The 72,089-nt window shown below is 34.5% G+C and overlaps 5 protein-coding genes across 5 annotated transcripts; 3 read left to right on the forward strand and 2 right to left on the reverse strand.

The window, feature by feature from the left end:
• Positions 1-22,415: 22,415 nt before the first annotated feature.
• On the forward strand, positions 22,416-23,240 carry LOC136781599 (uncharacterized). Its single transcript, XM_066740493.1, has one exon. It carries the CDS (start codon positions 22,416-22,418, stop codon positions 23,238-23,240), a length of 825 nt encoding a protein of 274 aa, XP_066596590.1.
• A 170-nt stretch (positions 23,241-23,410) lies between these two features.
• Positions 23,411-24,241, forward strand: LOC136781600 (uncharacterized). Its single transcript, XM_066740495.1, has one exon. It carries the CDS (start codon positions 23,411-23,413, stop codon positions 24,239-24,241), a length of 831 nt encoding a protein of 276 aa, XP_066596592.1.
• Positions 24,242-24,307: 66 nt separating this feature from the next.
• LOC136781601 (uncharacterized) lies at positions 24,308-24,883 on the forward strand. Its single transcript, XM_066740496.1, has one exon. The coding sequence runs from the start codon at positions 24,308-24,310 to the stop codon at positions 24,881-24,883; it is 576 nt and encodes a 191-aa protein (XP_066596593.1).
• Positions 24,884-26,147: 1,264 nt separating this feature from the next.
• Positions 26,148-27,420, reverse strand: LOC136781602 (uncharacterized). Its single transcript, XM_066740497.1, has 2 exons — positions 26,931-27,420; positions 26,148-26,863 (listed from the first exon to the last, which is right to left on the reverse strand). Exons 1-2 carry the CDS (start codon positions 27,418-27,420, stop codon positions 26,148-26,150), a joined length of 1,206 nt encoding a protein of 401 aa, XP_066596594.1.
• Positions 27,421-53,809: 26,389 nt separating this feature from the next.
• Positions 53,810-55,471, reverse strand: LOC136781603 (uncharacterized). Its single transcript, XM_066740498.1, has one exon. It carries the CDS (start codon positions 55,469-55,471, stop codon positions 53,810-53,812), a length of 1,662 nt encoding a protein of 553 aa, XP_066596595.1.
• Positions 55,472-72,089: the final 16,618 nt, after the last annotated feature.

Raw genomic sequence — 72,089 nt, forward strand, 5'->3', positions numbered from 1 at the left:
CGCCCTATTCATATTCGTGGCTAAGTGAAGAGGAGCGAAAGCGGACAGAGTAAGTATATGAAAAAGAAAAAATATATATTATTTTTGTTTAATATAATGTTTCTTTTTAGCTGGTTCTTTCTAAATTATCACGGTTTAAATTGGGCGGATGGCTACCCGCGTGGAAAAAAATACTATGGGACAATAGTATAGCAAATACGTGTTATGTATATGGCAAAAATATGGATACTAAATGGGAATAAGTATTGCTACGTCCCGATTCCCATACTTCAAGCCAATCCTTTTGCCATATAAAGGATAACTTTATATATCAAAAAATATAACAATAGATGCAGAGATAGTAGATTTAATATTGGTTAATACATTTTTGCCAATTATTTTGACCCCCTCTTTGAAATAGTTTATTCAAATTGATGTTAAATAAAAAGACTACCAAAATTAATCTCCTCATTATGCCTGTTTTACACATGTTTATTATATATATATCAATTGTTATAATTTCAATTCAACAATAATATTTAGTTCGTTACTTAATATTTATTAATATAACATAATCGGTAACATACAGTACTTAATTAAATTAAATATATTTTATTCGTTCTCATAATCATTAATTTTTTCAATTACATAAAATTTTTTTTTATCTTTTATATGTATATTATAACAGACGCATTTCAAATCTTCAATATAAATTGCAACATACCTATTTTTTTCTTTTAAATTATCGTGAATATATTCTATTTTATTTAAGTTATTTTCATTGGTTTTTATCTTGTATTTTTGTATTATTGCATAAAAGATTACATTGCAAATGCAATTATAAGTACAGTGACAAGTATTCACTTTTAAAAAGTATTTTATTTTTCCAAAATGCATTTGATCTTGCACGATAAATTTACAAACTGTAGAGTCTGATTTCATTAATCGGTTATATTCGGTTGCATAATATATATAATTTTTTGTTAAAAGCCTATAAAATTTGTGATATCTGTATCCTTCATTGTATATATGTTCTAACACTTCTTGATCTTCCAAGGAAAAATTGTAAATGTATATTTTACCAATTATAAAAGTATTTTTAGTTATTGGCGTGTAGTTATTGTTGTATTTAGATTGCAAATTAGTGCAAAAGTTTAATATATTTTCATTTTGTATTTTAATATTGCAATTAAATGTAGTTAAATTTACGTATTGCATTATTGATGAATAAATTTGTTGCTCTGGCTTCTTACTTCCGTGAATAAATCTTTTCAGTTTCCCGTTAATATCTTCAAAGGGAAAACATGATGTCACCCATAAAGGTCCAAAGTCCTTCGTACAATCAGGAAGATGCAGTAAAGAATGCACGTTACATGTCATATATCTTTTTCCATATAGATTTTCAAATTGAGAGACAAATTGTTTTAAATTTACAGTAGCCATATCGATATCTTCTATATCAACATTATTTTTCATTAATAAATAAATACTTTTCACTAACAATTTATAGTGATTTAAATATTTTGATTCTAATATATCATCCAAAATTGGAATTGAATAGTAAAAACACCATGTTTTAAACTCCGAAGCCTTCCAATAGGATACATGTGCAGCAATTGACCGTGGGTACCTATTTGTAAAAGATGGTGGTTTTATAGATAGAAGTCTTTTATCCACTATATCTAAACTTTTTACTAATGAAAAGCACTCGTTTGAATGTCCTCTGTCAAACCAATAAACTATTAAATTCTTCACAACTCCTTCAAAGACGCAATGCATCGAGTCAATTACCGTTGTTCGTATAAATTTGTATACAACAGATGATAATAAAGTTGGGCCTTTAACTCCACAAACTATTGAATTTGTACTTATGGCTTGTTCAGCATGTATAATAGTTCGTGCTTCATTTCTAAGTGATATGTTTTCATACGGATACACCTGAGTTCTGGACACACGTTCTCCTTTTTGGATACATTTCTGGCACCCGAACCTTCCATTATACTGACGCATATTTAAAAATAAAGCTTTTGCCGGCAAATCGCAAACCCCACAAATTACAACAGCTCTGACAAATATATTTTCATTTTCTAATTTCATAGAAAATCCCGCATATAATTCTTTTAAAATATTATAAAGCGGTTTTAAAAATAAATTAGGAACTGGTTTCTTCTCGCCATACCATATGCCGTAAATGATTAAATTTTCAGGTTTATATCGTTTTTTATATTCTAATTCATTTATGATGAAATAAAACGGCCATAAACAATATTTAGACGCATTGAATGGTGAAATGCCGTCAGTGTACCACATTAAAGAAATAGTTAGCTCATTATTTAATATATTATTATCGTTTAATTCTTTATAAATGTTGCCATCATAAATATCGTGTAAAGTGTTTGTGTTATTCTTGTTTCTATTAAATCTGAACTGGATATCTTTAATGAAACCTGGTCGTGTAAATATAGTTTTAACTTGATCAACAATTGGAATTTCTATAAAACTAAGTGAATCACCATTTTCAGAATATTTGAAACATTTATGAGATTCACTTAAACACTCATAACAATTAGAGCAATAGCTATGTTTTTTAAGCGACTTATTGCATTTGATATGCTTTTTTAATTTATATACACTCCTAATACATCGATTTATGGTTGGGCAATGCAAATTAATTAGATTTAAAATATCACTTAAGAGCTCTCTTGTCATATTATGTCTTACTGCTAAAGACATAATGGCAAGTGCACTTTCTTGTATTGTGATAGATGCACCTTCGTATAAAAAATCATCTTCCTTTTCATTAATATAATCATGATTGTTTTGTTCTTCATCACTATTCCACCAGTCCTGATCCTCATAAAATGTTTCTTTTTCGTCATCTGAAGAATATTATCAATTAATATAAAATTACATTTAAATGATAAAACCTATAATGTCAAATTAAAATATAAGTGATAGTATTGCATAATAACTATTAAATTTACCAGAATTTAAATCATTTGCATTATTGTTTTCATTATTTATTTCTTCATTTCCATTATCTATATCGACATCAATTTCACTGTCATCGTTTTCTCTTAATTCATCAATATCATTTTCTTCATTAGAAGTATTACTAATACTATCATTGTCGAAATATGTTCTGAAAAAAATATAACTCTTAGATTATAGGTATTCCCCTCTAAAACTATTTAAAGAGTTTAAAATTCAACAAGTCTATTAAATGATCTTTCTTTCAATATTACTAATTAAGAGAAAATACCCATCATAAGAAAATACTTTAAAGGTTAAAAGAATTATTAACAGACACGTTAACGTATTTTTTGGACTTACTGTGATACGCTATTTCTTAATTCATCGGAAATATGTGTATTATTTCCAGGTGTGATAGATTTTTTAATTTTGTTCTGACTATAGGTACAATAATCCCCAAAATATAGCGGGCGTTTCGACATGATAAAATTACTGTAGAAAATAGGTTATTTCTTCCTTTCTAGCAAAGATCAGAACTGCCACTAGTTTTATTTGTTTATATGGGGTGCTAACTTCAAAGTATTTCATTGAATTACTCCATGTCCCTTAAGGCGCTCTCAATATTCCTATATTTTTTCTCTCCCTATCTCTGTTACGTATAATATTGCCGACATAATGGCAAATCAGGCAAGCCTAACGTACAATAGAACACACAAAAAGCTGAAAAATGCGAATTTAAGTTTATGTTTTCAGATTTGTGTTCGTTTTTATATTGGACATGATTTGCCGTGAGCTGCGTTTACGCATTTTATGCCATATAGGCAAGCAGCTTCAGAGCATTGCATGGAAAGGCACCTATAAATAGAAATTAAACATTGCACAATCGATAGAATATTGGTAACGTGCCTTTTGTGTATATCTTGATATATTTTCTTATATTTAGTTTATTAATTTTATTATTTAATAAAATTATGTTTGCACTAGTGCAATGGACAACATCTCGCGAAATTACTGTTTTAAATTCAGATTTATTACCTGCAAAAGCCCAAATAAAGGATATTGTATACGTCAGATATGGTGCACAACGGTATAAGGGAAAAATTCTGTTATTTTCTGGCAAGTAGTTATTTCCAAAAATATTAAGCTTTTAATATAGATTTCAAAAAGGTTTAATGAACAATATTTCAATTAAATAAGTTTGCTATACGCGGATCAAGAAGCTTCAGATAATAACCTCAAAGTTAAATGAAATGTTTTTTTATTTAAAATTATAGAAGATAAAGAATGGTTAAGTAATAAAATTGTAACAAACGATGGAGAAATATTGGAAAAAAGAAGAAAGAAAAATGAGAAAAAGATTGCGAAACGCATCACTTTTAAGAAATTTAGGAAAAGTTTGGAAAATAGAAAAACACACCAAATAAATGCTGATACCTTCCAGCTTAATTCAATTTTTAACGACTTACAAGGTAAATTTCTTAAACTTTATTACTTATTTCGAAATGTATGAAAAATGTAAATAATTAAGTACTTTCTTCTGTCTAAATTAATCCTTTTTTTGCATTTACTAATTTCTAATTTTCATAATTTTAAATTATCTACATATAAGTGTGAATATATCGTATCTATCTTTTTACAGAGAATAAAGAAAACGTAATTGAAAATATTGAAAAACAAAGTAACGATAACCCATCGATCCAAGAATCGCAAAGTAATGTTTTTATGTATACCGGTAAAATTCTTACCGTTAATTCTTATTTTAATATTCAACAATATTTTTTGATTTTTATATACATAGGTTCTAGAAGCTATCTATACGACACTAATAGTGAAAATGACTATAATATTGAAAATTTAATGGAATTAGGCAATGTTAGTAGGATAGAACAAAAAGATAAAAATGATCTTGAACATATGATATCTTCGTTGGAAAGTAATGATAATAATAATTCTATGGATCATCTGTCGGATATCAATATGGATAATGCTGCAGAACCAAAAGGCAATAATGTAGAGTCTGAGCAAACTGAGTTACAGAGTAAGGCAATTTCTATTTTCATTTCAAAGTTTTTAACATATATTACTGATATTTTTTACTAAAAATAATTTTTGAATGGTTTAAAAAATTGGTTAATTTTAGAATATGCAATTAACTTAGAATAATGGAGTAGTTAGCACATTCTAATACTTTTTTATTTATTTATTATTACGTATGGAATATTTTTTTTACCAAAATGTATTATATGATAAAATTCTATGTTTTTACCATATCCTTGTTTTATTCTTGCTATAGTACTTAAAAACTCTCTATTTCAGAAATATCACCTGCTCTTTTAAACAAGTTTAAAAGCTTATTGGATAAAATCGATTTAGAGATAATTCAAAAATCCGCCTCGTTAACAAAAATAAGTATAATAATGCTTATATTATTGTTTATAGTTCATGTGTGTGTGGACTTTTTTTGTAAATTATAATTTAATTTTTTAGATGATGGATGAGGTTAGGTCTCTGATTAACCCATTTATAACAGAAGAGGATTTAAATAAATATTTAGTAAGAAGGGGTCATGTTTCTCTCTCTTACTTTTAATTTCATCTTCATATTTGGATCAAGTTGCAGTTTTTTGTAGTGAGCTTATAATATTCATATATTTATCCAACGTTCTTGTTTCAATTCTTACAAATATATATACACTTCTTCTCTCCTCACGTCCTTGTCTTATAATACCTTTCTGATTATAATATAATTCAATACTTTCTAGGCAGAAGTAAAGCCGCACTCGAAAGTTTATTTGGATAAAGGCGAATTATATTTTTTAAAGAGGTGGAGAAATAAACCGAAAGAAATGGTTCGAAAATTATTAAAACTGATCGTAGGAGAGGAAAATTTAAAAAATATGTCAGCCAGAGGAAGAGGAAAATATAAAGCCATTCCACCGAATATTTTAGAAGCTGTTGAATGTAATTTTGTATATTATTATATATTTAAAATGATATAGATTTGATTAAATTTAACTGTGTGATTTTTTATTTTTGTAGGGTTTACAAATAAACACGCAGTGCCAACCTTAGACCCAGCAGAGTATATACGCGTTGTTAATTTATTATGCGTAACTCTGCGTAATCCAAAAAGAAAAATACAATAAGAACAGAAATACAAACAGAAATAAATATAAATGTTAATTGAAAAATAATACTATTAATTCGAATTAAATTATATTAAAAAAGTTAATAATTTTGAAAATGAATGGCATTTTTTTAATTCAATTAAATAATTTATGTTGCAAATTATGTAATATAATAACAATTAATTAATAAACTATATATATATATATATATATATATATATATAAAAGAAACTATGAGAGAAAGAAAAAATTTAACTAAGCTAATCCTACTTTTTAACATCAATTTAAATAAACTATTTCAAAGAGGGGGTCAAAATAATTGGCAAAAATGTATTAACCTATATTAAATCTACTATCTCTGCATCTATTGTTATACTTTTTGATGTATAAAGTTATCCTTTATATGGCAAAAGGATTGACTTGAAGTATGGGAATCGGGACGTAGCAATACTTATTCCCATTTAGTATCCATATTTTTGCCATATACATAACACGTATTTGCTATACTATTGTCCCATAGTATTTTTTTCCACGCGGGTACTCACCCTACTATAAATATAAAGATATTATAAGGAAGTATATTTATGATGATGAGGATGAGATTTTTGTGAAAGGAATTGAAAATACAAATTGGTTAAGAGATATTTGTAATTTAGAAATAACTAATGTAGATAATTTTATGTGGGGGGATTTTGATTTAGAAGATAGCTTGCATAATTCACATCTTCCAGCATGTTTGAATCATGAAGGTGTATGTGCCTTAAAAAATGTCTATTATATGAAATATATGTATGAGCAAAAATCTGGAATATATGTATAACTGAAAAACGCTTGCATCTATTTTCTAACATGTCGTTACCTGTCCTCAATGTTCTCTTACCCCCTGAAGTGTTTCAGAGATCCTTTATCTAAAGAGAGCTCAGTTTCCCACCCACTTTTCCTCAGTTCCTGATTAGTCCTCTCGAAGAAAAGAACAAAAGATGTCTCTACGAAATAGAGTTTTGAAAACGCAAGAAGAATATCGCGAGTGGGTACGCGAGTGTCGTGAATATATTCATAAACTCAGAATCTCTAATCGCAACGCACCTATAGGCACGCTGCAGAAAAATTTTGCAGAAATTGCACAAATACAGTGTCTTCTACTTAGAGCAGCTAAGGATAAGAGTTATTGTTTGAATCATGCTCTCAAGAATCCTGATTTAGGAAATCAGCATAATTATCATGAGTGGGTACGCAAGTGTCGTGATTATATTCGAAGTTTAAGAGATGCTAATAGATCTGCAGCTCCCGATACAGTACACAAAAATCTGACTGAAATAACAACTATCCAGCGTCTACTTCTGCATGTGGCAAAAAATAAGAAATCAATTGGAGTGAGAAAGCTTATTTGGATAGATCTCAAGTCTTCATTTAAATCTCGAATATGTAGCGGAATGGTTGTAAATTATAATTATATAGAACCACGTGATTTTCTAACAGGTGCAAAAGACTTAGTACAGACCTACACAGAAAAAGTGTTTAATAACGTGAACGCAGTTAAAATAAATTGCATCTTTAACGGACAATTTATTTGTAAAGAGATAAGTGATATTAAACATATCTCAACCCGCAATGCAGTTTTATACAAAACTGATAGTTTTAGTGAATGGTACAATACAAATATAATAGACAAAATTCTAAAAGAATTGAGTGAGTTTCAAGAGCGTGATAGTGGATGGGCGTTGGAAAAAATTCTGAATTTAATTTTAAATATAAATTATTATAACCCGCTGCATATAGGTTGTGCCATCGAGCTTCCAGAATCTATTAAGAATAAACAGGCTGTGATAAACATACACAGTGATGATAATACATGTTTTGCATGGGCTGTAACGGCTGCACTCTATCCAGCAAAATCGAATACTCATCCACAACGAAAATCTTCATATCCTCATTTTACAACTGTTTTCGACGTTAGAAGTATAACGTTTCCGACTACATTAAAACAGATTCCGAAATTTGAGGAAGATAATGATGTCTCTATTAATATTTTTACTATGGTGGAAGAGACTGAGACGAATGAGAATACAATCATAGCACCTCTACAATTAACAAAATGCAAGAGGACCAGACACGCTAATCTTCTTCTTCTTCTCGAGAATCAAGGAACAGCAGCACATTTTATATGCATCAGGAACCTTTCCAGACTGCTAAATGGACAGCTTACTAGAGGAAAACGCTCTCATCTTATTTGTGATCGGTATGTTTTACTGTATATATATATATATATATAATTACTGCTTCTATATTCTAATATTACTTTTTCCCTCCTATAGTTGCTTACACTATTTCCACAATGATGAGAAACTAAAATCGCATGAACGTGATTGTGCGCAACTCAATAAAAACATCAGAATTGTGCTACCTGACAAGGACCGTTGGGTTTCCTTCAATAACATGAAGAACAGTGAGAGGGTGTCATTTGTCATATACGCTGACATTGAATGCTTGCTTAAAAAAGTTGAGCAAACGGATGACGATATTGGTATTTATCAAAAACACATACCTTTTAGTATAGGTTATTATTTTAAAAGCGTTCGTGATTCATCGCTCTCAACTTACAAATCATATCGTGGACTCGAGTGTATAGAATGGTTTGTGCGAGAACTCGATAAAATTGCTAGCATAGCGAGCGAAAAACTAAAGACTGTAGTGCCTATGAGAACGCTAAGTATTAGTGAAAATTCAAGGCATTATACTGAGCCCAACTGTCATATATGTAAAAAGCCGTTTCTTCCAGATCAAATACGTGTTCGCGATCATGATCATTTAACTGGTAAATATAAGGGACCTGCTCATAATAATTGTAATTTAAACTTTAACGATTCACATGTAATACCTGTAATTTTTCATAATTTATCAGGTTATGATGCACATTTTATTTTCGGTACAATCGCTAACTTGTATGAAGGTTCAGTACACTTGTTACCTGTACATAAGGAGAAGTATATTTCATTCACTAAATTCATCCGTAAATATAATATACAACTAAGGTTTATCAATTCTTTCAAATTTATGGCATCTAGTTTAGACAAATTGAGTTCATATTTAACGAGATCACAGTTAAAAAATTTAGAGTCAGAATTCTCATATTTAAACATAGAACAATTTAACCTTCTGACAAGGAAAGGTATTTTTCCTTACGATTACATAGATAGTCTGAACCGTCTGGAAGAAACTGCTTTACCTCCACGCGAGATATTCTATAATAGATTATCCGATAGTGATATTAGTGAGGGTGCGTATAATCACGCTAAGAAGGTATGAACCAAATTTCAAATACGAACACTTGGGGAGTATATCGATCTCTATTTGACAACTGATGTACTATTGTTGGTTGACGTTTTCGAAAATTTTCGTGATAGCTGCATGCAAACTTATAATTTGGATCCTGCTCATTATTATACACTCCCAGGCTTCACTTGGGATGCAATGCTCAAACATACAGGAATAAGATTAGAACTTTTTACTGACGTAGAAATGCTGCTTTTCGTAGAACGGGGCATACGTGGTGGTTTAAGCCAATGCTCGCACCGCTATGAAAAGGCTAACAATCGGTACATGCAAAACTACAATCCCGAGGAACCTTCTAAGTATTTAATGTACTACGATGTAAATAATTTGTATGGGTGGGCAATGTCTCAACCGCTACCTACTCACGGATTTCGGTGGATTGAAAATGTTAATAATTTGGAAATCTCTAATATACCGATAGATTCACCCGAGGGTTATATTTTAGAGGTTGACTTAGAGTATCCAAGCATGCTTCAAGATAAACATTCCGACCTTCCGTTTTGTCCCGTACGTGATGCACCACCGGGTACACGTCAGAAGAAGCTACTTGCAACTTTAGAAAATAAGGAGCGCTATGTTATACACTATCGTGCTTTACAGCAATGTATGCGTAATGGTGTTGTCTTAAAACACATTCATCGCGTTTTAGGATTTCAGCAGTCCACCTGGTTACGTAAATATATCGATCTGAACACTAGTTTGCATGCAGCATCTAAAAATGAGTTTGAGAAAAATCTTTTCAAATTAATGAACAATGCGGTGTTCGGTAAGACTATGGAGAATTTTAGAAATAGAGTTGATGTGAGACTCGTGAGTAGGTGGGAGGGAAGATATGGTGCTGAAGCAATGATTGCTAAGCCTAATTTTCACAGTCGCACTATATTCAGTGAGAATTTGGTCACGATTGAATTAACAAAATTAGCAGCTAAATTCGATAAGCCTATATACGTAGGTATGAGCATTCTTGATATTTCGAAAACATGTTTGTATGATTTTCATTATGATTATATGCTTTCTACGTTCGGTAGCAAATGTAAAGCGTTATATACCGATACGGGTAGTCTAATATACAGCATTGAGTGTGATGATATTTACACTATTATGAGGGAGAATCTTGCTAGATTCGATGCAAGCGATTATTCTCCCAACAATCAGTACAATTTACCTCTAGTAAATAAAAAAGTCCCTGGGCTGATGAAAGATGAGAATAATGGGCAGATAATGACAGAGTTTATTGGACTGAGATCAAAAATGTACACATTTAAAGTACAAAATAAAATTATCAAAAAAGCTAAAGGTATTAAGACTTACGTTGTTGCTAGAAACATAACCTTCGAGGACTATAAGGACTGTTTAACAAATTTTACTGTACAAGTCCGCAATCAAAATTTAATTCGCTCAAAATTGCATAATGTTTATTCGATTACGCAACGGAAAGTAGCTCTCAGCCCATACGATGATAAGCGTTATATCGTGCACGGAACTGAATCGACTCTACCATGGGGTCATTATAGAATCAATTAATTATATTTAAATTGAATAATTTTATTAATAAATATTGTTTTTACAAAATATTATCTTTATTTATCCATGAATTATGTTTATTATCGAATCCTAACCACTTCACAAAGACCTTATCACCCTTCTTACGTAATACCTTCTCCACTAGATATACATTAGGATTAGCAGTTTTTACAAGTTCATATTCGTAGAATCCTCCGTATATATCAGTACCACTAGAGTCTCTAAGTAAATATGTAACAGGATTTGTTTTCTGCACTTTTATAATTTCAGTTGTCCAATTTGGTGTGTATCCCTTTGCGAATACATTCTGGTATTTACTGATTCGTACAAAATCACCTACTTTGAACTTGGCACGACCAACAATCTTTATATTATTGTATACTGTAGTCAGGAGCATATTAGCATGATTTGGCGTCACATCAACTGGTCGCATTCCTATAGTACGATGTTTTCTTGCGTTGTAGTCTTCAACTAGTCGCTGCAGTATGCCTCGCCACTTATAATTTCCATTCAACGTAAATCGTTTCCACATTTCAGTCTTCAGCGTGCGATTCCAGCGCTCAACTATCGTAGCTTTCAATACGCTGTATGTTGAGTAATGATTTATTCTACGTTTTTTTATAAGCGATTTGAAATCACTATTATAATACTCCTTGCCATCATCTGTCTGCAAATTTTTGGGACATCTCCCACTTTTCAGAATCTTCGTAAATGCGTCTGTCACTTCCTTGCCAGTTTTGGTTTTTAGTGCTACTGCCCATCCAAATTTCGACAATGCATCAATAACTGTGAGAATATAGTGGTAACCTCCGTCAGTATAATTCTTCATATCAACCAGATCTGCTTGCCAGTGGTCATCGAAGCCTCGTATTATAACTCTTCTACGTTGAAAATTCCGTCTTGCAGGTACATGCAGTTCTTCGACCAATTTTTTCTTTTCTTCACTATCCATAACTCTTCAGGTATGTGTTGGGTTTACAAGGGTACAACGGGCACTGATGGTAGTAAAAGTTTCTTTTTCCTAATAAAACTCTTTGTCGAATTATTTCAAGAAAAATTCTCCTTAGCATGATTCTCCCCATGAAAAATAGCACTTTTTTTTTTTAATTCCGCATTATCTTCATTATATGTTTCTTTGATTCAGCATCCTCTTTAGTCTGATTCTCCATGAAAATTGATGCATATTTCTTTAAATCTGCATTATCTTCAGCATGTTTCTGCATGAAATTACTCAATTTCACTTGAAAATCATTCAGCCTTAACTCGGTTTCATCCAGTCTTAACGCAATACTTCGTAAAATATCACTGTTTTCTTGCATTTCATTTTTAAGGTTCTCACGTATAGCATTCATATTATCCAGCAGAACACGCATATTCACAGCACATTTCTCATCAGTAGCATCAAATCCTAAATTTGAAATAATATTCCCCTTAGTATTAAATGCATTCATACGTTTAACAAATTTTAATGTTTCATCTTCAGTTTTGCGGAAATATTTTCTCACATTACTGGCAGTGGAAATACCTCCAAATTTATTTATCGACATTGTGAAGTAACACAATCAACTGGGAAATTATGGAAAGTGTAATCTCTTTTATAGGATAATACGTTCTTCATGAAGCTCCTCAATTATTGATTGTATATCATTATGATGATTCGTATGTTCTGCAGCAGATGATGCTATCAAAAGTCTCAAACGTTCAACTAATTCGTTCGGATCATTCCAATGTACATAGTTCACTGGTTTATCATTAACACACATATAACCGCTACCTTTTACAAGATTCTTTGGAGGAAATAATGGGCTAATTATTTTCTTCCATTTATGACCCTTATTCCCACGAAGCTTTCCCTCGCTACTGTAATATGCTCTGTGTACATTAGTTTGAGAAAGAATATTCTTATATGTTTTTGAATCATCTTCAGTATAATCATGTGGCTCTTTCATGAAGATCAATTCAAATAGACCAATAGTACCCTGATAATACTCATCATCAATAATAATAAAATCTTTACGATTTACTTTAAAAGAACATTTTCCAAGTCTGATTTTGTTAAGTCTAGCATCTCGTTCAATTCCAAAATTATCATCAATTAAATCCTTATTTTTACGCAGAAACATCTCTATATATTTACGTTCAATTGGTGCATATTCTGACAAAGAACTATTTAAATCTAAGGATCTTTGCAATGGTGATGATGGAGTTTCTGCTTGCATTGGTGATGGTATTGCTAAATCATTAACATCCTTTTCCACTTTCACTCCCTCCTTCTTCTCCTCCTCCTCCTCCTCATCCCCATCCTCTTCCAGAGAAAGGTATAATGTTTCATTAGGTCGTGAATTTCCTTGCTCATCATCATCATCATCAGATAAAGGGGTTGGAATTTTAATTCTAGAGTTGTCTGCGAAATATTTACGTTGTGGAGTCGATGAGAAATAAGTTCTTTTACGTTCCGATGGAATAATCAAAGAATTATCGCTTACAGTAGTCTTCTGTAGCGGTTCCTGTTTATACTCATATTTCGGGGACACGAAGGTCATCTCATTATGTTCAGTGAGCTTCTTCAATGGCTCAACAATTGGTTATAAAGTTTCATTTAAATTGGTTTCCATCATTTCTCTTCCTGATTTGAGTGCACGATATTTTTCACGAATTACTTTACTTTTCGCGGCAATCTTCTTTAGCAGCATCTTTTCTTCCATTTTCCTGCTTTACACGTTCAATCCACGTTCAATCTACGTTTCCACGTTCAACCCACGTTCAATCCAGATTCAGTCCACGTTTTTATTTCCACGTTTATACTAGGTTTATTCCATGCTCATTTGATGTGTGTGTTTTGATGGGCACTTAGCTCTAAACTGAACAATCTTAAGCAAACGGTATACTATTTAATCTTAGCATACTCATCGAAACTTTTCCGATATCTACCATTTTGAATTGTACTATCCTTGTCGATCACTAGAAATCCATAATCATGGTGCCAGCACTTTGAACACAATTCATTGAATTTTTCAAATGACATATCCGTGTTTACATGATCGTTATAAATATGTTTTAAATTAGTACCATCTTGCTTAAAGATTATGAGAAGATTTGCATTATCACGAATCATGTGTTTAGGAATTTTAGCATAAGTCTGGCAGAGGTAGAAGCAGTCAATATTTGAATGTCTAACCATGGAGAAGTAGTCTCTGATATTATCCTGCTTATCGTTAGCAACATCATCAAATATGAAAATAGAATTGGGTAACGCCTCAGTTACCTTTACAACGTCGCTATTGTTTGAAAATTTTAAATATCCAATACCTTTTAGTCCTTTTAATAACCGTTCAAGGTATTGATACTTGGGTTGTTGAAGCGACTTTGAGTATGCATAAATATTTTCAAATCTCACACCGTTAGGACTTTCTACGAGACTAAGTAGTACGTTTGTTTTACCGCAATGCGAGGGTCCGCAAATTATACTACGAATTGTAGATGGAAGTAGGGATCCATGACGTTTACTCCTTCCTCCACAACCCCCACCGACAATAAAACGATCGGCGTTGGAGACACGAATGTGCAGTGGTTGCTTTACGAAATCCATAACTGTAAAACTCTATGATCATGCAAGCTATTTATAGGCTCGAAGCAGATTATCTCATCAGTTCTCATTATGTCGTTGTTAATGTTAGATGTGCTACGTTTGGAGGATTTAACTATTGAGCAGCTTGAATACATTTCAAAAAATTTACTATTGAAGCGCTTTCCAAACAGTATTCGACTTGTTTGGTGTAAATTACCTGAGCACATTCGTGCAGATCCTGAAGTGCAACAATATCGTGCCTGTACGGAACATTATAATTTACCTAATCAAGATCATTTTGATGGAATACCGCATTCAATAAAAAATTGCTGGATGTGCCAACGAACCCGTTAGGAAAGCATGACATGATGAGATATTTTTGTGGATCTTTTTTCAATAAGCTGTTAAATAAACTACCCTTCGAGCTGCATGTACTTGGCTACAATTATTTCGGTCCAGGTACTCGCCTTCATGAACGGTTAGCACGTGGTGATCGAGGAATAAACCCTCTGGATGATGCTTGCCGTGAGCATGATATCGCATATTCAGTATATAAGGACCTGCCCTCGCGTCATTATGCTGATAAAGTACTTGCACGCCGTGCACGACAACGTATCATAGTTAGTGACTCATCCGTAGGTGAACGAGCGACAGCGACTGCTGTCTGGGCATCAATGAATGCAAAACGGAAACTCGGCTTAGGACTGCGAGTGTCTAGAAAAAGTACGAAGAAAAGAAAAATTCGATTACCGAAAAAACGAGGTGGTTTATTGAGGAAAAAGTCACTTACTAAAACAAAACGGGGGGGTTTATTACCATTGCTTCCGCTGCTGAGTGCGGTGGGCGCATTAGCTGGCGGTGCAGCAGATATAGCAAAGGCTGTAAACGACACCAAACCAGCCAAAAAACAATTGGAAGAAATGCATCGACACAATCGCTTAATGGAAGCGAGACGGGGACAAGGTTTATACCTCGCACCATACAGTCGAATAGGAGAGGGAGTGAAAAGGAAAAGGAAAAGAAAATAAATGGACTTCCTAAATCTGGACCTACTAGTAATATGCAATTATCAAACGTCTGCCGTAAAATACCGCATTTTCGGGGAGTCTTTATGCGTACATCTCTACCTCAAAATGCGCAACGCAATGAGTGCGCAATTGTGAATCTTGATGACGAACAAGGTCCTGGAACACATTGGGTCGCTTACGTTAAACGTAATAAGCACGTTAAGTATTTCGATTCCTTCGGAAATTTAAAACCACCAATTGAACTTGTGGAATGTTTTAGACCTTCTGCTATAATCTACTACAACCACAACCAATATCAATCGTATGATTCAAGCATATGCGGTCAGTTGTGTGTCAAGTTTCTACGTGAACAATGTCTTTAACAGTTACACTCTCTGGCCGTGACTCGGTATTGGGGTCAGATTTTTTCCCCCCGATCGATCTTCGAGATGGACATTATGAACTCGGTCTCGTAGACTTTCAGAGCTTCAATTCAATCTCTAATGTTGATGAGACAAACAATATATTTTACGTTGATGATCAGGAGCTAACTATACCTACAGGTTGTTATGAGCTCAATGCTATAAAAGACTTTTTACGTGTTCAGATGTTCGAAGGTGATGAAGAAGAAGTAATTGTTCTACGTGCTAATAATAATACATTAAAAAGTGAAATAAAGTGTAAATATCAGATTGATTTTACACAACCTAACAATATAGGCTCTTTGTTGGGTTTTTCATCAGATCGTGTTATTCCACCGAACACACTAGCTGAATCAGACGAGCCCGTAAACATTATAAGAGTAAATATTCTACGAATTGAATGCAACATTACAGCTGGTGCGTACACAAACGGTAGACCTCGACATGTTATACATGAATTTTTTCCGAGTGTTCCGCCAGGTTATAAAATCGCAGAAACACCGAAGAACGTCATTTACTTGCCAGTCATTGCGAAAGTAATTGACCGTCTCACCTTGCGTATTCTCGATCAGGAAGATCGTATAGTAAATTTCGGAGGTGAAGAAATCACAATTCGTTTACATATTAGAAAATGTTGATTTACAAGAATACTTATAAATCACCGATACTCGATGAGCCTATCAGTCCAACTGCTGCAGCAGGACAGAATACATTGAGTGAAGGTAACGCTGGAGGACAAAATACATTGAGCGAAGGTAACGTTGGAGCATCATTAACAAGAAGAAATATCACCTTTCTACAATCAATGGGTTTCAACGTTAGAAATAAAAATGGATCCATTAGATGTAACCGCTCAACCGGTGTTCGACAATCGCATCACTAAAATGGAAATGCATGCATACAATCCTTATGCAAATGCCTCATTGGGAAATAGTGATAAAATTCGAATTCCTATACAACAGCAAGATTTAATTCTTCTACCCTGTGAAAGTTATCTCTACATTGAGGGAAAGATAATCGTTGGAACCCGTGCTCCAGATGCAACAGCCTAAGATGTCGTAGGACTTGACTGTAATTCCATGGCATTCTTATTTGATGAAATTCGTTATGAATTGAATGGTATTGAGATTGATCGCTGTAAGAATGTGGGTATTACTAGCTCCATGAAGAATCTCATCTCCTTAACTACTGAGGAAAGTGCAAGTCTACGTCATTCAGGATGGTTTCTAACAGATCACAGGTCTACGAATCATTTCAACTTTTGTGTACCATTGCAAATGCTGTTGGGTTTTTGTGAAGACTACAGAAGAGTTATAATAAATGCACGTCATGAACTCGTTCTTATTCGAGCACGTGATGATATAAATTCACTACATTCTTCGAGAAAAATCATCAACTCCAAAATTGATTTGCAAAAAGTGCAGTGGAGGATTCCTCATGTATCACTGAATGATTATACAAAACTTAAATTTCTACGTTTGATTGAGCAAAACAAAAGTCTAGCCATGGCTTTTCGTTCCTGGGAACTCTACGAATATCCACTTCTACCTGAAACACAGAGGCATACATGGGTCGTAAAAGCTGCAACACAATTGGAGAAACCTCGATATGTTATACTAGCATTTAGACAAAATAAGAAGAGTACGCAGCATATGGAGGTGCTTAGATTCAATGACAGTTCTGTTCGTGATGTTAAAGTCTATCTGAATTCAGAATTTTATCCATATGACCGAATTGATAGTGATAGCGAAAAAACCGTTATTCTGTACTATATGATATGTATGTTAAATTTATCCATTCATATTATGCAGGAGAAAAACAGTCGAAATCAATGCTTAATTACAAAAACTTTGTGGAATACGGTCCTCTCTTCGTCATCGATTGTTCGCATCAAAATGAATCTATAAAGTCAGGCACTGTTGATGTTAAAATTGAGATTGATTGTACTAGAAATATTCCAAGTAATACTACTGCGTTTTGTTTAATTATACATGATAAAATCGTTGAATATAACCCGCTTACTAGTATTGTTAGAAATGTAAGTTAATAGACTAGATTTATATGTATCTTACTAATGTAGTGAGGGATAAAGAAAAAATAAATAAATAAGATATAATAAACATTTATTGATGTCATTCCTTAAAAACATTCCTTACAAGCATTTCCAAAATTGATCTTATGATTATCATTGGGTAACTTTAAATTCTAAATTATTGTATCGTCCTCCAACATATAAGATTTTTAATGTATTCGCTGATGCAGCAATTTGAAGTTCTTTGATTAGTTCAGGCGACTCCAGTAATTTCATCATCCTTGAGGGTAGGAAGAACCATTCGTCGGTAGCCAGCTTCGCTATTAATTTCTCTCCATATTTGGTCTTAATTTTCACTAATTCAGTGATTTGATACTCCTTATTCTCCTCAAAAGTATTCAGCTTTACGAAAGTCTTAGGTTCGTAAGTTACACTTGCAAGTGCATTGATCTTGGTTAAATCCATTTTTCTGTGAAAAAACATAGAAATTGAGAAAAGAAAAACATTGAAATAGAATAGCAAGAAAAGAGAATAATAATAAAAGAATAATTCTTAACAACCAAAAGAGTTTCTGTGGCACAGCAAGGAAAATATTCGGAATATAGCTTTGCACTGGATCTTTCACCTCTTTGAAGCTTCTAATGAAAACTGACTGACTGAAATTTCCCGATTGCTAACAACAAGGGTTTTAAAAATGGTGGAAGGGATGAGATGCATTCTTATTGGAAGTTAATATTTGGGTGGTTGGGTATTCTTGCCCGCCTACGAAATTTGCGTCAAACAAGTCGTAACACGTTACAAGCGGTTTCTCCTGAATTCTTTTAATTGCATAATCATGTTGTAGACTTTTCTAAAGTGAACTGGGGAAAATTTGCGTTAAACAGGTCATGACAAGTTACCAGTTGTTTCTCCAGAATTCTTTTAATTGCATAAACGTGTTGCAGACTTTTCTTAAGTGAAATGGTAAAATTTACGAGCACATTCCTCTCGATAGCTAGGCATATAAAAAAATGAGAGAATATGAAAAAATCGAGAATTTAAAAGGTCATAAATCAAGTAACAAGTCATGACATGACATGATCTCAGGCGTCAGGTACTCGAGCATATCCGTTCTAGAAGATATCAGCACACTCAGCAATCAGTTCTCCAATCGCTAGAATGGTGCCAATAAAGCTTCTTAATGTCTAGGTAAAAGTTATGTTTTGCTTTACCCTTCAAAAAAATGAAGTGCACTGACAACTCTTTCCCTTTCTAATATCTAGCCTGCTTGTTAGATGGATCGTATGATATGCTTACCTGAAAAGCTAAAAATGGCTAAAAGATAAGTCAGGGAAGGCTATAAAAATTCTTAAAACTGTTTTTTTATTCAATAACTAAAGTTTTACTATCAGTTACTCATCCAGTCTCCATGTCTCATCCTCTTCCTCCTCCTCCTCCTCCTCCTTTTTCATCCACATCCTCCTCTTGAAGGCTAGCTTCTCTATAGCCGTATCCCGTGGTACCGCGAATGTATAATTTTAGTCAAACATCTTTTTATCACTTTAACTAATTCGCTCGTAGAAAGGTAAATGATTTCTTGAATGAAAGTCTAGAGAGAGGGTCCATAGAAGGAGAGAATAGTGGGAGGGTCTAGGATTGGTTCTGAATGGTCAAATAGTACCCTCTAAGGACATACTATAAGTGAGGAGCTGTAACGCCTAATAAATTGGTGAACCTGACCTGGGTATAGTGACATCTAGGACTTAATAAGTTGCCCTATCAAAATATAAATATTCCTGAAATTGATGTTAAATTGTTATTCTCCCCAATAGGGGAGACTATTAAAACTATATCCTTTCATTTAAAGGATATTTTAGTGATTCGCTGCATAGGTTTTGTTAAAACCATGCAAAGTTATAATTCCATGCTCGATGGAAAGTTAATTCCTTGCACGATATCAGCAACTTATCACAATAGCTATCTACAATTTAACTAACGAGAAAAGGGGGGATTGTGGTAGACACCTAGCGGCAATTACTGGTACTATCAATTAAATTGAACTAGTTCACCCGTGTGTGTAATTACGTAATATTAAAATACCATTAGCGCGAAAGAAGATTAAGGAAGGCAGTCACCTAGCGGTGACTACTGGAACTAGCAATTAACTCAACCTAGTTTATCTGTGTAGCAGAGTCGGAAATAGTTAGGCTACGTAAGGTAACTAACCATCGACTTCGAAGGGTGAAAAAACCTTCCCTCAACTAGGGCCCCGTAGGATAATTTAGGTCCCCGTAGGATAACTAACCAACGGTAACATAGGGTGAAAAATACCCCCTCCCTAACCAAACCCGGTCCAACTATAAGACCTTCCAACTGTGACATAGGGTGAAAAATACCTCCTACCTAACCAAACTCGGTCCCACTATAAGACTTCCCAACTATGACATAGGGTGAAAAATACCCCCACCCTCCCTAACCAAACTCGATCCCACTATAAGACTCTTTCCATCCTCATCCCCACCACTACCATACTAAGAGAGTCTTATCCCCACCCATCCCCCTTCCACACCACAAAACAGCTTCCCCTACTCCCTGTCATCGGAACCGCATAGCTCCTCTACTAACATGATTGAATCAAAATATGTTTTAAATATAATATTGTTCGAGATCGGGAGGAGTAGAAATGCTGAGAAGTAGATTCCACATTTCTGCTATATCTCCCTTTCTCTCTTGCGCTCACAGTAGACGGCTAGACCGACAGCGTCTAGCCGCTCTATCTGTCCTTATCTCTCCGCGGCGCGCTTGCGCGTCTTCTGGCCCTGGCGCGTCGCGGTCGCGACGCGACACTACTTGCGCGCTTGGCCACTAGTTGGCCAGCGCCCGCAGTAGCTCTCTCGCTGGCAAGATTAGTGTCGCGTAATTACTTAGATGAGTCCTTGATAAGGACCCATCGCAGCCCAAACTCACTCGACAGCCTGCGTAGCAGCAGCATTTTTGACGCCTTATCGGCAACCTCCGCCTTCCGGCACCCGCCTCACCGGCTTTTTGACGCCTCTACGGCAGCGCCTCCACGGCCATCCAACGAGCGCCTCTACCGGCGAACTCTTCTGGTGAATCACTTTCGTAAGTATCACCAACCACCCACCGCCTACCAAGAGGGGACTTCCCCTCTGCGGCAATTTTCTCCCTCCTAAGGGAGATTTCTGCGGGGACTTCCCGGGTGGAATTAAACCCTCTCCTTCCCCTCCACACTGCCTCCGAGGACTACCTTGGACCCAGTGTTCCGAACCTCAATCCAGGGCTCTCGAAAGAGTCGGGTAGTGGGAAGGGTAGATTCACCCTAGGGGTTGGGGTGGCTCGGACCCACTAAAGCTCTTGGAGAAGGAGGCTGAGGGGTAAGGGGACTTCCCCTTCCCTAAAACCACTTCTTTACCTCCGCTTCCTCCCGAAGCTGGGGATTTTACTGGGGAATACCCCAGGGAAAATTGTCCAGTCCGGGATTTTTAAGTTCGCGTTTCTTTCTGGGGAATTTCAGTCTCTAGGGTTTTTGGGAATCTTCACCTACCCAAATTCCCTAGGAAGTCGATACATTAAGTCTAGCGGCTCCTTTTGTAAATATACTTGTAAAAATTTTGTACGTTTATTTATTTAAATAAAGATTTTTTTCCTGTTAAAATTGTCTTTGAACATTTTATTTTAAGAAAAAGCCTTCCCGTCTGACCAAAGGTTCGGAGCCGACTTGGGACATTGTTTCGCACAAATTTTTGGTCCTTCGAGCCGGATATCCGGCAAAAAACGTTTGAAGTGCATCAGTGTTCCTGAGTGGGTGTTCCAGGCTGTGTTTAGGTTGTGGTTTTATTCTGGAATAATATTTCAAAATGGATACCTCAGGGGAATTATTAGAAACAATCAATTACGTGCCCATGATTCGGGATGAATTCGTTCAGTTGGTTTTTAATAGCAAGAAGCGTGGAGTCAACAACTTCACCATTACATTCGTGGAGATAGGCTTGTCGCCGTAGAGAAGTGGCTTAAGGTGTTGCATAAAACTCACGTTAAGATCACTACTCACACTAAACCGGCCAAATTAGATAAAATGGAGTACGTGACCGAAAACTGGTATCAAGCCGCCCTTGATACACATAGTGACGCGGAAGAATTTATTCTGGGACATCTGGACACACTTCACTCCAATTGTGCAATGTCGACATCAGGTCCGACTGCGCCGTCAGGCGAAATAAATCACATTAGGCTTCCAGTTATCGATTTACCAAAGTTTTCAGGAGATTATTTAGAATGGAACAACTTTTATGAGACGTTCAGTTCCATTGTTCACGACAAAGCATATGTATCCGGGCGGGATAAGTTCCGTTACCTAAAATCCTGTTTGCAAGGAGAAGCGGCAACGGTCATTAAGTCTTTAGCAATCACCTCCGAGAACTATGCGATAGCATGAGACACTCTAGTGGCTATGTATACGGACAAACGGATGATCACGGATACGTTCTTAGATCAAATTTCGCAAGTACCAACGCTACGGGGTGACAACTTTAAGGTTCTGAAAGAAGTTAGAGACTCTGTCACGGTGGCTCTCAACGCCCTCAAAACTGTGGGTTACCGCGTCGACCAATGGGATCCCATCATTGTGCATTCTCTGAAGAATAAATTGGATGACACCCTTCGCTTGGCCTGGGAGATGTATTTGGGAAACAGCAAAGATTATCCCACTTTCCTTCAATTTTCTGAGTTTCTAACGTGTCACATTAACTCGTTGCAATCCTTTGGTAACAAACCTAAGACTTCCAAAAAGGAATCTGGGAAGTCCTTGAAGTCACACGCTACTAGTGTGAATAGTAATGGTTGCGTGCACTGTGGTAGTAACCATCTCTTGTATCAGTGCAAGGATTACCTTGCATTAACCCTTCAGGCTCGTTCAAAGTTCGCATTCTCGCAGAACCTCTGCATCAACTGCCTGAGACCCGGGCATAGTTGCTCCAATTGTTCTTCTTCGTCACGATGCAGGAAATGTAGTAAAATGCATCATACTCTACTGCATTTTGACAAATCTGGCACCGGGGCGAGCAAGGCACGGGGGACTACCCCCGCAGTCAACTCCGCTTCCGAGCCCGAACCCTCCAGCTCGAATTCTACAACGCATCTCAGCGTTACCGATACACGGTCTGTTCTTCTGGCCACTTTCTCCGCCAGGATTGATGCTCCTGACGGTTCTCGTGTTATAGTCCGTGGTTTAGTTGACACGGGCTCAGAAACACTTCCTTTATCTCAGAAAATCTAGCTCAGCAATTACGAGTATCGCGAAAACGTGTCAACGCGACCATTCATGGCGTCTCTCTGAATTCGGCTCAAAACGTTCGAGCAGAGGTACAGATTACGCTTTATTCTCTATCACGACACGGTGTTTCGTTGGATGTAACTGCATTGATATTACCAAGGATTACTCAATATATGCCTCCGACTTATTCACCGTCGTCTTTTCCAGCACTTAAAGAAATTGGTCTTGCTGATAACTTCGCTTCAACCAAGGCTCCAATTGATGTGCTCCTTGGTGCAGATTATCTTGCTGCGTTGATAGAAGGCCCGTACATGGATTCTCCTGATCATTCGTTGCTTGCCCAGCGGACTATTTTCGGGTGGATCGTAACTGGGGTCTTACCCAAGTCTGGGCACTCTCATAGTCTCACGGTTTATCATTGCTTTGATTTTGAAACCAATTTTCGCGACTTCTGGGAACTGCAGGAAGTTCCTGAAGTCAAACCCATGTCCATAGAGGACTTCCTCTGTGAACAACATTTTGTGGATACGGTATCACGCACCCCCTCAGGTCGTTTTGTCGTTGCTTTACCTTTTCGATCCGACATCGAGAAGCATAGCTTAGGTTCTTCCTCTCGGGTAGCAGAGAAAACCTTATCACGAATACTTCGCCGATTGGAAACCTCTCCAGAACAAGCTGACAGTTATTCTCAATTTTTACAGGAGTATCTATTGTTAGGACATATGTCTCCTGTGCCTATGAACTCTGATTTTCGCGTCTTCCTGCCTCAGCATGCAGTGTTTAAGACTGAGAACCAGAAGACCAAGATTCGCGTTATGTTTAACGCATCTTCTAAAACATCTACTGGTGTTTCGCTTAATGATACGCTATTCATTGGACCCAAGCTCCAGCAGGACATCGCGCGGATCCTAATGAATTGGCGTACCTTTCGATATGTAGGCGTGACGGACATTGTTAAAATGTTCAGACAGATTCTTGTGCATCTTGAGGACCGCAAGTATTAGAACATTTTATGGAAGACTGATTCTGGTGAGATTCAGGCTTTCGAACTCAACACGGTGACCTACGGTATGGGACCGGCACCTTTTTTATACTCGCGAGTTTTGCGCGAATTAGCTTCCACGGACGGATCTAACTTCCCCCTCGCGCAGGATGTTTTGTTAAATTCTTCATATGTAGATGATATACTTTTCGGTGCCCATGACTTAAAGCAACTCAGTTCGGTCAAGGATCAACTCATCGCTCTACTGGCGAAAGGGGGCTTCTCCTTGAGTAAATGGGCATTCAATCAACCGGGGACTTCCACGCTTGAACCTACCGAGCCGCACTCTTTCTTTGAGGATCCTGCTGGATCAAGTAAAGTCTTGGGCATATATTGGGATCGCTGGGGTGATAGCATCCGTTTCCGTGTTTCTCCTGCATCTATTGGTGTACTCACCAAACGCATCCTCTTATCAGAGAATGCTAAGATCTTTGATCCATTGGGATGGATCTCTCCAATAGTAATTATTCTAAAGCAGTTAATGCAATCCACCTGGCTACTAAAACTGTCTTGGGATGAAAAGATTCCTGAGCCTGTTCAGTCAAAGTGGCTCAAGTGCTATGAGCAGCTCCGAGACCTACAATCTCTGCGCATTCCACGGTGAACCGGGCGATCACCCAATACTAGAAAACGCGAATTAAATGGATTTTGCGACGCATCGGAGTTAGCCTACGGGGCTGTCTTTTACGAACGTATCACGGATGAGAACGGTCATCTTTCGGTACATCTAGTAATGTCCAAAACAAAGGTCGCGCCGATTAAGACCACTTCAATACCTCGGTTGGATTTGGTTGCAGCCGCACTTCTAGTCAAGTTAGTGGTTCATGTCAAAGGAAGTCTTTTCGGGACTTGTGATGCGATTCGGTGCTATTCGGATTCGCAGGTCGCGTTAGCTTGGATAGCAAAGCAATCCGTACATTGGAAGACGTTTGTGGCCAATCCCGTTTCATATATCCAAACGCATCTATCTGAAGCCAGCTGGCATTATGTACCTACTAAGTTGAATCCTGCGGATTTGTGGTCAAGAGGAACCAGTGCTCAACAGTTATCAGAGGACTCACTTTGGTGGCATGGGCCTGCTTTTCTCCGTGAGCAAACCGCCAATCCTGTTCAGGTCTTTGAAACCGCGGAAGAAAGTCGGAAGGTAGCATTAATCGCTCAAATAGGCACAAGTCAGTGTTGGTTTTTTGATAAGTTTTCGTCTTGGTCTAAACTGGTCCGAGTTATGGCCTTTGTTCTTCGATTTGTCCAGCGGACCAGGAAAACCGGCCAATGGGAGGACTCTCTCCTGTCTGCATCGGAAATTCACAGCTCTATTGAAGCCTTAGTAAAGGTTGTTCAACGAACACATTTCGCAAACAAGCTTTCAGCCTTGAATCATGGGTTACGTATACCGTCGCGATCAAAGCTTCTTTCCTTATACCCGGTAATTGATTCACAAGGAATCTTAAGAATAGGGGGCGGCTACTGAACGCCGAAATTTCTGAACTAACGAAACACCCCATTATTCTACCGGACTGTCACTTAACTGCCATACTCATTAGGCAAACTCACCTATACCCTGTTCAACAAGAGAACGCCGAGCTTTCGCGCAGGAATAGAAGTAGTGGGAGAAACACGTAGTTCTCGGTTCAACAATAGATATATCATATTTCAGTACCGTTTTATTGCGTTCAATCTCCCCATCATTAAAAATTAAGAAAATGCAGAGCAATACATTTTAAAAAATAATAATTTTACTGAAAGATAGGAACTATAGAAAAGGTTCGAAAACAATAAGTAAAACAAATGAAAGAATTTGATTTAAAAAAATTCATAATTACAAAGATGATTAAAAATACATTAAAAAAGTGGTAAAACTAATATGTTCAATTATCGGTCCCATTACTAGATGACTCCGTTTCGCCTGTCACATTTATTACCAGCTGTGCCATCTCATCAATAAGGTCGTCGACAATATGATCGATTTCAAAAAATTTGTCCTCTTCTTTTATCACGTGCCTTATGAAATTTGTCCAATTTTCTGCAGTGACATTTGCAATACCTTCTTCCAAAAGCTTTTTCACATCCTGCACTTTAAAAGTAGTATTGTGAGATTTCACATACTGTTTTACCATCGACCAAACCATTTCAATAGGGTTTAATTCACAGTGGTAGGAAGGCAACCTTAATATTTCTTTATTGTACTTTTTGGCTAGTTTGTCTATAACATAATTGTTATATAAATGCTTCTCCTTTTGCACAATTTGAAGAAGCTCAGCTTTTACCATATCTGCGCCTATTTCGATCCCTTTTCCTTCAATCCATTCTACTATAGCTTTTATTGTCCAAGACATATTTGGAATTTTTTCAGTCTTAACGCTATGATATGGAGCATTGTCCATTACAATGACTGAATTTTGGTCAAGCGCGGGAAGCACGTACGTAAACCATTCCAAAAATGTATCACCATTCATTTCATCATGGTAATCAGCAGTGTTCTTTTTGGACTCAAAGCATAGAAGGGCCCCGGGTACAAATCCACCCTCGCTGCCAATATGCAATTCTATTAAACGCTTCCCCTTTCCACTCGGATTAGGTGCACCTACTGATAATCCTCGGAGAAATGCATCTTTTTTTAGATTTTATGGTCGTGTCTACCCAATATTTACTCGATACATCTATTGCATTGACCCAAGTTTCGTCTAAATAATAAATCGTCCTACTCTCCTGCCAGTATCTACGTATGGATTTTAAATAGTTTCTCCTCCAAACAATAAGATCCTCTCTCTCAGTAAGAATACTATTCCGTTCTCTTTTCACATAAGAAAAATTTAGGTCTTTTAATAATTTATAAAACGTTGTTCGTTTAAAATCCGGAAGATCATTGTCCTCGTTTACAGCTTGTAAAACTTTATCCAATGTTGGTAGCTCTCTATTGAAATAAAAGCCATGAACCTTTCTTCTAATGGCATTTTTATCGAATTCATCAATTTTATCTTTAATTGACATTCGCATTTTCTTTTTGTTTGGAGATTTTATCTCCCCTGTTCTCTTATATTCTAAAATAATGTTTTTAACACTAGATAACCCGAATCCGGTCTGTTCCGATAATTTATTTATCATTACGATGTTAGTGATTTTCGGATTTTCTTCTAACATCTTTTTATATAAATTTATTAAAATGACCCTTTCTCTTTTGTGAATAAACTGAAATATTCAAACGATTTTATTCTTTTATTATGCTTAACATCAAACAGTCCACGCAAACATGAAAGAACGACATTTATACGTTACTGAGATATAGCACCACGTGCTTTTTAAGTCAGGAATGTATCAAGGATGGTATAAATACCCGTTTTTCGTAGATGTATTGTGCGGGACTGTCTAATATCATACATTTTGGACTACTCCAAAATTAAAATGAGCTATTATTTTTGAAAATGATAAAAGTAAGTTCATTTCTCTATATATTAATATCTTTGTAATTGACTGATATTATCCTTCACTCATATTTTTCATATAAAAATGAACTTAAACCATTTTCAAACATAACGAATCATATGTTGATATGTCATTGACATTGAAAACGTACTTGGCCTCTTTTGTTCCTTTTCACTGGTGAAATTTTCGAAGAAGGACCCGGTAAGCTCTCTTCTGTGCTCATTGTAATTGTGTAATTACAAAAATGAGTGGACACTATAACTTTTTAAATAATATTAGCAAAAATTTTTGCTTTACAGCGCGGGGCACCTAAACGACTTGTGACGTTGATGTCTTAAAAGGGATACATTTAGCATGCTGCGCGCGCAATAATGGGCGGAGTCTGACCAAACTGGACGAGTTTTCTCTCGATCTGTCGGCGTTCTCTCGTTGAACAGGGTATAGATACACTTCACGGGGGACTCCAATTAACTTTGTCCACGTTGCGACAAAGGTTTTGTGTCATGAATACGCGAAATCTAGTAAAGTCATGCGTTCACAAATGCATCACGTGTGTTCGCGAACGCGCTAAACTCGGTAGCCAACTTATGGGTTCACTTCCTGCCGCTCGGGTTTTCTCTCAGTTTCATTTTCGAACACACCGGAGTAGACTATGCCGGGCCTTTCTTGATGAAATTGCATCACGGTCGTAATGCAAAATCCATGAAATGTTACGTGGCAGTGTTCGTATGTCTATCTACCCGTGCTGTTCACTTGGAACTCGTCTCTCGATTGGATACCGAGGCCTTCCTCGCCGCGCTGTCTCGTTTTATCTCTCGTCATGGAAAACCTGCCGTCGTGTACTCAGACAACGGCCTTAATTTTCAAGGAGCGGACGCCGAACTCAAACGCGCGTCTCAATCTTCTCTAGAAGCCGCCGGCACTCAGAAAACTGATTCCCTCGGCGAAATCGATTGCAAATTCATTCCGGTCGTCACTCCTCACTGGAGTGGTCTTTGGGAGAGTGCGGTAAAAAGTATGAAGCTCCACCTGAAAAGCTCCATCGGAGTTTTCGTGCCTAATTTCGAGGAAATGCCCACTCTACTGAACAAAATTGAGGCCTGCCTCAATTCACGGCCTATCTCGCGGCTACATGATGACCTCGAATCGTTAGACGTCCTCACTCCCGGGCATTTCTTGTCAGGTCGGGCGCTAAATGCTCCCCTGGAACTTTCCACATTGGATTTACGCGAATCATCATTAAACCGTTGGAAAACCGTAGCCAGAATCACCGAGACATTCTGGAAAAGGTGGTCTTCCGAATATCTCCACACGCTGCAGAATAGGCCAAAATGGCAGAACACTAACTCGGAATTTGGTGAAGGAGATTTAGTTCTTATCAAAGTACCCAACAACCCCCCGCGCATGTGGACCTTGTGGCGGATTCTCAAACTAGTCCCTGGCATGGACGGGGTAGCTCGCGTAGCTGTACTCAAAACCGCGAGAAAAGAGATTCAACGGAGTCTCTCGCAACTTTGTAAACTCAGTAGTGTGACTAAGGTGATTCTATGACCGGGTGGCGAGGGGATCGGGGTTTCGCGGGGGGAGGGGAGGTAGGGGAAATGCCCCCACTCCTTAGCGGAGGGGGAAGGGGGGATTTCCCCCACTTCAGGGTGGTGGGGGAAGCTCGGTGGAAGGGGGGGGGGAATTAATCACGTGACATCCCTGGTGGAGGGGACAATTTTTAAGCACGTGAGTGCCCTGGTGGAGGGGGAAAATTAATTGCGTGACACCCATGGTGGTGGGGAAAATTGAGCACGTGACAGACTCTCGAAACCCCCACCCAAACGTCCCAGCCCTCTACGCGAGAGATATAAGAGAGGGAGAGAGAACACATATTTTAAAATTAATTTTTTTTTTAATTATGAAAGGAATTGAGGGAACGGTTAATTATATAAATACACGTAGATTTTGGGAAAAAGCCTTTCGGCATAAAAAACCCACTTTATTATTTAAAATACATATTTTTCACAATCTTCATTTTTTTTTTAATATTTTTTTTTGTTTTTCTAACAATCTGCAGCGAGATAGCTCGGGCTCTGCGTGTTGTTATTCTCGTTGCTGCTAATCGTACCATTTTGATTCGTTCTTCCATCTAGAATCAAAATGGTCCACTTCGCCTCGTCGAAGTAAGGTTTACCTCAGGCTCCATTTGCGCAGCTTGTGTTCCCGTGACGAAAGTCTCAGATTGCGTAGCCAATATTTCTCACCTCAGACATAATTGAAATCATGTTGTTACTTTTCTTTTTCACATAGTAAAAGCTCTATTTTTCTTTAACAAAGCAAGTATACTTATAAAAATTCAGCACGTCTTTCATCGAAGAAAAAGAAGTAGTAGGTACAAATGGATGATATTTTTTCCATTTATTTGATAAAATAATTTAATAGTAAAAGAAAAAGAAATGTAGTGGTTCCTCTTCTTCCCTCTTAGTCTGCTTTGACGCAATATCTTTTTCCTCCTCCTCCTCCTCTATTTTTTTCTCCTCTTTTTCTTCTTCCTTCTTCATCTCCTTTGACTCAATATCTTCCCCAGTCTGTTTCTCTTCGTCTTTCTTCACTTTATTTTAAAAATACAAACAGGTAATAATTTTGAAAAGGTAAAAAATGATAAAATAAATACTTTCATTGTTCCTCCTCTACTTTTTTCTCCTCTTCCTTCTCCTGTATTTTTTGATCCTCTTTATCTTCTTCTTCCTTCTTCGTCTCCTTTGACTAAATATTTTTTTCCTCAGTCTGTTTCTCTTCGTCTTTCTTCACTTTATTTAAAAAAAACAAACAATAATTATGAAAAAATGTAAAAAATAAATACTTACTGTTTTTATGCAAATAATGATGCAGTTTCCGTTCATACTCTTCGAAGTAACGATTGAAGAAATCGTTAATTCGATTGACGTATTCCTCTGTCAATTCTCTGGGAAGAGTGGGTGAAAGAGGAACAATATTCTCTTGAATCATGATTAATTTACACTTTTCGCAGCTCATTTTTTTCCTGTGTGCAGTACCGACGACGGTATAAGATTGAATGATGATTTGAGAACTTGTGTCCTCCTCTTTATTTCTCTAAATAGTTCCCCCCCCCCTCCCCCCCCCTATGAGTTTTAAAGAATCACATATTTGCTTTTATCCACTTGGCAAAAACTGACACCTCCTCGTAAGGATAGTGGATACGTTCATTATCCAAGTTCTTCTCTCGAACGTGTAAATTACACGGTGTTTTTTTAAAATCATATAATTTAATTAAATCCTTAAACTTAGGACAACCATACACTTCTAAATTGATATTTTCCACATTGATCCTATTCAATATATTTTTTTTAATATTCCCTCCCTTGTAGGCTACTACGGGATTCTCGCAGGTTAAGCAATCTCTAATAAAATCTTCAACATCCTCCTGCTCGTATTTCTCGAATCCCGTATCACTGTATTTTATACCATGCACCATATTGAGCAAATACCACACAGTTTTTTTGTCTTTCTCACTAAGGTTCTTCATAGTGTCACGCAAACGAAAAGATGCGTAAGAAATTTGGTTACTTTTTAAATCAATTATAGCTATATCTTTATATTTAAGTTCTTTTTTATAAACTAAGAAACCTTCTATATCCATTATGTGAGTTATTCTATGCATTGTTGCGCTCGCGCTATTCTCGATGAAGAAAAAAACTGAAATGAAGCTCCGAAGCAATCCCCTTAGAGAGGAAGAATTTTTATCGTTTCTTTAAAATATAAAGTTACATTTGATAAGGAGTCCATTCTTTCCTAATCAAAGAAAGATATACCTTCTGCATAATCTCCGTAAGATATTTTTTTTTCTATCAAGAGACACGGTAGTGTCTCGACGACAAGTACACAAAAAAGTAGATAATGACATGTATATACGGCCGTCGAGACACTATTCTCTTATACAGCAAGTTTGGCTGTCCTAATTGTCAAACCGATTTTTCTTTGTGAATAATCCACTATCATGATTTAAGCAAAGCTTTTCTTAAAATGGTTTTGAACGAGCTTTCATTTGAGCCCATAAACATTAAAATAGGTTCACGCAATCCAGAGATCTCATACTCTGTTAGCTATATATATGCCGAAGTTGAAATTCTTCTCCCTTTTCTCTGTATGTCTCGGGCTGAAGTTGGCTGCTATATTCAACTGCTATATTCAATACCGGCATAAACCTAAATTTCGATAGATTTCGATAGAACTGTCAAAATCAAAATTACTCTGTTGGGATAAAAATAGTATAATATAATTCAAAGTGTAGATAATTAAACAAACTAAAGGAATAAATACATGAAGGAGTCTGATGGAGAATTAGATAAGTTACACAACATTGTAAAATATATTAAAATTTAATATTTTGTGGTACTTTGTGGGATTTTATTTCAGGTTATAAATAAAATATTTTCTTTGTATACACCTCTGATTTGAAGTCATACCAGAGCCAAATGCTCTAACAATTCTTGGAAATACCCTGTTATTGAAGAATGTAGATTAACGAAAATTGTAAATGAAACAGAAGGATGAGGTTGTTACGTTCACTCATAACCAACACACATGGTAGTGTTTCAACAGCAATTAACATAAACGTTTTTAAGAAAAGTAAGTACATTGTGAAAAAAATTAGTTTAATTAAAGCAAAGTTATATACAAGGTATCCTTTCGTAGTTTGCAATTTGATGCCAGACCAGTGCCAAATGCTATAACAATTCTTGGAAAAATGCAAGCACCAAAAGGTACTACCATAGTTAAAGAGGAATCAGTTACAGTTCCAGTGGATATTACTACTTTTTATATTAAAATAGATAAAGAAGATAGTGCTGCCATGTGTTGCTGGAAAACAGAGCTTTGGTTTAATGCAACTACGGAGTACTGGTTGAGCAATGGAAACAGTAGTTTGAAATGTGATTAACTGTTGATGACTCAATAGTATGTCAATTTACTAGCGAAAGAAAAAGATAAGCCAATTGTTCATTATCATATGGTAAAGTATGTGTAACTCATTCAACTGCTTAAAATGTATGTAATTAAAAATTAATTGTTTATTTATTTATTTTATAATTCAGCTCAAGCATGTATTAAAATATAACAATTACTTTGTTGAGTCTCTTTTTCCAGATGTATTTCAAAGGTTATTGAAATACGCTGTTATTCAAGAATGCAGGTTATTGCAGATAAAACAGATAAGGATGATCTTGTTACATTCACTCATAATTAAGACACACGGTAGTGTCTCAACAGCTATAAACATAAACAATTTCATATAAAGTAAGTACATTGTAAAAAGAATTTGTTTAATTAAAACAAAGTTATATATAGGCATTATTTCATAGTTTGCAGTTTGATGCCAACCAGTGCCAAATGCTATAACAATTCTTGGAAATACCCTGTCATTGGAGAATGCAGATTAACGAAGGTTGTAAATGAAACAGAGAAGGATGAGGTTTAAACATATGCTAAACATCCAGGTATGGAAATCAATAACAAAATTCATGTTTAAATTTTTCTTTTCTTTAAACTCATATGGATTTCAACTGTCCGATAGGTTATATCATATATAGAAACAATTTTCCAGGAGACAATAAATCTTTCTTATTACTACGATTAAAGAAAAGCAGATAAATATTTTCTAATCGTTATTTAATATTCAATTATAATATAAAAAAGTATTAAAACCAAATATTTACCTACGCTTCCCCAATCAGAATAGAAAGAAATTATTATTATTACCAAAAAAATTATTCAAATTTAATTTTTTATAAGAATAACATTGATTTTTATAATATAATATGTAATATATCTTTTGGTACTTAGTGAGATTTTATTTCAGATTGATTTACAATAACGTGTTTATTGTGTCATTGTGCAGGGTTAAGCTGTAATATTTAATACAAGAAGTCAGAAATGATTCCAGTTTACCATAGAAAAAGCCATAATGTAAAGTTAATGTTGAGAGTTAAACCTAAGGAAAAGGTGGAGATATTAAAAAATTAATTTGGAAGCCAATTTTTAATAGCGAAAGGCTTGCAGGTGATTTTGGGCATAAACCCTTTGAAATATATAAGTCAATTAAATCATAATTTTAATGATAACTTCATCTAGAAATGAAACAATGAAAAGAAGTCATCATATTAATATTTTCCATGCAATAGAATTTACAGTGAATAACCTTACAAAACTGAAAGCAGTATATCCACAAAAGAGTGGCTTCCATTGTATAAATTGGTGTATTTCCTAGTTTATATTAATGAAAAAAAAATATAAATGGTACTAGTGTGCTGGAGAAAGTGCCATAATTCAAAGTTGATATTGACGGTAACAGCTAAGAAAATGATGGATAAATATGAGCTAATTTATAAGAAAATCCTTGAGAGTGAAGTGCTTGCAGGTGATTTTAGGCATACAACTTTGGAATTAGAAATCACATAGTTGATGAAAATTATAATAAATTTATGTAGATGTGTAAATATGAAAAGAATTCATGATTGCAATATTTTACATGTGATCAGGCATATGGTGAATAAAATTAGGAAACTGAAAGCTGTAATTTTAATAAAGAGAGGCATCCATTGTATAAATTGGTGTATTTCCTAGTTTATACTAATGAAAGGAAAATATAAATGGCACTAGTGTGCTGGAGAAAGTGCCATAATTCAAAGTTGATGTTGAAGTTAACAGCTAAAAAAGTGATGGATAAATATGAGTTAATTTATAAGAAAATCCTTGAGAGTGAAGTGTCTGCAGGTGATTTTGGGCATACAACTTTGGAATTAGAAATAACATAGTTGATGAAAATTATAATAAAATCATGTAAATGTGTAAATATTAAAGGAATTCATAATTTCAATATTTCACATGTAATAGAACATACAGTGTGCAACTTCAAGAAACTGAAAGCAGTATACCTAAAAAACATAGACTTCCATTGCATTAATTGGTATATATTTTACAGTTTATATTAATGAAAAGAATATATAAATGTCACTAGTTTACCAGGGAAAGAGCCATAAAGCAAAGATGATAGTGAGAGTAACACCTAAGAAAAAAGTGGATTTAAAGGTAAATTTAGAAACAAATTTTTGAAAGCGAAAGGCTTTAATGTGATATTGGGTATATGATGTTGAAAATATAACTCAAACAGTCATTGAATCCTATGTTAAATGCCTCTAAAAGTGTAATTATGATAAGAACTCATCATTGTAATATTTTGTATTATATTTAATAGATTAATAAATTAATATCTCGAATTGAAGCTTTACATTATGGAACGATGAGAACATTGGAAAATGTTTTATTAGATTGAATTAGTTAAAACAATTTTTAGTTTTAATTCCTATATTCTTACAAAACGTTATAAGATCCCACAAAAAACAAGCTTTGCTTGTAAAAAAAGGACGGCAAGTACATAAGTCGTATCTAGTATGATTAATATATAGTAATATAAAATATTTTAATTAAAAGAAAATAGTGAAATCCAAATGTTAGGCAAGTATAAATTTTTTCCATGGCGAAAATTGAAATTTAGAAAAAAGTAAATAGTAATACAAAAATGACTTGCCGGGCCCGTAATATTCATGTGTAAGTCGCTATCTTGCAATATAAGCATTGCTTCTCGTAAGTTAAAAATGTGGCTATTTAATACGATTGCATACAACGGGCCTGGCAAGTAATTTTTGTATTACTATTTACTTTTTTCTAAATTTCAATTTTCGCCATGGAAAAAATTTATACTTGCCTAACATTTGGATTTCACTATTTTTTTTTAATTAAAATATTTTATATTACTATATATTAATCATACTAGATACGACTTATGTACTTGCCGTCCTTTTTTTACAAGCAAAGCTTGTTTTTTGTGGGATTACATTTAACGTAGGCAACCCACTGAGTGCCTGGACCATTAGAATCATCAAGGTTAACGATTGCACATTCATTAGACTATGGACCGTTTCGTGGTAGAATTGTACGCATAAAGACTGCACGGAAATTTGGTATATCACAACATACGTGAGATAATTCAATATTACTTGTAGCAACAGATCTCGGTAGACCGTGTACAGTTACATTTTTATTCGCTTCTTTGACATTGATTTTTTTGCTACCCCTCCTCCGCTTCATTTGTACGGTGCGAGATACAGCCCCCGTCCGCCTCTTGCAGTTGCTTCTATCATACGAGTGTGACGTTGCATTTCTTCTAACTGTTTTTTCGCAGCTTTGGCATCGTTTACAGCTTTCGCTATACCTGATGCTCCACCTGCTAGTGCTCCCACCGCACCTAGCAGTGGGAACAGAGGCAACAAGCCGCCCCGTTTTTTAGGCACTCGAATTTTACGTTTTTTTACAGCACTATTTCCAGTTTTTATCGCTGCTACTTTCCTCACCATATCTGTTTGGAATCCTAAACCAAGTTTACGCTTTGCGTTTATAGACGCCCAGACAGCTGTTGCTGCAGCACGCTCACCCAAGGTTGCATCACCAGCTATGATACGTTTACGTGCACGTTTTGCGAGCACTTTATCAGCTTGATGACGCTGCAACAAGCCTTTGTATTGCTAGTATGCGATATCGTGTTGTAGACAGGCTTGGTCCAGCTGATTCACACCTGGATCACCGCCTGCTAATCGTTTTTGAAGTCGAGTTCCTGGTCCACAGTAATTGTATCCTGGTAAATGAAGCTCAAACGGTAGTTTGTTTATTGTTTTATTAAGGAATGATCCACATCCAACGCACGACATGTATATCAATCTTTTATCAAAGGTGGTAGTCCACCCGCATGAGTAGTATTAGGTAGATTGAAATGTTTTAAACAATAGCGATATTTTTGAACCTCAGGATCTGCACGAATGTGCTTGGGTAATTTATTCCAATATCTGTCAATACTGTGTGAAAAGTACGTTAAAAGTACAATTTTCGGTACGTATTTCAATTGATCACTGCTTAACTCCTCCAAACTTGTAACATCCAAAACAAATGCAGGCATAATGAAAACTGATTGAATTCTCCGATTTCATGCCTATAAATAGCTCATGCAATTAAGATTTAACCTCACAGTCGTTCGAGAATGCATTTCGTAAAGCAACCATTAAGTATCAATATCTCTAATACGGATTATCACACTGCCACCGTTAGTGATATGAAACGTCATGGAACTTTGTTACCGTCAACTATACGCTGTATAGTTTACGGTCCCTCAAATTGTGGGAAAACAAACGTATTGCTAAGTCTTATTGGGAGTCCTCACGGTGTAAAATTTGACAACCTGTACGTTTACTCGAAATCGTTACAGCAACCGGAGTACCGTTACTTGGAACAGCTATTGACAGATATGGAGAAAATTGGTTATCATCAATTTTCAAATAATAGTGAGGTTATAAATGTGACATATGCATTACCAAATTCAATCTTTATATTTGATAATGTGGCAAGCGATAAGCAGGACAATATAAGAGACTACTTTTCAATGGGTCGGCACTCGAGCATCGATTGCTTCTATCTTTGTCAGACCTATGCCAAGATCCCAAAACATCTGATTCCTGACAATGCAAATATGTTAATCATTTTTAAGCAGGATGGGACTAACTTGAAGCATGTTTACAAAGATCACGTAAACACTGATATGACATTTAAAAAATTTTGCAAATTGTGTTCAAAGTGTTGGCAGGAAGATTATGGATTTTTAGTAATTGATAAGGACAGTGGTATGCAAAATGGTCGATATCGGAAGAGATTCGATGAGTATGCAACCATCTAATAGCATAAAGCATCATATCAGTGCTGGAAAGTGTTAGTTTAACGTATAGCATTGAACAGTGCAAAGCTTTTAATTACACAAAACGGACCGGTTACATAATTAAGCAAACCAGTTATACAGATAAACGGGTCACTTGAATCGGTAAACCGGTCGGTCGAATCGTTAAAGAGGTCGGTTAACCGCTAAACAGGTCGGTCGAACTGCTAAACCGGTCAGGTGAACCGTTGAACCGGTCGGTCGAACCGCTAAACCGATCAATCGAACTGCTGAACAGCTCGATTGAACCGCTAAACAGGTCGGTTGAACCGCTAAACAGCTCGATTGAACCGCTAAACAGGTCGGTTGAACCGCTAAACCGGTCGGTCGAACTGCTGAACCGGTCGGTCGAACCGCTAAACCGGTTAATCGAACCGCTAAACTAGTCAATCGAACTGCTAAACAGCTCGATTGAACCGCTAAACAGGTCGGTTAAACCGCTGAACCTGTCGGTCGAACTGCTAAACTACTTTATTGAACAGCTTTAAAGATTGATTTAACTAGCACATTGAATGCTTAAACAATTAAAAGTTTACAATAAAAATGGATGAAAAGTCACTACTTAAGAAGATTGCTGAAACGAGTGAGGTGATTCGTGAAAAACATCGCGCACTGAAATCGGAAAGATCAATGGTGGAAAGTAGATTGAATGAAACTTTTAAACCAATAGTTGATCCACTAAAAAAACTAGTTATGCAAACAGATAATAGCGATGAAGAATCTTATGACTTAAACATTGATATAAATCATGACAAGAAGCGGAAGCGTTATCATACTTCAACCCCCAATGAGTATATTATCAAGAAAAAAAAAGAAATTACATAACAATGACGGTACTGTTACAAATAAATCATTGATGATCTGTGATGATTATGATAATGATAATTATGAAAAATCTACTTTTGATTAATCGGAATTACCAATGAAATCAATGCCAGAATCTACCTCATTACATTCAGAGCCTGGACAAGAATCTACATCATCACATTCAACATCAAGACAGGAAACCTTAGGATTGCTCAAAAACCAAATAAATCATTCCATAGATTGGAGAACTTTTCCACCTTTTGCACGTCATTATATGCTGTTGTTTTTTTTTCGGTAGTAAAGATCAAATCGATCATGGTTTCGGAGATACATTAGATGAAAGTAACCAATATGTGATAGGAAGATACACATTTGATATTAGTCATGAAGGTGATATTTTAATTGATAAAAAGCGACATATTAGTACGAGAGGTCTTTTTGAATTAATCATCATGAAAGAGCCTGATAAAAAGCTTTACACCATTGATGAGAAGATCATATATAAGCAAATCCTTGAACAAGCTAAATCATATAATAGAGCAAATGATAGTTACCAACAGGTTCAAGGGAATTAGGGTCCAAAGTATAAGAAAATTATTCAACCACTAATTTACAATAAAGTACCATCACAACGAGTGATAGCTGGTAGTGGATTTATGCGTGTTACTGATGAGCCTGCAAACTATATACATTGGAACGATCCTAATGAATTAGTTGATCGATTGCGACTTTTAATTGCATCAACCACCGCAGGTCATACAAACCACCATAATGAAATACAGTCAATAATTGAAGAGTTGCGTGAAGAGGATCTTATTCTATAAAAGGGTACAGTTTATAAACATTTTCTTCAGTTGCGTACCACACGTCAATATGTCAATTAACAAATTTGGTAATGGTTTTAACGTAAGGAAAGAATTTAATATTGGTACATTAAATGTGACTAAAAGAGCACTGGATTTGAATAATAAAAAAATAGTAAATTTAACTATTGATTCTGATAATAATACATGTGCTGTGAATATAAAGTTCTTGCAACACAGTTTAGCTAAATTGGAGGAGAAAATTGAAGAGAGAATAAATAAAAAAATTCAGGAGATTGAGGCAAAACTTTTGCAAACAAACAGCAAGATCAATGATGGATCCAAAAAGTGAATGTTTAAGATGCATCATACATTTTATACTCATGATAATCGATTGTTTTCGAAAGAAAAAAAATCATGAGTGAAGAAAAGAAACAGAAATTATATGTGCCTGGGGGAAAGGTTGTAAAAAGAGAATCAGGGAAAATCGTGAGTGAAGAAAAGAAACAACTGGTGCAAGAGTTACATGTCCCTGCGAGAAGAAATTTTCCACGACGAAAAGTCATAATACGTGGTTTCGATGATCTCTGGCAGGCTGACTTGGTAGACATGAGTTCTTATGCTGACACAGGTTACCACTATATTCTGACAGTAATTGATACCTTATCGAAGTATGATTGGGCAATAGCGCTTAAGACAAAAAGCGGTAAGGAAGTGACCACAGCTATGGGAAAAATCTTAAAGAGTGGAAGATGTCCCGAAAATTTGCAAACTGATAACGGTAAAGAATTTCACAACAGCGAGTTTCAATTGCTTATAAAAAAACGGGGAATAAATCATTACTCCACGTATAGCACGTTAAAAGCGTCAATAGTCGAGCGTTGGAATCGAACGTTAAAAACCGAATTGTGGAAACGTTTTACACTGGACGGTAGTTACAAATGGTGAAATATACTGCAAGAGTTGGTGGATGATTATAACGCGCGAAGACATCGTACTATAGGAATGCGACCCGTTGACGTGAAACCTGAGCATGCTGAGCATCTGCTTGCTACTGTATATAGCAACATTAAGATCGTTGGACGTACCAAATTCAAGGCTGGTGATTTCGTGCGAATCAGTAAATACAAAAATGCGTTTGCTAAAGGTTACATACCGAACTGGACTACTGAAATATTTCAAATTACAAAAGTGCAAAGGACAAATCCTGCAACGTATCTACTTAGAGATTCTTGTGGTATAGACATAAATGGTGGATTTTATGAATTTGAACTTTTAAAAACAGCTAATCCTGATGTATACTTGGTAGAGAAGATATTGCGTAAGAAACGGAATAAGGTATTTGTAAATTGGTTAGGACTGGATAAAACGCATAATTCGTGGATAAATAAGAATAATGTATTGTAATAATCATAATAATTTATGTAATATAATATAATACAATAAATACAGCTATTAATATCTACTCTTTTAACCTATAATGTCCCCAAGGTAGAGTCGCTACAGAACCGGGTGTTATGTGAGGTTTATCGTCATACGGACTGAGAGCAATTTTTCGCTGAGTAGTGAAAAACACCTTGTGCAATTTCGAACGAATTAAATTTTGGTTACGGGACTGTACGGTGAAATTATCCAAACAATCCTAGTAGTCGTCAAAGGTTATGTTTCAATCGTTAACATCAAGAGACACGGTAGTGTCTCGACGGCAAGTACATATAAAAGTAGATAATGACATGTCTATACCGCCGAGTACTACCGTTAACTTATACAGTAGGTATGGCCGCCTCAATTTTCAAACCGATTTATATCCGTGAATGATCCACTGTCATGATTTAAGTAAAGCTTTCCTTAAACTAGTTTGGAACAAGCTTTCATTTAAGACCATGGACATTAATAACGGTTCATGCAATCCAGAGATCTCATACTGAGTTAGCTATATATATATCGAAAATTGAGATTCTTCTCCTTCATAATCTTCTTCTTCTTCTTCTCCAGCCAGAGTATATGTCTCGAGCTGAAGTTGGCTGCTTAACGTAGGTTTAGTGACGTCAGTAGACGTAAACGTAAATATAGTTGCACACAATCGTAACAGTGTGTCTGTGTGTATCTCCTAGATATATGTTTTACTTCGTTTATTACGGTAAATCAGGTTAAGCTGCAAGATTGACAGTATTAATCTTAAAACAATTTGAACCTAATTATGAAATAAATAAATGAAAAAACATGATTAGGCTGTTCTTATTTAAATTTGATGAGGTTATACTCATTAAAAGGATTTTTAATTACATAAAGGAATCAACAGATTAGATAAGTATAAAAATGAATTTTATGATATAAAATGTAATATATTTTCTGGTACTTTGTGTGATTTTATTGCAGATTAAATAGTGATGTGTTTATTATCTGACTGCTAAGGGTCGAGCTGTGTGGAGTGAAAGATTAAAATATAATATACACCGTGTCTCTTGATTGCTGAGGATGAAACTACGTGGATTGAGTTGCTGAGGATAGAGCTGACTGGATGAAGTAAGGTTAATATTTATATATTTTTAACACTGCCAAGAAGAAGTATACTGTCAACATTTATGTGCATCGGTGATTATCCAGAGTATATATAAATTGCAAGAAATTGTTAAGGTATTTGAAAACCATATGCTAAACTTCCAAGTATTGAAATCATTAACAGAATACATATTTAACTGTTTCTTTTCTTTAAATTGATGTGGATTTCAACTGTCCGATAGGTTATCATACCGGGGGTGAATAGAGTTGACTGGATGAAGTAAGATTAATATTCATATATTTTCAACACTGTGCCAAGGAGAAGTATACTTTCAACATTTATGTGCATCAGTGATTATCAGGATTGCAAGAAATTGTTAAGGTATTTGAAAATCATATGTTAAACTTCCAGGTATTGAAATCATTAACAAAATACATGTTTAACTGTTTCTTTTCTTTAAACTGATATGGATTTCAATTGTCCGATAGGTTATATCATACTGAGGATGAAGCTATGTGGATTGAGTCATTACTGAGGATAGAGCTAACTGGATGAAGTAAGATTCATTTTCAACACTGTTCCAAGGAGAAGTATACTTTCAACATTTATTTGCATCGGTGATTATCAAGAACATATTAATTGCAAGAAATTGTTAAAGTATTTGAAAACCATATGCTAAACTTCCAGGTATTGAAATCATTAAGAAAATACATTTGTAGTTGTTTCTTCTCTTTAAACTGATGTGGGTTTCAACTGTCCGATAGGTTATACCTTTGTCAAGAATTAGCAGCATAAATGTGACAGTAATTGGTGCTAAAAAGAAATGTGGTATGCAAAACGACAATGTCAGCTTTAATTATATGCTTGATTGTAGTTTATTTAAAGCTTTGCGAATTGCTTGTCCAGTCATGCCCCTGTATCACCCCAAACAGCTGATGAAGTTACTGAAGTTTCGCAAAGTCAGATATTGGTAAAAAGTCAAATGTTGATTAACAAATGGAATGATTCATGTTTCTTTAAAATATTATTTTCTTTGAAGAATTGAGATTTTTAAATGATGAATTTGATTTTAGGTTTACTCAGATGTTATCATTTAGTATTTTACAGTCATTGTGCAAGTGTATTATAGCAAATAGTAATACTTGTGCTTTCACTTAAATACATTTGGTACAATTGAATTAAAAATCCAAGGAGGAAGGTTCGCACACATACTGACTATTGGAGTTGAATCAACAATTGGGCTTTTCACTCCTGCATTCTGGTACTAGAAACAGGCAAAGATACAAGCATTGAAAGATTGGCAAAGTAAGAATAAGCCAATATTCAGAAAAACGTCATCCATTGCTCAGCCATAATTTAAGGATGAGACTCATTGGATGAAATTCTGTAAAATTGAGTTAATAACTGTTGATTGTTTTCCTCTGTTACCTATGCTAGTATTCTAGGCCAAAGGTAGTATACTGGTCATTGGTATGGATGAAAAAATGCACGTCTATTCTCAATTGAAACTCAGTCCAAAAATTAATGGTTTCCACTCCATTTTGCAGCACCAGAAATCCGACCAGTTTCAACAGTGTATAGAAATTAGCGAAACGATCATTTGAGGACTCTGGCACAGGAATGTTATAAGGACGACTCGCCAATGTATCTCCTATATAACCTTTGTCAAGAATTAGCAGCATAAATGTGATAGTAATTGGTGCTAAAAAGAAACGTGGTATGCAAAACGACATTGTCAGTTTTGAATATATGCTTGATTGTAGCTTATTCGAAGCTTTGCGAATTGCTTGTCCAGTCTTGCCCCAATATCAACTCAAGTAGTTGATGAAATTCGTGAAGTCTAGCAAGGTCAGATGGTGGTAAACGTCAAATGTTGATAAACAGAAAATGTAAATTAATTAAAACATACATTTTACTTCATTATTTTTATATGTTGAAAGTATGTTTATTGATTATGAAAAATTTAATCAAACTTTTATTATAGTGAAACTGAAAACATTAAGCAAATAGCCGGGGCATTAATTATGAAGTTCATTTATGCAGAATGCATTACAAATATCAATAAATTCATTGTGTTGACTGTGATATTTTTTCAATATTAATATATATTATTTTAATAGTTAAGCGCTGCTGTTTCAAAAAATGAGAAGTGTGGAAATTTTCTTTAAATTCTGTAGAAGAATTAAACGAATTATTTAATTTTTTTAAATATTATACTCTTACAAAACGTTATGAAATCCCACAAAAAACAGACTTCGCCTGTAAAAAAAGGCGGCAAGTACATAAACCATTGAGCATAAATAATATAGGAAAATTATCTAATTAAAAAAAGTAGTGAAATCCAAATATTAGGCAAGTGTATTTTTTCACCTTAGCAAAAGTTAAATTTAAAAAAAAAAAGGAACAACAAAGTTACTTGCCGGGCCCGTAATGTCCATGCACAGTGAGAAATAGAATCGTCTGTGGTTCGGCTAACTTCACTCTGTATTTTAACATGAAATTTGCTTTACTACGCTATAGCTGAATCTCACACACGATTCAATTTCCCACTGTGCATGGACATTACGGGCCCGGCAAGTAACTTTGTTGTTCCTTTTTTTTTTAAATTTAACTTTTGCTAAGGTGAAAAAATACACTTGCCTAATATTTGGATTTCACTACTTTTTTTAATTAGATAATTTTCCTATATTATTTATGCTAAATGGTTTATGTACTTGCCGCCTATTTTTACAGGCGAAGTCTGTTTTTTGTGGGATAACCTTTGACCCCCTTAGCCTTTTTGGTAATTTTCGTATAGTCCTGCACCTTAAAGGTATACATTTTCGCTCTCAGTCCAACCAACTTGGTCATGATCTTTCCATTGTTCTCGTCCTTCATTAGCCCAGGCACTTTTTTATTGACTCGAGGTAAGCCGTACCGATTACAGCAGGGTAATCGCTGGTGTCGAATTTGACCAGATCACGTTTCATGACCGAGTAAACATCGTTACACTCGATACTGTACATTAGACTGTCCGTGTCGGTATACATCGCTTTACATTTACTGTCGAATGTAGGAAGCATATAATCGTAATGGAATTCATACAGACAGGTCTTTGAAATATCTAAAATGCTCATGCCTACGTACACGGGCTTATCAAACTTCACGGATAATTTCGACAATTGAATAGCGACCAAATTCTCTTTAAATATCGCACGACTGTGAAAATTCGGTTTGGAAATCAACGCTTCCGCCCCGTATCTTCCCTCCCACTTGGTTACGAGCCTCACGTCAACTCTATTCCTAACATTTTCCATAGTCTTACCAAATACTGCATTGTTTATTAGCTTGAAGAGATTCTTCTCGAAATCGTTTTTCGAGGCTGTCCGCAAGCGTGTATTTAATTCGATATACGCCTTCAGCCAGGTGGACTGCCGGAACTTTAAACTGCGATAAATGCGTTTTAAGACGGTACCGTTACGTATACACTGCTGTAGAGCACGGTAGTGTATCACATAACGCGTCTTACCGTCGACGGTTGCGAGCAATTTCTCCTGGTGTGAACCTGGCGGCTTCTCACGCACCGGGCAGAATGGTAGATCGGAGTATTTGTCGTGAAGCTCGCGTGGATATTACAAATCCACCTCCAAAATATAACCTTCGGACGAATCCTCGGACACATTAAGGATGTCGAGATTGGCAGCGTCATCGATCCATTGGAAACCGTGGGTAGGCAACGGTTGACACATTGCCCATCCATATAGATTATTAACGTCGTAATACATCAAGTATTTCGACGGTTCCGCCGGATCGTAGTTTCGCATGTACCGATTGTTGGCCCTTTCATAGCGGTGGGAGCACTGGCTCAAACCACTGCGTATACCGCGTTCAATAAAAAGCAACATGTCCACATCGGTGAAGAGTTCCAGACGGATTCCCGTATGCTTGAGCATCGCGTCCCAAGTGAAGTCTGGAAGCGTATAATAGTGAGCGGGATCTAAACTATAATTTTTCATGCAGCTATCGCGAAAACTTTCGAAAACATCGGCCAACAATAGGACATCGGTCTTTAAATAAAGATCGCTGTACTCCCCGAGTGTTGTCACAGAGAATTTGGTCCATACCTCTTTGGCATGATTATATGCTTCTTCCGTGATATCGCTATCGGACAGTCTATTGTAGAACAACTCTCGTGCAGGTAAAACCGTTTCTTCCAAGCGAGTAATATTATCCACATAATCGTAAGGAAAAATACCTTTTCTCGTAAGCAAGCTGAACTGTTCAATACTTAATTCCGAAAATTGTGACTCTAAATTTTTCAGCTGAGATCTATTCAGATATGAATTCAATTTATCCAAACTGGATGCCATAAATTTGAACGAATCGATGAATCTTAGCTGTATATTATACTTTCGCAGATATTTACTAAATGAAGTATATTTTTCCTTATTTACAGGCAGCAAATTTACCGATCCCTCAATTATATTCGCGATCGCCTCAAAAATAAAATGTGAATCATAGCCGGATAAATTATGGAATATTACGGGAATAACATGCGAGTCATTAAAGTTTAAGTTGCAATTATTATGAGCCGGTCCTCTATATCTACCAGTTAGGTGATCATGATCGCGAATACGCACTTGATTTGGAAGAAACGGTTTTCCACAAATGTGACAATTAGGTTCACTGTAGTGCCGCGAAATTTCAACATCACTAAGAGTATTCATCGGTATTACAGTCTTCAATTTTTCGCTGACGATGCGTGCAATGCTCTCGAGCTCGCATACGAACCATTCGATGTAATTAGCACCTCGATGTGAATTATATAATGAAAGTGACGCATCACGAGCACTCTCTTTTTAAATAATACCCTACACTAAAAGGTACATGTTTCTGATAATCGTAACTATTTTTACTACTACTATTACTACTATGGTGAATTTTCTGTAGTAAACATTCAAAGTCTGCATAGACGACAAACGGCACTCTTTCACTGTTCTTCTGGTTCTTAAAAGATACCCAACAGTCTTCTGCATTCTTTGGCAGTATGACACGTATATTGTCATTAAGCTGCACACAATCCCTCTCATGAACCTGAAGTTTATCTGCCGTATGAAAATAGTGTAGACAGCTAAACAAAAAATGAATATGATTTTAGTATGTATATAATATTTATGTATACATTTATTTGTATAGCCATTACATACCGTTCACAAATATGAATAGTATGTCTCCTTTTATTTGTCTGGTTGCTTATCAATCTAGAAAGATTTCGTATACATAGAAAGTGTGCATTTCCTTGGTCATCTGTGATAAGAAGGAAGTTAACATGTTTCGATCGCTTCTTCTTCGTTAGCTGAAGAGGTGTGATGTTTATTTCAGTTTTGCTTTCATTTTCCTCCTCCATTGTGAACACATTGACTGAAATGTCATTATCCGATTCAAATTTCGGGATCTGTTTCAGAGTGGTTGGAAAGGTTAAGCTTCCAACGTCTAAAACAGATCGATAATGCGGATAGGAGGATGTGCGGTTGGTTTTGGCAGATGGTTTGCCGGAAAAAGCGCTACCGTCACAGCCCATGCAAAACATGCACTATCCTCATTGTCAATGTTTATCACAGCCCTTTTATGTCTTATACAGGGCGGTAGTTTGACTCCACATCCAGCACGCAGTGGATTATAATGATTTATATTGACTATCAAATTCAATATTCTTTCCAAAGCCCATCCACTATCGCGTTCTTGAAATTCACTCAAGTCATTCAATATTGTCTCTACAATATTTTGCCTATACCAATCGCTAAAATTATCAGTTTTATATAAAACACTATTTTTTGTACTAATGTTCTTATCATCACTAATATCCTTACTAATAAATTGTCCATTTAACACACAGTTTATTTTTATACAATTTACACTACAGAATACTTTATTTACACGGGTATGTACAATTTCTTGTACATTTAACAGAAAATCACGTGGTTCTATATAATTTGAGTTTATCACCATACCACTGCATATTCGACTATTAAACGCTGATTCAAGCTCCTCCCAAATGAGTCCTTCCGCAGCATTGGAGCCAGAACCAAATTTAATGAAACTCTTATCCTTTGCCGATCGGAGGAGGAGGCATTTAATGCTCGCGATCTCGGCAAAGTGTTTCTGTCGCGTACCTACTGAAGCATTTCGATCAATGTTTCTTAATTCTTGAATATAATCACGACATTCGCGAACCCATGTAGAGTATTCATCCTCTGTTCTAATTGAGCTCAACTTTTTTCGAAGTTCGGTATCCATTTTGTAAATGTATGATCACTGGAAGATCTCTGATAAGTTGCTTCGTTTCCAACAATAAATCGCTGGGTGAAACTATAATGAAACTTTTCACCCGCGATGAATCTTTTTATAATTCGTATGAAGATGAAATTTGATATACTTAGTCATTTATTTGTGTATATGTATGTATGTTAAAATCGTTTAAAAATGGAAAAATATCAGATATCAGATATCCAATATGCTGATTCTTCATTTTAAACACGTGTCATGAATCAGAACAGTAAGAATACTGCAGGAGTTTGATACAATAATGCAGATAGAATCTTCAAGCTAATTTATTTATTCCTTTTTTCTCATACATAAATTTCATATAATAAACATTCCTCAATTAACACATAACATTATGGTTTAGACATGTAGGTAGGTGTGTATTGCTATTACTATTTTTCAGTCTAAAATCACCCCACTCATATTCATCGATATCATTATAACAAAATCGCAGATATTACTAAGCCAATTCTTCTTTTCGAGTCCCTTCACGAAAATCTCTTCATCCTCATTTGAACTCACATATTTCCTTATAACCTCTTTGTATCTATAGTAAGGTGAATAACCATCCATCCAATTTAAACCGTGATGATTATAATATAACCAACTAGATGGAATGAAAAACAAGAAACTCATCACTTAAAAAGATATATATTTGGAAAATCAATTATACTTACTTTGATTACTTTATCTCCGCCTCATTTAACCATGTATATGGAAACGGTGGTGAAAATAAAATGTGAAACACTTTTCCATCGCGTAAGACTGCAAATTCTTTCACTATGAATGATTTATCTTTCAATCGAAAACCTTGAAAATCCACAAATGTTGGAGCCATCGTTTCAATCTTCAGGATTTTTTGGACAAATTGTGTTAAACTGTTGTCCCTGCTCCCTCAACCGATTTATTTACTCGAGAGAGAGAGAGAGAGTACTGGACAGTAAGTTGCACCCCCAGCACTCAATGAATAAATCAAATATTTGCACATGCTATTATATATTAGTTTAAAAATTGCTGAGCTATGGAAAAAAAGCAACACACTCAGCTACATTTAGGGTAAAGGGGGCTCAGCGGGGTCACTAATATGCTGCAAAGATTCAAGGTTACGCGAGCGAAAAAATCAACGCAGGGGGAATCTGTTTTACCATCTAGGAAACTGGACTGGGACCTGACGTCAGACAAGTGGGAGTGTGACGTCAAAAAGGCTGCAAGTATCCTCCCGCACCCCCGCAACCCTCTCGCCATATTTGCTGCGAGCTCACGTGGAGCCTCCGATTTCCCCCACCACCACCGCTTAGCACTTCTTGACTCCCCCCACTACCTCGCAACCAGGCTCATCCGAGTGGACAGGAGTGGGGGGTCCTAGAATCGGCATAGTATGTCGACTGAGATATTGATACTTAATGGTTGCTTTACGAAATGGATTCTCGAACGACTTTGGAGTTAAATCGTAATTTCATGAGCTATTTATAGGAATGAAATCTGAGAATTCAATTAGTTTTTTTATGCCAGCACTTTTGTTGGATGTTACAAGTTTGCGGGAGTTAAGCAGTGATAAATTAGAATACGTACCGAAAATTCTACTTTTAAAGTACTTTTCACACAGTATTGACAGATATTGGAATAAATTACCCAGCATAATCGTGCAGATCCTGAGGTTCAAAAATATCGCTATTGTTTACAACATTTCAATCTACCTAATACTACTCATGCGAATGCACTACCATCGTTGATAAAAGATTGTTATACATGTCGTGCGTTGGATGTGGATCATTCCTCAATGAAACAATAAACAAACTACCGTTTAAGCTTCATTTACCGATATACAATTACTTTCGATCACGAGCTCGACTTCAAAAACGATTAGCACACGGTGATCGAGGTGTGAATTAGCTGGACGAAGCCTGTCTAGAACACGATATCGCGTATTCGCAATACAAAGACTTATCGCAGCGTCATCAAGCTGATAAAGTGCTCGCAAAACGTGCACGTAAACGTATCACAGCTGGTGACGCAACCTTGGGTGAGCGTTCTGCAGCAACAGCTGTCTGGGAGTCTATGAACGCAAAGCGTAAACTTGGTTTAGGATTAGAAACAGATATAGTGAAGAAAGCAGCAGTGAGAAAAACTGGAAATAGTGCTGTAAAATACGAAAAATTCGAGTGTCTAAAAAACGGGGCGGCTTGTTGCCTCTGCTCCCGCTGCTAGGTGCGGTGGGAGCACTAACAGGTGGAGCATCAGGTATAGCGAAAGCTGAAACGATGCCAAAGCTGCGAAAAAAAATTAGAAGAAATGCAGCGTCACATTCGTATGATAGAAGCAACTGCAAGAGGTGGACGGGGGCTGTATCTCGCACCGTACAAACGAAACGGAGGAGGGGTAGCAAAAAAATCAATGTCAAAGAAGCGAACAAAAAAGTAACTGCACGCGGTCTACCGAGATCGGGTGCTACAAGTAATATTTAATTATCTCACGTATGTCGTGATATACCAAATTTCCGTGGAGTCTTTATGCGTACAAGTCTACCGCGAAATGGTCCATGGTCTAATGAATGTGCAATCGTTAACCTTGACGATTCTAATGTTTCAGGCACTCACTGGGTTGCCTACGTTAAATGCAATAATCTTGTAAAGTATTTCGATTCTTTCGGTAATCTGAAACCACCGACTGAGCTCGTACGGTACTTCGGTCAGCTTAGTAAAATTTGTTACAATCATGACCAATATCAGTCGTATGATACGAGCATTTGTGGTTAGTTGTGTGTTAAATTTCTAAGAGAACAGACGAAATGTCTTTAACATTTACGCTATTAGGACATGGTCATATATTGGAATCCAATTTTGTCCCTCCAATCAATCTGGACGACAGTCACTATGAGCTGGAACTCGTAGATTTTCAAAGTATCTACTCGATCGCCAATGTAGATGAGACGAATAATAATTTTTGCTTTGGTAAAAATAAACTAATAACCATACCTACAGGCTGTTATGAGTTGAGTGCGATAAATGAATACTTGCGTATGCGATTGGAGTTACCTTATGATGATAATGTTATTATTCTGCGTGCCAATAATAACACACTGAAAAGTGAAATAATGTGTAAATAGTCTATTGATTTTACAAAAATTAATAATATTGGTTCTCTCTTAGGATTTTCATCGGACCGCGTAATCCTACCAAACACTTGGGCTGAATCGGACGAACCTGTGAACATTTTAAAAGTAAATATTCTACGTATCGAATGCAACATTATCGCTGGTGCATATACGAACAGTAGACCACGACATGTCATCCACTAATTTTTCCCAAGCGTTCCACCAGGCTATAAAATCTCGGGAACACCGAAGAACGTCATTTACTTGCCAGTCATTGCAAGGGTAATCGATCGTCTCACATTACGTATTCTCGATCAAGGCAATCGTCCTGTAAATTTTAGAAAGAAGCAAGTCACCGTACGATTACACAATAGATGATGTTGATTTATAAGAATACCGATGATTATAAACCAAAATTATTCAATGAACCAATCAGCCGATTAGCTGTAACAGAGCTGAATACATCAGCTCAGAGTGAAATAGGGAACTACGTGATCGGTGTCAAAAAAGTGTTGATAAGAAAAAATATAGATTTTCTACACTAATTGGTTCTGACTGTGAAGAAAAGAAATCATGGATCCGTTGAACGTTACCGCACAGCCTGCGTACGACAACCGCATCACTAAATTGGAAATACATGCTTACAATCCGTATGCGAATGCATCATTGGGAAATAGCGATGAAATTTGTATCCCATTACAACAACAAGATTTGATTCTTTTGCCCAGTGGTAGTTACCTCTACATAGAGGGGAAGCTGATTGAAGGTACTCGTGCTGCTACTACACTCTTTGACGGATAAGGTTATGCTCGACGCTAATTCCATGGCATTTCTCTTCGATGAAATTCGTTATGAATTGAACGGTATTGAGATTGATCGGTGCAAAAACGTTGGTATCACTACCAGTATGAGCAATCTCATATCTTTAAGCAGTGAAGGGAGTATGAGTGTACGTCATTCTGGCTGGTTCGTTGCCACTAGAGAGCGTGAAAATGTTTTTGACACATTCAGCTTTTGCGTTCCCCTGCATATGCTGTTGGGATTCTGCGAAGATTACAAACGTGTCGTTATCAATGCACGCCATGAGCTCGTTCTGATACGAGCGCGTAATGATATAAATTCAATATTTTCTTCAAATCAGTTTACCGATTCTGGGATTGAACTGCACCGAGTGCAATGGAGAATGCCTCATGTAACTTTAAATGAATTTACCAAACTACAATTTCTACGCATTATCGAGCAGAATAAAAATCTCACCATGGCTTTTCGTTCCTGGGAGCTCTACGAATATCCCCTTTTACCTCCAACACAGCGACATACATGGGCTGCCAAAGCAGCTACACAATTGGAGAAGCCTCGATACGTGATACTGGCGTTTAGAAAAAATAAGAAGAACGATCAATACTCGAATGTACTTAAATTTAGCGATTGTGATGTACGTGATGTTAAAGTCTATTTAAATTCTGAATTTTATCCGTACGATCGCTTCGACACTGATTTCACGAAATCTTGCTACACGGATAAAAAAATACATCAATGATTAGTTCAATCTGTACGACTACTTCATGTGAAACAAATTTTTTTCACTATTTGTTACCAAATAATGCGATTACGCGAATCACGCGTAATCTATTAGTAATCAGTACTACATTCGGCAATAATTAGTCGTACTATTAATACTTTTGAAAAACGATAGACTGTCGTGCGTTCATGCGAATGATTACTGAACACACAATTTGATGTAAGGTGCGCCACAAGTGTTATTATTGCCGAATGGCAAAACTTTGTATTTCTTTAAATGATGATTCGCTGCTCTAATCTGAATTGGTGCTGACTGTAGAACACCTTTTTTTAATGAAAATTATCTGTTAATATTAATTAGTAAAGAGTTGTTATAAAATAGGCAATTGGTGTATTGCGACAGATTCTTTAATTACATTTTGTTGATTTTAAAAGAAAAATATGTTTTAATCATAATTGTATATCCTACTATAACGCCTTTATAGTTAATTATGTTTTTTAAATTTAATAATTATAAGAAATTAATTTTTATTCTTCAAAAGAGGAATTTATTAATTATTTAATATTTTGTCATCTAGTCAATAGTGCAGAAGACTAAATATTATTAATACGTTATTATGCTTTAAATTACATATAATTATACACTACAATTACAATGACAGTATTATGTATTTAACTACGTGTATAGAAATGTAAATAATAACGAACTATATAATTACTTAAATTTTTATGCTTAAAAACTACGCTAAGGCCAGCGTTTTGAAACGTAATGATTCCCTGTTTGATTATATGTTATGTATGAGATAGTACATATATCCAAATCCTTTAAAGATAAATATTCACAAAAATCATAGTTATGTTGATATATTTTCTCAACTCTGTAAGCTTAATAATGCTCATCATAATAAATAAAATTAGTAATATCTCTCGTAATTATATACAATTTTAAATCTGAATCTTCGAAAATTTGCAATATTTCAAATAATTGAATGTCAGTTTCATTTGGAATCATTAGAATTATATTTCTTTTAAGAGTACGGTTTTTATAAGTGATAGAATTCAGCAAATTTATTCTGTCTATTGGTTTAAACGGTACTGAATAGGCGTAAAAATGATATAATTCCAGTTCATGTACTAATTTCAACTGTATATTACCTTGTTCATAAAAATTAGTCCAAAACTCAGTACATGATCGTATTCGTATGTTTAATTGTACTTGATGCTTTATAGCTAATGTTTTACATACGTTAGTTCGATTAAGAGACACGCGATAAAATTTTTAAGTCTCGATTTTTGCTTTCGCAACGAATTGTCGACAAATTCCACAACGGTCCATTGCGTCTCATAATTTCTGGATAATGAATTATAAAATGATGTTTAGGCTTAAAATATCCCGGGAATAATTTGGTCAATAAACTCAAATCTTGAAAAATTAATGTTTCTAGAAAATATATCAAACCACTATGAACAGTTGATGATGTTACGTTATCGAGTATTTCCTTTAAAACAATTATTACTCTCCAATGTTCATGGTTCACTGGTATAAAATCTCTAATTATATGTCCTATATTGTTTAATAAACAAAGTGATTCGCTTGCTGACATTTTAACATAACTATTATGGATTTCAGTCGCAGTAATTAAGCAAGGTTTGTTACGATTTTCATTTAAGCCGTAGAAAAATACATCTATTCTATTATTAATATCATCAAGTGTAAAATATTTTTCTTTTATGATAAAATGATTGAAAATAACTCCAAAATCATATTGGCAACAACCCTCTAAAATGTCGTGCATTACGTCAACTGTAAGAAGGTCAATCGTAGATGAACTTTGAAGCCCACAAATAACCGATGAGCCTGAAATACCTGTTACTTTAGGATTATTTAAAGCTAGATGTTCAGAATAGTTTTCTACAGTACGCCTTTTACAGGAAGACAATTTTACTATTGCATTTAAATTATTGCTATCTACAAGACAGAATCTACAGGGATAATTTGCGGAAAAACTTTTCATAAAACCAAGAATCGTATGCACTGCTAAATTATTGCCAATTACTCCAGATAAAGAAAAATAAATCTGTTTAGCACCAGATAAAGTAGATACGTTAATACCTACGTTTTCCAAATATTTCAATTCTTCTACAGCCTTAATGAAAAATTGATGCAGAGAAATATTTTTCAGATCCGAAGATTTATATAGCATAAGCAGAAATATATTTTCAGTTTTCGATTGCATATGCGGAGGTAAACATGGAATAACAATATATACAGCTCCAACTTTTCCTTTACCTTTATGACTTCCCAACGGATTATTAGTTTCAAAATCATCTTGATATAACAGAAGAGGTATAACTATACGACTAGGAAATAATAATTTCTTTCTTTTCCAATCATTCCCTTGTATGATATTAGTTACCAATATATCATCTTGTTCGAGTTTATCGATGTAAGATAGTACGCTTTCAAATATTTTAGGTAATTCGAAAAATTTGGTTAAAACATGTCTTAAAGGAATAAATTGCATGGATGCTTCTTTAATTTTCAAATCAGAACCGTCGTCTTTCTTGTCCAAAACTTTTTCCTTTCCGATAACGACATTTTCAGTAGAAATATATATACCACTATTTTTAAAATATTTAATACACTGATATTCCGACCGAAGATTTCGAAAAGGGTTTAGCAATATTTCTAGCATTGTTTTATAAGCTGAAATATTATCGGAATATTCACCAAGTATTTTTAATCTATCGATGAGGTGATTCATGAAAGTAGATATCGTAGAATTTTGAAGAAAAGCTTGAAAGTGTTCTATAATTTCATGTAAACGAGCTCTTGGCAAATCTAATGAAGAATACATTTTAGCGATAACACATGCAGCCGCTTCGGTTATAAATTCATTAAATTTGTTGACATCCATTAGTGTTAGGAAGCAGAATCAAAATTCCTAAAAAGGTAATAAGTTTGTAGTAACAATTAAAGTGAATTATTAATATCTTGTCTTTACCCTAATTGCGTGATTAGGTCAATAAATTATATGCGCCTATTTAGGTTACAACCAAAACTTACAAGGGAATACTTTAGTTTCTTGTTTAATTAGGTACAAATCAGTTGACTTTTTTATGGATCTATATAGCAATATGTGCATCCAGCTTTAAATACGTACATAAACATTAATAAAATTCTATATCGTTAAACTCCTAAATTTTTATCAAAAAAGGAAAGCACTTTGTCTACTTTAATGTAGCTTCGGTAGTATAGAATATGGCCAAATGATAATAAGACCAAATGATATTTTCGCCAAAAAACGCTAACTTCACATTGGTCAAAAGTCGGTATTGCAGATTATTGATTAAATCGTCTGATAATCTAAAACTGAGGAGCTGGTAACGGTAGGTATATTTATCGCAGAAATGGATTATTGCCGAAAAGCATTTTGGCAGAAGTGGATTATGACCGAAAACCATTATCACCGAAAAGTGCTATGTTCAGACTGTAGAGAATAGATATCACTTGTTACCGACAGTTCTGTAGGTAACTGGGTAGTTTATGAAATTAGTTAGAATGCAGTATATGTAAATATACTCGCTCTAACTGTGAAAGCACATATGACTGTAAAGTCAACTAAAAGTTAATTCTTATTTAAGTGGGGGATGGCTAAAAAAATGATTTTTATAGAAGTGGACTATTAAAGGAAACGGTCATACTTTTGACAAGAGAATCCATATTTAACAATTAATATAAGATGATATAATTATGTGTATATTTCGTACAAACACGAACAAATATTACTATAACAATTTATTTTGCATATCATCTGCCAGATTGTTACAGGCCGGAATGCTTTTGATCCAAATTGATTTCCTCACTTTGACTAGCTATAATAAAAAGGGAAAATATGTTTTAATTAATTTTGTATTATTACTGCTTATACTCTGTTACAGCCCACAGTTATTTTTTGAAACATATGTATATATTTATATACATATTGCATACATATATTATTATAGTTTTGCCAAAAGTAATGGAACAGTTGAATTAACATCGTTATTGAACATAATAGTGTAAAGCGAACAATTATCATCTTATAATCTGCAGATGATTACATTTATGTCAATGACTATGTTAACCATTTCTCTGTCGCATTTACCAATTGAAATTTTGTTCTTAATAGGAAAAAGTAATGATTAAATTTATTTACTACCTTCTTCAATTATATCAGGAAACAGTGCTTCAGTCTGATATATGGATTGTTGCAAGAAATCTTCGATGTGACTTGCAACACGCAGATCAGATGTATCTAACACTAGATATTTTTCCATATTCATCCATGCACCGTGTAACCATTTATTAAACTTACTGTTTATTTGATTTGGCCTGTTATAATATGTCCCCCTCTTTAATTGTGCGAAGCTTATCAAATATTGTTTGATGATTTGCATTATTCCATCTGCAATGTAAATTGTAACAAGCATTAAGGACATTTTCCAATACTAATCCTTTACATTTTCGTGTTGCAAACATGTAACACTTTTTTCGTCATATTTAAATTTCCTATTCATTTTCAAAATTTATTTGTTTTTTTAATTGTTCGATATATGATATTTAAGAATGAAATATAAAAAAATAGTTGTTAAATGTGAAGTTGCAATATAAAGAGTTTACAATAGGAAGAAGGCATTGCATGAATGCAACACTGTTCATCAAAGGTTTCATTTTTGATAATAATAAACGATACAAATTGTTATGCTGACTATTAAAGTTAACTTACAGAAAAATTTGTGTAAAGGAGGATGAATACCCAAAAACTCCTTTAAATACCGATGGTACCGTTCCTGCGCGTTATTGGTTTTGTGGATCGATTTATGAAATGACAGCATTGACACATCGGTTCTTACTATCCATTGTTCATTAAAATATAACAACAGCGGGGATAGAATTTCGAATAATTCTTCTTGTTCTTCTATACATTGTACCAGCTGTTCATACCCTATTTTAATGAAACTTGCTGGTAAGAGAGATAGGTTAAGAAGCTTCCTAATGAATTTTTTAGCCATGCTTTGCTGAGTATTCTCTAGTGTCGCCAAAAGACCATTTATTTTAAATTTTTTCATCTGTTTGATTATATTCTGAAAAATATATGTAAGGAGATAATTTTTATTCTTTCTCTAATATCTGTGTATTATTTTCATTGCATATTTAATTTTATTTGGTTTACTTAATTGATTTATAACTATTGTGTTATTCATAGCTGATTGTAACCCATTTGCATCATAAGAAAATATGAAAAAAAATCCATATCAACAGAAAGATTGTTTTTATATTTAATATATCTCTAATTTTTCTTCATTTTATTGGCTTAATTTCTCTTTGTTAAAAATGATCACTTACATCTCCAACAACACCCCCTTCATTTTTAATCTAAATAATTATATTAGAGGTCAATAAAATTGAAAATACGCATAATGTTCCGATTAGAGTGATTGGAAAATTTGAGTGTATATATATACGCTTCGGGGGGGGGGGGGGGGGGTGATAACTAGTACCCGTGAAATTGAGCTTATATATATGGTTATGATGCAAGTAAGTCAAAAGCTACAGAAAAATTATTGTTATCAACTTAATTATTACATGAATTAAATGGAAATAGCATCCTTGCGTCTGAGCCTCTGGAAATACCTCTTTCATAGATTTATACAGTGCTATTTCATAATCGCTTGTGATGGTGACCGGCTTTATACTGGGAGCAAGTTTTTCCTTAATTAAATGCAATGTCCCAGTATATAAATCCTTTGTCTTGCCGGACATTAAAGCCCATGCAAAAGGAATAATCTAAAAAAATGTGTTTGGTCATGATTATATTATTTCTCATTCTAAACTACTCCTTAATAAGAGATAATATAACAAACCTTATTAAATCTCTCAGTCATTATTGTTAGCACCTGATAAACCCCTTGCAAGCTCGGCGAAGTTTTAAATGTGCAATCAACAAAGTAGTTGCTAGCATTTTCTGTTATTTGGCTAGCAAAAAGCTCGTTACCAAAAACTATGCTTATGTTATGTCGATTCGAAAAGCTTTTATAAATACAAAAATTTAAATTATAATTAAGACTAACACCTTCGTCATTTGTGAAATTTAAATTTAAAATCCTCTTCCATTTCTGACAAGAAAAATCATGGGTTTCAAAATTATTTATGTGTTTTGGGATTTGAGGTTTTATTATTCTACACCAGGATATTAAACTATCCTTTATTTCCTCGTATGAAATAAACTGCATGTATTCCGGGTACCTGTTAAAATATATTAGTTACTAGTAAATACATAAAAAATAAATTGTAGTTATTATCATAATAGTGTAAAAAGCAGTTACAATCAATAACATATCATCTATAAAATGTGTTAATCCTATATCCAAAACTCTCTGGTATATAATACTAACTTTTCAATGCATTTGTTATAAAATTCCCTACTCGTTGCTATGGATTCTTGGCATATGTTAAAAGCGTATTCCCTAATTTTTGAAATATTTTCAGAATGAAAATCAGGCTGATGTTGATTATGCTTGACTGTTTCTGTTATATTTCCGTTATCATCCAATACAGCTTTACCAGAGCACAATTTGTTTTTACAATTCAAGTATCTAACAAATAATATCATTATTATAATCTTAACAAATTTTTCTTTTAAGTGAAATTAGTTCCATAGAAAAAGATACTAATAGCTTATAAAAACATACGTTATAACCTCCCCTCCTTTTCTTTTGTATTTTTTAATTTTATAATAAATATAACCATTGTGTGTTATGTTGTTCACTTTTCTTATTTTTATCGGATTTTCTCTATCTGTTATCATCCTCTTCCTTATTCTTCTATCGACTGTTGATACTTGATTCTTGTCCATTATTAATCTTCAGGTTTAATTATAAATATTTTACAATTTTATGATAAATATTTAACGTTTTCTACGTTTAAGCGATTGCCTTTTATTTCCTGCTTTGTATGATCTGACCTTACATACATCAGTATTCAATGAAGTTAGTATAGGTCTAAACGTTCCCCCTACTTTGACGTCCAAGTCTATATAGTTATATGAACTGGCTGGTTAGAGGGAGGTGGGGGGATCTTTTTGAAACCAGATTGGGGTTTCACAACCAGTGTTTACAAACATTAGATACTTTTTTGCGATTTTGTAATGGAAACGAGAAAAGAAGTCAATCATTGAAGAGCATTGAAAATGTTTCAAATTTACAATAAAATTGTAAAATATTAGTTGTGATATTTTCAATTTCAAAATGCAGAAATGTTAAGTGACAACTATATATAGGGGTTTAAAGAAAAAAATAACTCTGAATAGAGAAAATCAAATTCAAATAAAACAGTAGACAACATAATTGACAATAGCTTTTCTTTATTATATAAATGTAAAATGATTAAAATCAAAAGAAAGAAAGATTATAGTATGTTTTCATAAGCTATAATATTATTATAATTTTCGACTATATTTATTTAAAATTAAAAAACAATCTTTGTGTGGACTTATAATAATTATATTTTATTTTAGGTACTTATATGTTGTAAAGTCTGATTATACCTGACCTCGCGTATTCTGTGACTTTAACGAAAATTTTCGTTGTCAGTAAGGACCGAAAATGATATGAATAAATATACATTTATCATCACTTGTACTGATATTTATCTTTAACTTCTACCTAACAATACCGAAATTTGATGGTAAGAGTTACAGAATTGCCCTATACTTGATCAAAACTATATTGAACGGCAACACAAATATGAGGGAAACTTAAGCATAATTAACATGAACCTAATTTTTATAATGAAAAACTAAACAAAATTCGAGAAAACGCCTTTAAATTATACCAACAGTTTTTAGCAACAAATCGGGAAATTAATAATAAAAAAAGGTTGAAAAGTTATTACTGCATATTGACGAATTTTGGGTATTGGACTGATAAATTTTAGAAGCTTTATAATATTTGTAATAAATTATAACTATGTTGTTATTATATAATTAAAATTATTATGGTATTTACTTATATCACATTTACAAAAGACTAATTAGTACTAATAACCCGTATTGATCTTTTCCGTTTTCCAAATTATAAAGAGATCAGATAAAATTGGTATATACAAGCCGACACTCAGCGGTTACAGCCGCTAAGTAAAATATGCTTATGATTTGCCAATTATAATTAATCAATCAATCATACACGTATTATATTTAACAGCTAGGACCGCTAATGTTGACTGAATTTACCCAATCTGATCACGATAATCTTCCTCGAGTTTATGTGAAAATACCTTAAGGTGGCTCAGCAACGACAGTGCAAGTCAAAACCTTTGTGTGAATAAAGATTACAAAACATACCCTAAAAACTATGTCAAAATAAAAATAATGATTTTTCATGAAATTTTTATTGATATTTAATGAATACTTAATAATAAAATAGTATACGCAAAAAGTTTATTGATTAACGTTGTCGGTTAATCTTCCGGGCGCGTGAGAATAGTTAATGCGCATGCGTTGAGTCGAGTATTGCCGTCTGGTCGAGAATTTAACAACGATAACATATGTAGCCACAATACGCGGCCGAATTATAGTCGTAGTACGGATATATTTAGCTACAAAAGTAAATAGTTACTATTGAATAAAGCAAAAAAAATGCCACCACAGTATCCTTTTAATATATAAATTTAATTTAGTAAAATAACTTTCTCCAGTCAAAGTTTAATTTAAAATAATTTATTACGTTTGCTCATATAAATCAAAAAATAAAATTTATAAAAAAATGTTTTTTCTTGTTTTAATCATACATATATAATATTATTTATAATAATGATTCAATTATATTATAATTAAAATTCTAATCATATATCCCCCATTTATTCACGCAGTTTTCGACTAATTTGAATTGTGCGCGCGCATTTGAGCGGCTGCTCGTTTGTATGTGCCGGCCATTTTACTTCCGGTAGCCACATGCCTAACCAAATTCTGATATCTTTTCGATAAAATATCTCTGAATTAAGCATGGCATGGTCCACTTTTGGGAATATCAATGAAATGCTTATGATTTCTTCTTGAAATCAAATATATTTTGAATGATCACTCCCGTTTTTCTGAAAAGATATCATAAGATAACCAGTGACATACCAGTGGACTCCTATAAGATACGTGTTAAAAATGTGACTTTTTAAGTATTCTTTTTTTAACATTTTGCTTGGTAACCGGGTCTAAAATTTTGAGGGGAAATTTCTTTCATCTCAATGAATAACCTCTCAAAGTTTCTCTTCTAGGTCTCGTTTTTCAATCCACAGCTGAGCCACCTTAAAGGTTTTGTTTTTCTTTTACTCTACTTCCTATAACGAAAAGGTTTTTTCTTTGCATTACGTATAGAGACCGTGCACATCAACACAATGATAGTGAGATGAGAATATGTATTGGTGTATATGCATACTATCAGTACAAACTATCGGTCAATTTTCGCAGTTTTAGGGTGTAATTTATTTATACGTATATAGTTACACATTGACACTTCTCTATCATTGTGTTGATGTGCACGCTCCCTATATACAATCATTCTATATAAGGTAATTACAAGTTTTTATAAACATTCATCAATTGATAAATTGTAGGCTATTATCTTCAAATAATTTATATGATTATGGATTCTTGCAAAGATGCGCAGCTAATTAAAAGTCACCTAATTTTCAATTAAGAAGAACTGATGCCATATAATATTATTTTTGCGCTGTGTATATATAGGTTTGCTAAAAAGTCTGTTTTAAAAAAGGGAACAGATTATAAAAATATTAAATAGGATAAACACATTTATTTAAATGATAATAAGATCAAAATCATTTATGTAAAGAAATAGACAGTGGTACAGTTTTTTAGAAGAAAAGAAACTATACGTGCTTTTACAGTTAGAGTCACTTAGAGCTAGTATATTTACATATACTGCATTCTAACTAATTTCATAAACTACCCAGTTACCTACAGATCTGTCGGTAACAAGTGCTATCTATTCTCTACAGTCTGAATATAGCACTTTTCGGTGATAACGGTTTTCGGTCATAATCCACTTCTGCCAAAATGCTTTTCGGCAATAATCCATTACTGCGATAAATATACCTACCCTGGCAACGTTGCAGCGCAATTGGTTGTGTGTGAATATCCATGAGTTCTTTTAAATCAGAAATTTGAACTTTTGACTGCTAACCTTACTTACTCTGTACCCTGCTACAATCTTCGTAAATTTTATCCAATCATGCCAATAAAGTAGTAGATAAATTGAAGGCAAGCAGGATAGCAGATATAATTACCCTTGCATTGATGGAAAGCAAATCCAAAAAAAAAAACACTTTCGTGTAAAAAAAAGACGGCAAGTAATTGAAAGTGATTCCACTGAACAAAACAATCTATAAGACCAAACATTTTTGAAACTCAAATGTTACTTTAAAATTTTCTAGGTAAATATATTTCCACACATCAAACATCAATATTTTTACAATAAAAAATAATACATTAAAAACGAAATATTGCAGAAAAAGAATTTTAGACAAAAATATCTGAAAAAATACTTTACAGTTAAATATTTCAGAAAAGGAAGTAGTTCTTCTGGTTACTTAATAAATATATCTGGCAACATAAAGCATGAAGATCAAATAAATTAGGCAAGTAAGTCAATCAATCGGCAACATAAAGTAGTGAGATCACATAAATTCAGGCAAATAAATGAATGAATAATTAATTATTATATAATTTTTGTATACGTATACAGTGGGGAGTCGAATCGTGTGTGGTTTCAACTACAGTGTAGTATATCATTTTCCAAGTTAAATTACAGAGTGAAGCTAGCTGAACCACCCACGATTTAATTTCCTACTGTATACTACTTGCCCGAACGGGCCAAATGTGTACTGTAGATGATAGTTCAAAGTGCAATTGATGAATACTCAAATATACTTTACACTTTTCGGCCCGTCCGGGCAAGTAGTACACAGTAGGAAATTGAATCGTGGGTGGTTCAGCTAGCTTCACTCTGTAATTTAACTTGGAAAATGATATACTACACTGTAGTTGAAACCACATACGATTCAACTTCCCACTGTATACGTATACAAAAATTATATAATAATTAATTATTCATTCATTTACTTGCCTGAATTTACACTGCCGGTCAAAAGTTTAAGAACACTTGAGAAATTTGGCTGCAAAACAGTTGCTTCTTTTAAACGCGCATAGCTTGATAAAGAAGAAAGATAAAAGAAAATTCGAAACACCATTGGAAAGGTGATGAAATTCTGCATACGATGGAATTAGATTCATTTCCTAGAAGCTGATAATTACAGAATTGCAATTAAATAAAAATGCTGCTAAATTAAAAAATTTTAATTTTTCGTTATGTCAATTCAACCTGCTACAGCACTTGTAATAATTATGGTAACTATGTGAAACTTTGGTGACATAAAGCTCAACGTTTTAACTTTAATTTGAGCCATCAAACGTAACGATATTCATCGTATTTCCTTATTTTCATAACGTTTTTCTGAGTAATGTCGAGAAAAATTTTAGACCGAAAAACAACTGCCCAGTGATGCCAGAAATGACTATTTTTGCCAAAAAAACAGTTGAACAGTGAGGGCCTGCACACAACGATAAATACCCCTATGCGTGTGATTAGCCACTTTTATGCTGATTCGGGCAACTTCGGCTTTAGAGAAGGACAGCGACATTTACTACGTCACTCTACATACACTAGTCTACAGCATATGCGTGTGAGCTGCTTGCGTCATCGAATACCGGGAGACTAACACATGTGTATGATCCATCCGTGAGAGCTCTCCCAAAGTATAGCAAGTGTCAAATTCTCGTGTTTATAACCTATATTAACCTGTTCGAATGTTGTATGTGAGTAAAGTGTAGTGAAGTGAAATGTCAAGTGTGGATAATAAAGAAGATTGTGGGGAATTTTCACCGAGTATGACATTCACAGGTAAATTATGAATTATTCTGTAAAGTTTTTGATGTTTGTTTCAACGTTTTCGTTTTTCTAGGTTATTTTAATGGAAGGGTTTTGGTAGGTAGGTGCGGAATAGCCGTAAATCCTGTTGAGTGTCGAGTTTGGATTTAATATTCCAAATAACTTGACCTCTCCAGGTCGGCAGCAAGTCCCACACTACCCGTGCAAAGGATCCTTGTATCGTTTGCGCGGGTGAACATGAGTTTTCCCTGCCATTCTAATTAAAATAAAAAAAAAAAAAGAAATCTTATAACTGGAATAAAGCTTATGGATACTGAACATCAATTAAAGTGGACGTTCATAAGGACTCGACCAAAAGAAGAGATGGTTCAACTGGCAACAAGGATTCTTCGAAGGATGAATTGCTGAATGGTGGATTCTTCCAATTTGCTGTCAAAGTGTCCAGAGCATTATTCTGCAAACAATGTACAATACTCATTGATTTGCCATCGGCCTGGAAATAGAGATAATGGAGAGAAGTTGCCTTGTTATAATCCATTAATCCAAGGATGTGGAAACATTCTTATGGTATTGATGGATTTAACAATATAAGCATCAGTGACAACAGTAGATGGAAAAATCATTTTAAGGTAATCCAGTCATACGTTTGTACATCCAATCTTATTTCAACAGGAACACGCGCTGAATCTACTCCAATTGTGGTATCTGGTAGTATGATTCCAATAATGATTGGTAGTTTGCTGACTAAATCATTTTCCTGTTTCCTCCCTGCCTCATGACCATTAATCAACGGCAGATACATGTTACAATAATAAGGTATATTTTTCAAAACTGTCATCTTGAGTGTTACATATAAACAAGTAAAATATAATTAATTCTTAATTTCTATTGCTTTGTAACTTATAAATCTGTATTTGCAGAAGCTGCGGGTCACTCCAACATCAAGAGTCTATTTTGGCTGGAATATTGCTTGAGGATTCTGAACACCAGTTGAAGTGAACGTTAATGAGGACTCAACCAAGAGAAAAGAGATGGTTCTACTCGCAACAAGGATTCTTCGAAGGATGATCTGTTGAATGCTGGCTTCATCCAATTTGTTGTCAAAGTGTCCAAACCATTATTCTGCAACCAATTGCCAATGCTCTCGGATAAATCAACGACCTGGAAATGGAGAAAATGCATATAAGAAAATTAGTTGCAATTCATTAGTGCAAGGATCTGAAAACATTTTCTATGGTATTTATGGATTTTACTAACAACTACTTAAATTTGCAAATATTGGAAAATCTTTTTCAATGGATCCAAATGACACTTTTTTAAAAGCAAACTTACTTTATCATGTACACATTGAAACTCTTCCAAACGATGCATCTGGTGGCCTGAATGCAAGGAAAATGGTCATTATTCAGACTGGAGGCTTTTTTCATCAACAAACGATCCACATGCTTTCTCGCTGCTTCAGGACCATTAATCAGAGGCAGGCATGCTGAAATTATACATTACATATTACAAAAATGTTATTCTGAGTGTTATATATAAACAATTTTAATATTGTTAATTCTTAATTACCGTTGCATTGTAACTTATAAATCTGTATTTGCAGAAGCTGCGGGTCACTCCAACATCAAGAGTCTATTTTGGCTCGAATATTGCTTGAGGATTCTGAACACCAGTTGAAGTGGACGTTCATTAGGGATTCAACCAAGAGAAAAGAGATGGTTCTACTCGCAACAAGGATTCTTCGAAGGATGATCTGTTGAATGCTGGCTTCAACCAAATTGCTCTCAGATTAATTGTTGCTCTCAAGTCATATTTTATGGAAATCATTTTATTTTTAATTAAAAATTAAATTTTTCACACGTTTATTAATTCAGATTATAAACCATGGCAAGTACTAATAAAAACATAATATATTAATAATGTGTAGCTACATTCTTATACAAATAAGTAATGGTAAACATGATAAATTTGGAAATATATAGCATTATCATTAAAGTTAATGTTTTTTATTTGTACACAGTCTCAATTTATTATTATTATGTGTATTTGACTTGTACTTTTTTTTTAAGCGTAAAGATATAATAGATTTTTAATTTTTCGTTTTTGTATTTTTTAATAAATGAAATTAATCGATAATTTATAATTAAAAAATTTATTTATTTTAAATTTTCAAATAATATTATTTAATTGTATAAAATAACTTTAAATATATTTTGATTTAAATAATTTATTAAACATATTTACATTTTTACTAATTATTTACAAAAAATTTTATATATTTACAAATTAAAAATTGAACCCTCCCCTCCCACCTCGGCCACCCATACCTTCACGCCCACCCCTCCCTCCCCTCCTTCTCTTCATTTCTTCCCAAATAAAAATTTTATTTATATAAAAACTTTGGGCCGCCATTATTTGGCCAATATATTCGGCGGCCCTCTGTTTCCCCCTTTGCTGGGCCCTCTGCCGGACCTTCCTGCCAGCTCGATAGTTCCGCCTGGTTTCTGCAACAAATAATAAAATACATATTTATTAATTTCCAATTTTTAATTACCTAAAATTATTACATTATATATATATATATATATATATATATATATATATATATATATATAGATTATGAAAAGAAATACATACTTTTATAATGAGCTGGGGGCTCATTCTGCCCATTCTCTCCCTCAATAGCTCCCTCATGGAGAAACTCTCCTTCTTCTCCAACGACACCATCCTCATTGGTGCCATTGTTGGTGGGTCCGTCGGGACGTGCCTCAGTCATGGGCATCGGCTCGTCCACCACGCCGCCGATACCCATGACCCGCGGCACTTTATAGGTTTTTAAATTTATCCCCGACGGACCCGGTTTGGACTGCTAGTACGTTGTGCCCGTTGTGGCGGTGGCGGTGGCGGTGGCGGTGGCGGCGGCAGGGGCAGCGACAGCGGCAGCGCCTGGCCTTTGGCCTCCTTTCTGCCATCCTGGTGGAGCAAATTGAGACGCTCTTTTTCGCCCTTCTTGTAGTATCTGCTTTTGCTGTAATTAAATACAATTTATATTAATTATATTTATTAATGTATGAATTAATTGTTTTAAAATAAAAATCTGTTCATGAAAAATAGATAAATGAAATTTTATACGTACTTCAGACATCCTTCCTTGACAACGGTTTTTTCAGAAGTGAATTTAATCGTTGAAATAAATAATCAGAAAATAGCTTTTAAAACATTCGATTTTTTCGATTAAATCGATTGTAAAAAAATTTAATTAACATCAATTAATTTGCTTACTTTTGGAATGTTTGGAATGAATGTAGATTTTTCAAATAACTCGATTACTCGAATAATCGACATTACTCAAAATATTTCCAAAACAAATTGATTAGCGAAATTTTCAAATAATATAATAAAGAAATAGAATATAATTTGAGAAGCTTGAAATATTGGGAATATTAAGATTTTAATTAAAAGAATAACCAGATCAGTAGTTGATAACGTAAGTGATTTCTTTAATTTTAATTTTACATTCATTAAGAAAATTTAAAATCTGTATTTCTTATTAGGAATTTTTAAAAATCAAACCTGATTAATATTCAAAGAAGCGCTTGGTAAATTGGAATATTTTGTAGAAGAGGCGCAGCGTAGAAGGGAGTAAGTAATGCAACTTTCTTGTGGAATAAATTATTAAGCTGAAAACATATAAATGTTTCTCGCACAACTTTAAGTCTAAAATATCTCCGTTGTATAGATAGGCACTGATTTCAAAAATATAATCTGGCATCAGCTGAATCAGTTAATGGTTTTCATTAATATTAATTGTATTTATGGTTTTTTCTAAAAATTAATTGTAAATTCGAAAACTACGTGATGTTCCAAATCCAGGACGTACGGGAGAAACGCTGGACAATAAAACATTAGCATATACTGCAGCCCAAAAGTTTAGGACCACTTGGTAAAATTGTAAAAAAGAAATCTCTCCTTTAAGTGCGTGTAGTTTGGTAACCCTAAGAGGTAGAAGAAATTTAAGGATATCGTCATGAAGTTTATTAAATTCTGCGTCCTACTACATTCATTTGACCTAAGAAAACCTAATGAGTGCTTGCCGTGCTTGTATTAAAGGAGAGGAACATGACAACATTTTTAATGTCTCTTTATTTATGAATATTAAATTTCAATTTTTTGCACCGCTCATAATAATTGTCTAAGACATTTGAAATTCAAAAAATTGAATTTTTGAAACTTTAGCTTTCATTCCATTCCAAAAACGTTTAAAAATTCTAATTAGGTCCGTAGTTATTTGACAATTAATGAAGTAGTGTTCGGCCAGCATTTTTTCTATAAAACATTTGCTCGCTAAGCTCTTGATGCAAATTCTGGTATGTATAAATTATGGATGCCAAAAGGGAGAACCACATTTAACTTTTCTTTCATTTGATTGACAATTATTCTACGGTTTCAAAAAAATCAATGAAAGCTGAAGTACAATTAACATATTTATACTTTTATTGATTGAATTGTAACACATATTATTGTAAATAATCAAAATTAAAATTATTAAAAATGGTAACCGTTTGGTACCCCCAGAGCTTATACCGACCTGCATTTTTTCTTAGAGCTCAGCGAGCCGATGTTTTGCGGACAAAATGCTGGTCGCGCATTGCTCGACTAATTGTCATATAACTCCGGAACAAATAACAATATATACACTACCGGTGAAAAGTTTAAGACCCCTTGACAAATTTGGCTGAAAAACAGTTGCTTCTTTAAACGCGCATAGCTTGATAATGTAGAAAGATACAAGAAAATTGAAAACAGCTTTGGAAAGGTGACGAAATTCCGCATACGATGGAATTAGATTCATTTCCTAGAAGCTGATAATTACAGAATTGCAATTAAATAAAAATGCTGCTAAATTAAAAAACTTTAATTTTTCGTTATGTCAATTCAACCTGCTACAGCACTTGTAATAATTATGGTAACTATGTGAAACTTTTGTGAGATAAAGCTCAAAGTTTTAGCTTTAATTTGAGCCATCAAACATAACAATATTCATTGTACTTCCTAATTTTCATAACGTTTTTCTGAGTGATGTTGAGAAAAATTTTTCACCGAAACACAACTGCCCAAGCATTTGAAACAATTTCAAATTGAAGAATCCGTCGGTATTAAACGACTTATTCTACTTGTTTCATATTGCAATTTTATTCAATTAGATAATAAAAAAATCATTTTTAAATTAAATCAACAAATGTAGCGTATTGATTAACTAAATCTATTTTAATAATTCGAAGATTTACAATTATTATATTTCTTTTAATTGAATAAAATTGCAATATGAAACAAGTAGAATAAGTCGTTTAATACCGACGGATTCTTCAATTCGAAATTGTTTCAAATGCTTGGGCAGTTGTGTTTCGGTGAAAAATTTTTCTCAACATCACTCAGAAAAACGTTATGAAAATTAGGAAGTACAATGAATATTGTTATGTTTGATGGCTCAAATTAAAGCTAAAACTTTGAGCTTTATGTCACCAAAGTTTCACATAGTTACCATAATTATTACAAGTGCTGTAGCAGGTTGAATTGACATAACGAAAAATTAAAGTTTTTTAATTTAGCAGCATTTTTATTTAATTGCAATTCTGTAATTATCAGCTTCTAGGAAATGAATCTAATTCCATCGTATGCGGAATTTCGTCACCTTTCCAAAGCTGTTTTCAATTTTCTTGTATCTTTCTACATTATCAAGCTATGCGCGTTTAAAGAAGCAACTGTTTTTCAGCCAAATTTGTCAAGGGGTCTTAATAAACTTTTCACCGGTAGTGTATATGTTTTTGATCTTAAATGAAAGCTTAAGTTTCAACTTCGTAAGACTATTACTATACTCGGTGCAAGTCATTGAAATTGGATATCCATATATAATGAGACATAAAAAATTGTATTATATTTCTCTTCAAAAATAAGGGCATCTATTGGTTTTTTTAAAAAACAAACCATTATGGTTCTCGTGAAATTTTATAAGCTTTCCAACAGTACCTTAAAATTTCTTTTAACTCCTAGGGCTGCTAAACCACTGGCACATGAAGTATATAGAACATGTCATTTTGTCAATTTTGTCGGGTTGTTCTAAACTTTTGGCTAGCAGTGTATATCAAGAAAACTTGCTGAAATGAAGAATTATGGAAGTACTTCTTTATACATATTGTTGTAAAGACTGGTTTATTGACGAAACCTCATAGTTACTTGACTACGAGCATTGCAAGTTGAAAAAGCGCGACAAAAATTTGAATTTTTCTTTGGCGTTCAATTAAAAACGAAAACACTATACTCTCTTTACCCAAATTTTAATTTATTTACGCTACTTTATATAATTAAAGGTTTCAATAATGCCTAATTCTAGCATTTTTTATTAAAATATGTTTTTTTCTCAATTTCCACCGTTTCTTCTGTATGCCCGATATTTGAAACATCATGTATAGTCATCGATTTTACAATTCATTTTGAGAAAAGGAAAAGTACAATTATAATATGAATAATTTTATATTATTGTAGCAAAGAGAAGCTTGCTATGGACATAAGTTTTTAATTTTTCGATAAGATTGTGTAGCTGCATTTGTATATGAATAACGTTTAAGTAGAAATTGGTATCCGTGACACGACATATTACTCTACTATTCCTATAGTATCCCTCCTTATCAAGTCTCTGTTATGTCTTCGTTTTTGTCAGTCTGTCTCAAAAATATAAGATAACGATACTTAGTCATTTCTCATCATATTTAAAATTTGGTGACTTTTTTTACTCGTTTGGAATGGCATCTTATTGTAAAAACGCCCATCGTCTAAAATTCGTTTACGTAATAATAAAATTAAACCAATTGTTTAATCCATTTTGTCTTTTTTTTTGTGCCTTGTACAATCTGGAATCTTTAAGAGAAAGATCAATTTGTAGCGTTAATGAATAGATGTGGATTGTAAAATAACATATCGTAACAATGTCCTGTATTTTGCTCTGCATTGATGAATCTAAAACTGAGAGCCACAATTACCGATCACACTATTACAGTCCGCGAAACTTTTGTTAAGGACTGTATCACTCTTAAATTTTCAAAAACAATACCTATGCAAAACGCAAAGAGCAATCAGGCTGAACTTTTTTGCATATATTCCTTGAATATTATGTAAAACGACAGTACTATGAATATCTTTGGACAGCACTTCCTCTATTTTTAAAAAAATAAGAAGAAATTCTAACATCTTGCATAATACGTGGAGGCCAAACGCAAAGGGCAATCAGGCTGCAAATTGGACCAGGGCCTCTTCATATCAGAGATTATTAAAAAATGGAGTGATTATTGCGGGAAAACCCTAGAGAAATTGTTTAACCACATTTACAAAGCTGATAAGGGTACTAACATTTACTATAAACAAAATTTAAAAATATTTGGGAACAATTGATATTTTATTTCTGAGGGGTGAACAAATGTAACGAATATTAACAAAGGATTATAATATTATGTAGTGAAATAATTTCAGTCACGTTTGATT

The sequence above is a fragment of the Prorops nasuta genome, unplaced genomic scaffold (assembly GCF_024137725.1).
Source record: "Prorops nasuta isolate Cenicafe-Biocafe unplaced genomic scaffold, Cenicafe_Pnas_1.2 PNAS00023, whole genome shotgun sequence".
Taxonomy (NCBI): Eukaryota; Metazoa; Arthropoda; class Insecta; order Hymenoptera; family Bethylidae; genus Prorops; species Prorops nasuta.

What these genes read in the sequence shown, in the direction of transcription:
- LOC136781599 (XM_066740493.1), top strand. Translation starts at nt 22,416, where the DNA reads ATGTATACGGACAAACGGATGATCACGGATACGTTCTTAGATCAAATT.
- LOC136781600 (XM_066740495.1), top strand. Translation starts at nt 23,411, where the DNA reads ATGCCTCCGACTTATTCACCGTCGTCTTTTCCAGCACTTAAAGAAATT.
- LOC136781601 (XM_066740496.1), top strand. Translation starts at nt 24,308, where the DNA reads ATGGGACCGGCACCTTTTTTATACTCGCGAGTTTTGCGCGAATTAGCT.
- LOC136781602 (XM_066740497.1), bottom strand. Translation starts at nt 27,420, where the DNA reads ATGTTAGAAGAAAATCCGAAAATCACTAACATCGTAATGATAAATAAA. An exon ending in CAATGCAATAGATGTATCGA is followed by an intron (nt 26,864 to 26,930) that starts GTAAATATTGGG and finishes GATTATCAGTAG; the next exon opens with GTGCACCTAATCCGAGTGGA.
- LOC136781603 (XM_066740498.1), bottom strand. Translation starts at nt 55,471, where the DNA reads ATGGATGTCAACAAATTTAATGAATTTATAACCGAAGCGGCTGCATGT.